This window comes from Camellia sinensis, chromosome 3 (genome assembly GCF_055761805.1).
Source record: "Camellia sinensis isolate YWXY chromosome 3, ASM5576180v1, whole genome shotgun sequence".
NCBI classification, from domain to species: domain Eukaryota; kingdom Viridiplantae; phylum Streptophyta; class Magnoliopsida; order Ericales; family Theaceae; genus Camellia; species Camellia sinensis.
The window spans coordinates 30,861,946-30,934,034 of NC_138963.1; the positions used below are offsets into that span (position 1 = coordinate 30,861,946).

The 72,089-nt window shown below is 36.1% G+C and overlaps 2 protein-coding genes and 1 long non-coding RNA gene across 3 annotated transcripts; 1 reads left to right on the plus strand and 2 right to left on the minus strand.

Annotated features, from left to right (window-relative positions):
- The first annotated feature begins 12,181 nt into the window (after nucleotides 1–12,181).
- LOC114270081 (serine/threonine protein phosphatase 2A 57 kDa regulatory subunit B' beta isoform) lies at nucleotides 12,182–24,977 on the plus strand. Its single transcript, XM_028211479.2, has 2 exons — nucleotides 12,182–13,692; nucleotides 24,587–24,977. The coding sequence occupies exons 1-2, from the start codon at nucleotides 12,535–12,537 to the stop codon at nucleotides 24,887–24,889; spliced, it is 1,461 nt and encodes a 486-aa protein (XP_028067280.2). The 5' UTR covers nucleotides 12,182–12,534; the 3' UTR covers nucleotides 24,890–24,977.
- A 2,192-nt stretch (nucleotides 24,978–27,169) lies between these two features.
- On the minus strand, nucleotides 27,170–32,951 carry LOC114270080 (putative pectate lyase 12). Its single transcript, XM_028211477.2, has 5 exons — nucleotides 32,598–32,951; nucleotides 29,743–30,067; nucleotides 28,903–29,484; nucleotides 28,017–28,219; nucleotides 27,170–27,423 (listed from the first exon to the last, which is right to left on the minus strand). The coding sequence occupies exons 1-5, from the start codon at nucleotides 32,726–32,728 to the stop codon at nucleotides 27,204–27,206; spliced, it is 1,461 nt and encodes a 486-aa protein (XP_028067278.2). The 5' UTR covers nucleotides 32,729–32,951; the 3' UTR covers nucleotides 27,170–27,203.
- A 31,608-nt stretch (nucleotides 32,952–64,559) lies between these two features.
- On the minus strand, nucleotides 64,560–66,174 carry LOC145822435 (uncharacterized). Its single transcript, XR_014363712.1, has 2 exons — nucleotides 65,506–66,174; nucleotides 64,560–64,871 (listed from the first exon to the last, which is right to left on the minus strand). It is a non-coding gene; the product is annotated as an uncharacterized LOC145822435 (long non-coding RNA).
- Between the last annotated feature and the right edge of the window lie 5,915 nt (nucleotides 66,175–72,089).

Below are 72,089 nucleotides of genomic sequence, written 5' to 3' on the forward strand. Positions count from 1 at the left end.
CCGAGTAAATTGACACTCGGGGCCCACCTAAAAAATAGACCAAACTTGAGAAAAAATTCTGGTTTTACCCAGAATTTTTCTACCATTTCCAACATAAATTACACGAAATTTTAGCATAATTATACTAATCTCTCTTTTAATTAGTTAAATAGAACTAAAATTAATTCAAATAACGTAAAAATAAAAAGATAAACACACACACACACACACATATATATATATATATATATATATATTTTAATATAAAATATATGATCATATCAATTTTCATCTACTACGCTCAACAAATTTTATTAATAAAAATAGAATAAGTATTAAGTGAATTAAAATTTTAAAACAATTAATATAATTATACTAAAGCCGTGTTTGGAAATTGACTATTTTAGGCTTATTTTGAAAAATAGGTTAAAAGCTGTTGTTTTTTTTTTTATTATTTTTTATTTTTTTGAAAACACGTATAAAAAAGAAAAGATGTGATTTGACTCAAAAAAGTCAAAAAGTCAAAAACTTAGCTTTTAGCCGAGTTCTCAAAATAGGCCTTAGTTAATTTTTTTGACATTTTATAAAAAGACGCGTAAAAAAAATAAAGAGTGATTTGATAACTTGTAATATTTTTCAATTTTTTATCTAAAAATATACCCCCAAACTAGGTCTAAAACTATGAGATTTGTTGAATTTTTAAAAAATTTTATGGCCTAAATTTTTGAAAAATTTACCCATAAATCTCATATTGGGAAAAATTGATTCATTTAGTCCTAAGAGTTTTTTTGTTGGAGCAATTAGTCCTTTTTTTTTTTGAAAAGTTACATTTGAGTGATTTTGGTGTCATTTGAGTTGACACAAATACCCTTTTATAATCCATTTTGTGATTCATTTTTCCTTTTTTTGAATTGGGATGGAATGGATATGGAATAATGACGTTTTGCAAGATTATTGGGTCAATAGCTTTGGTTGTTTTGAGGGGAAGGAGTGGTGCGTTCTTGTTTTTGGATGGTGTGATCTGTTTGGGTTAATGATGTTAACATCATTAGACCATGTTAAAATTATTAATCCAAACACATCAAACATTCACACTAACACACACATTAACAGCAAAACAGAGCATTATACAAACATAAATGAACTTATAAATGACAATTTCATATTAACATTTACCCACATCCATACTAAAACTAACAAGCATTTCATTACAGCAATAACATTTTCAAGCTACCAAACCAACAACCATAACCAAAAACTCCACCACAGTCAGTCCACAAACATCCAAACTTAGGCTTTTGTAGACACCCTGTTTTTGACCGACCTTAAGACTTAGACGTCATCGATTGAGCGCTCAATGATCGCACATGTTTGTGCTCGTTTCGAGTTTCCGGAGTTTTCAGCTAAGTGCCTTGCCTCCGGGCCTCTGAACTCTTTGTGTTTTGGCTTGGTTCGTGGACCATGCCTTGTTTTCCTTGCCTGGAGGGAGAGAGAGGCCTATAGGCCACTTTTTGTAGTCGTAGACTACTTTTCTCTCTTGTAGGCTAGTTTCCGATTTTCGGATCCATCGGCCAAGCGCCTTGTCTCGGGATCTCTTAACGTTTTCCTCTTGGCTTGGTTTTTGGACCATGCCTTGTTGCCTTGGTCTAGAAGGAAACAAAGGTCTGTAGACCACTTTTTGTGGTCATAGACTACCTTTCCCTCTCGTAGACCACTTTTTGTACCCGTAGACTAGTTTTCGGGGCTCCCGACTATGTGCCTTGTCCCGCAGACTTTTGTCTTGCTTCCTTTTTGGTTTGGTTTTGAACCAAACCTTGTTTTCCTTGCTTAGAGGGTGGAATAAGAGGTGTAGACCAATTTCTCTCCCTGAAGACCACTTCTCTTCCCTGCCAGCCAGTTTTCTGGTCAGCCAGCTGGTCTTGGTGGTCTTTGGACCACCTAAAGTGGTCGGCAACCATGCCACCACCCTCCACTCTTTGTGCAGACCAGCTTTCCCCCCTTGCCGACCACTTGTTGATCTTGCAGACCTCTTTTTCCGGTCGGTCGACTAGTGGGAGTGGTCGGCCGACCACCTCAACTGGTCGGCACCTTTTCTGTATTTTCTGCAGATATTTATCTTGCCAGTTGTGCCAACTGTTGGGCACAGAAAGCATCCTCCATACACGTGTATGGAGGGATTGCTTGGAGCCTCTAGCTTGTCAAACAAGCTTGGAGCTTGGTTTTCTATAAAATGGAGCCTCCTCCCTCTTGTCTCAAGTTCAGAAAATTGCATAGAGCTATACATACTTCTATCTCTATATTTCTTCCTTTCTCTATATATTTATACTTAAAAGTGTAGTTTCTTCACACTTTTGCACACAAACACATAGTGAAACACCACACTCTTGTTACTGAGGTACCTGAGGGTCTTGTTTGAACTCAAGAGTTGGTTTTTTGCTCAAAAAAGCTGCTAGAGTTGCTGCCTTGTTCTTGTTCTTCAAGGGTGAGTCACTAGCCCCTTTTAAGCTTTGTGTTCATTGCTTATTTGACCCTATTTGCATGCTTCTTTTGGCTTAGCTTTCAACTGTAAAAAGTTTCATTTTTTAGTATTGAAAATGTTTGTTTGAGGCTTCTTTGGTGTTAGGGGTGGTCTACCCCTTTTTGTGCCTTGTTTTGCCTTATTTTGAGCTATCCTTTTAAGCTATTGGGACCACCTCTTTTTGGCCTTCTCACCACTGAAACTTAGAAGAATTTCAGTGGTGGAAAGTGTGTTTTGAGGTCCCAAATAGGAGGGGGTCATCCCCTCTCCTTGTGTCTTGGTTGCTTGCCTTGTTGGCCTCATGTTTGAGTATGTCTTTCTAGCATGTTTTGGCTCCATCTTAGCGTGTCTTAGGCATTATTTTAGCATGGCATAGCTCTGTTTTGGGCCGGATTGATCATTGGTTGCTTGCATGTTACACTTGTAGTGTAAATTTTGCATACTAGCCTTACATGCTTGTGTTGATAGCTCATCTTTCTAGCATGTTTTGGTCCTATCTCAGCAAGTTTTTGGTGTTATTTTAACATGCCTTAACTCTGTTTTGGCTTAGTTTAGGCCACCCTTGCATGCTCCTTGCACTTGTAGTTGTAGACGTCCCCGAACATCCCGGGAGGGAATCCCGTTTTGTTCATATGGGCTCACTACAGTTCGGACTCAAAAGTCACGGTCCTGTATCTAATCTTGCAGAGTGTAATGCAAGACGGATGAATCATCAAAGAGTCCAAATTCGGCAAATCGTTTTGAAAACAGATTTTTAGAAAGAAGTGCCAAACATGGACTACTTTGCCAGATATAGAGTCGCCACCTAAATATTTTATTTTTGGGGAAATTTAGGAAACCCTGACTCGTTGCCTAAGGCCATGTGTCCGTCATCACCAAAGTTGCCTCGGCTCGGGAACTTGGGTACGATTGGGGAAGGTCACTTCGTGAGCACCCCCGCTCGCCTGATCAAAGATCGACCTCTACTAACCATGATATCGAGTTTTGAAAACATATGTGCTCTTATTCCGGTTTATTAGCCTAGAATTACTATGTGACAGCATACAAGTATAGACTGGGTCGCCTGAATTGGAACAAAGCATCTCATGTTTGTTTTTGAAAATGATTTGCTACTCGCAAGTAGGCTAAAATGCGGATTTTGCCACCCTCAAGTGGGCTTAGAAAACATGATTTTGCCACTCTCAAGTGGGCTTAAAACACAAATTTTGATGAATTGTTCCAATTCAGATAATCCAACCTTCACCCACAAGCATTCAGGCAGTTATATCACATAAGCAGTTAGCCTCATGGTAAGCATGCTATCATGGCAGTCACACACACGCATGTAAGGATGCTAAAGCATAAATACTTACCGAGTACTCCGAGCCAAAGAAATAAGCTAATTAGAAAACATGCATGAATCCTAACTATGCTGAGATGCCTAACGCAACACATATAAGAATGCAACTAAGATAGGCTCGGCTATTCTAAGATGGCATATGAGATGCTACAAGTAACATGTATTCAACTTGAAATTGAAATACGATGCAGTTAGTATGATGCGCTGAGCTCGGTGCATGCAATATAGATGAATGATGCAAACATGCAAGCATAAGTATGCTAATTGAAACATGCCTTAATCTAACCATCATAAGCTGGTAAATAAAAGGGAGAAAGACGTGGGATTGGAAGACATACATCACACACACGCACACTTATTACAATTGTGCCCTCGCTTGGAGGGTCTGAAAGAATATTACACAACCAAAATAAATAACAAATTATTACACAATACTAATTACTTAACAAATGAATTAGGTAAGCAAAGTAAACTAGCATGCTATGCTACATGCAATGGACTGCCTCAGCTCTGTTCCGAATGATGAAGGATGCATGCATACTTCGGGTCGCCTTGTCAGTAAATTCCATCGCGATGCCTCGCCTCACCCTTGTTTACAATTGATCTCAGAAACTTGCACAAAGCTCCAGAAGGCGGAAACTCCACCTTGGGAAGGCCACCGACCAGTTATTAGCATGGGAGACAACCTGCCAACCACCCTTTGTGGTGGAGACCAAAGAAGGTGGTTGGCATTCCAGAAAATCTGGTCAGCCGACCAGTTTCCACCTCTGGTTTCTGGTTTTTTTCTGCAACAAAGGCAAGAGAGAGAAAAGGCAATATATTTTCAACAAATGTGTGCATGACCACTCTCCCTATCATTGCACAAGCTCTAGGGAGTGTAGTCTTGATCATCGTGCCATCAATCACGCATCTCGATGCATAATGGCTGAGGAGTCGAATTGCACAACTCAATGGGACATGAATGCACATATAAGCAAGTAAAGCCAACAACTCTATCATGGACAGTCAAGAGTGTCGGCGACCGAGAATCGAGGCACGTTTCGTCACTTGGAGTACGAAACGTCCCTCGTTTCCCGTGTTCGAACTAAACCCTACTCCAAACACAAAGCAATGAGATGGCATACACAATGCGACTAACATGCAACATAGCATACGCAATGCTATGGGCTAAAATGGCATACACAATGCACGTGACATAACATGGCATACACAATGCACTTACGAAGACTATCATGCGCACATGAACTAAATGGCATATACAAATGCAAGATAGACTTACACCAATATGAGTGGACCTCAGCCACACTCACATCAGTGGCCGTATGATGAAAATGAGACAACCAAAATACATGCAAACATGCACGAATGCAAAGAACTGATCCTAAGACACAACATGCAACTCTAACAAAGCATGGCAAATGATGAAATATGGCATAGAATGGCACATGATCCAGCTTTGAAATATGATGCACGATGGTCCCGAATCATGCAAACACTTCATACGATGCGTGCTAGATGGCCCGAATACCGAAACTAGTGAAGTGCGTTACACTAGAGGTACACAAAGCAATGCACAAATAGAAAAACCAACCCTAAACAGACCCTAGGCAGGTCCAAGATAGTGGGAAACTAGTCTAAAACGATGGCTCGGAATGCATTCAAATGAAGCCCATGCAATGGTCGGTAAATGAGGCATACAAGCCCGACTCTCTAATGCACTTAAAGAGTGGAAATCATGGGAATATGGTATGCATATAAGCTCTGAAATATGATGTATAATGACCCCAAAGCATGAAAACATCTCAATATATGCATGCAATAGACCTCAAATCTCAAAGGTAGGCATGGATATTGAACTACAAGCATGCAAAACAAGCATCATTCGACCATGAGACCCAAAAAAAAAGTTAAGGCAGTCCAAAACATGCACAAAATCAGTTTAAGGCATGGCCAAAAAGTGTTAACATGAAGGGCCAAAACAACATGCAACATAGGCTAGCAAGCATGGTTTACACTGCATGTATATGAAGCACATGAAAGGCCACTAAACTAGCCAAAAAAAAAAAACATGGCATGCCAAAATATGACCAAAAACCCACTGAAACTCAGTCAACACATGTTAGGATGAAGTGCTCCTTTGAAAGGCCAATGAGAGGGTTGTTCTATACATGTATGATGGACACACAAAATGGCAAAACTACCTCTGGACAGAGGTTATGAGGGCCCTAAAACTCACTAAAAAGGGCCTGAAATGAGTCTAGAAAGTATGCAAATAAAGGCCCATTTGGAAGGCCTTGAAGAGGATTACTCTACGCATGCATAATAGACATTCAACATGGAAAAAAGGGCTCTGGACAGAGCCTATGCAGGTCACAAAACTCACAAAAAGTGATCTGAAACATGGCTTTGAAATATGAAAATAGGGGCTCCTTTGTAAGGCCAACAAAGCTAGTAAACAAAATAAGGGGTGAGAGGATCACCCCTCTCTGATTTTGAGGCTCAAAAACACATGTTAACCACTGAAAATCCGCTGGATTTCAGTGGCTAAAAGGCCAAACCAAGGCCAACACAAATGCTCTAATGCATAGCTCAAAACAAGAGGAAATGAAGCATGCATGGGGGTAGACGACCCCCAACAAAAAAATGGCCTTAAACAAACATGTTTAGAAGCTCAAAACAAGATTTTTTTCAGTTTATGACAAAGCCTAAATATGCTTGCAAGTATGGCTAAAATAAGGATCAAAATGAAGCTCAAAAGGGAGAAAATGGTTACCCTTGTAGCACAGCAAGAACCAGCAACCTCTGGACCCAAAAACCAGTCCCTTAGCCTCTGAAAACAACTTCCAAGAACCTCCAAGCAATGGTAGAAGTGTGTGGCTATGAAATGGTGTGCAAAGGGGCCAAGAACCAAGCAATTTAGAGCTCAAAAGAGAGATATAAAGAGGGATATATTGTTTAGCCTCAGCAACTTCAGAACCCTTACAAAGGAAGGAGAAGCCTTCCTTTATAGAGGAGAGGGTCCAAAGCTTCCCTTGGAAGCTAAAAACCAAGAATGAACATCCTCCATACACGTGTATGGAGGATGGTGCAAATGCCTCCCAGCTAGCACAGCTGGATAACATTCAGGGAGACAAAAAAGCAGAAGGCTGGCCGACCAGGGGTCAAAAGGTTCAAGTTGAAAAGGTGGTCAGCCTACCAGGATTAGTGGTCTCCCAGGTGAATGCAACTCAATGGTGGTATGGGAGACCAGAAAATGTGGCTCAAAAGTGAAGGAGACCACTTACCTGTCAAGAAAATCGGCCGACCGGGGAAAGGTGGTCTCCAAGAAGAAAAGGTGGTCTCCCACCTTACTACCACCTTCCTAACAATGAAACAAAGGTCCATGCCAAAAATGAACCCACACCGATGCGAAACGAAGGTTCGGGGGCCAAAACGCGTAGTCGGGGGCCTCGAAAACTGACTATTAAGCATCGAAAGTGGTGTGCGACCACGAAGGTGGTCTCCCGGGCCACAGTGTCCCTCTAAGGAGAGGAAACAAGGTGTGTGCCAAAAACTAGAGCAAATAGAGGTAGTTAAGCGGTCCCGAACCGAGGCACACGGCCGACAGCTCCGAAAATTAGAAACTGGTTTCCAAATGGGAACAGTGGCCTACGACCACGAAAAGTAGCCTACGGCCACTAAGAGATGGTCTATGAGACCTCTCCCTCCCTTAGGGAAGAGAAAATAGAACCTGGTTCGCAAACCGAGCCAAAGCACAAAAGAGTCCCGATGTCCGGAGACAAAGCTCTCAGCCGAGACTCCGTAACCTCAGAACGAGCACAACATGCGCCATCACCGAGCGCTCAATCGATGACGTCTGAGTCTTAAGGTCGGTTAAAAATGGGGTGTCTACAGTAGTGCAATTCCACTCACTAGCCTAACATGCATCATGCTTTGGACCATCATTCTAGCATGTTTTTGGCTCCACTCCAGCAAGCTTTTACTCATGTTTTACCATGCTTAAGCTCTGTTTTATGTTGTTTAGGTCATGCATGCCTTGCTTTGTATAGCCATAGTTCATTCTAGTTTACTAGCTTTGTGTTTTGAGTCCACTAGCATGCGTTGCTTGGGCTATTCACATGATTTAGCATCATTTGATACATGATTTTAGAGCATGTTACATTGTCATACACTCACATGTGTCACTCTTTTAATGCTTTGGAGGGTTGGTGCTTTATGCCTTAAACATGAGCTAATGTGTATGCCATGTTGCTTAAGCTTTTGGGCTACCATCTTAGTGGATTTTTGGTCTTATTTTGCCATGATACAACTCTGATTTTTATTGGTAAAGTCATCTCATGCTTGGTGTTGGTAGATATAGTGTAATCCTCTTTGTTGGCCCAGCATGCTCTATGTTTCATGCCTTCATGCTAGCTTGTTTTGGCTATACTCCATACGTGTTTTAGCATTGTTTTGACATGCTCTAAGACATTTTGGGTTGTCTTGGCCATATGGTTCATGTATTGCATAGCTATAGTGCAAGTGCCTATGCTAGTTTCAAGCTTTGAGCCTCCTAGCATGCTTCATTTGTGACATGTGCATGATTTGGCATCATTTAACATGTTATTTTAGGGCATATAGCATTGCCATATTCTCATGCATATCCCTCTTTGATCATGTTTGAGAGTTGTGCTTTTATGTCTTGTTGATGGGCCAATGCATGAGCATGCATTATCTTACTTTTCATGCCATCATTTCAGAGTATTTTGGCCACTGTTTTGGCATGATTTAGGTCTGTCTATATTCGGTTTAAGTCCATTGAGCATTGTATTGTATGTCTCTTGTGAGATGTTCTTTCCTAGCTTTGATGCCTTAAGCTTCTAAACTTGCTATGCATGCATTGTTCATATGTTGGAAACTTGTGCATGCCATTCTAGCATTCATAGAAGAGCATGTTGTTTGCATGTTGTTATATTGCATTTTGTTGCATTACATTGTGTTCACATGCCATTAGCATTGATAGGTTGATCATGTTGTATGTGTTGCATTGTGTTTGGATAGAGTGTCAATCCAAGCACGAGAAACGAGGAACGTTTCATACTTGAAGTGATGAAACGTGCCTTATTTCTCTGTCGTCGACCCTCTTGATCAAGCATGATAGAGGTTAAGGCCCTTATGTGTTATTTGTGCATTCATTGACATTGAATTGTGCAAACTTGGCTTCTCGACCATCGTGCATTGCGATGCTCGGTTGGTGGCCCAAAAGTCGAGAACCGCACTCCCTTGAGCTTAAGAAATGATGGGGAGGGTGGTTGTGCACACATACCTTGCAAACATATTGTTGTGCCCCTTTTTGTTCTCTGTTGTAGCAAATTGGAGCTTGGCAAGATTTTCTGGTTGGCAGACCAGTAAAAGTGGCTGGCCGACCACTTTTTCTGGTCTGCAGCATGTGTAAGTGGTCTACAGGTGGTCTACACCACCATTAAGTGGTCGGCAACCTTCCTGGAGGTCTCCATGATGGAGTAGAAGCTACCTGGAAGTTTGTGCAGTGTTCTGAAATCAAATGCAAACAGAGGCAAGTTGGGGCATAGCGATGGAGTTTCGAATGAGGTGACCGAGCATGCATGCACTTTTCGCCCCGAGGCTCCTTTTAACTATTTAGCTTAGCTAGTTAGCTATTTGGTTCTGTACTTAAGTAGTTAATGCACTTAGCTATTCATTTGCATTGTAATAACTAATTAGTTAACTAGGATTAGTTAATTAATTTTGTTTTGTAATAATTAGTTTAATTAGCTTAGATTAGCTAGTTAGCTTATTATTCGGACCCTCCGTCGAGAGGGCGAATATTGTAATAAGTGTGCGTGTGTGTGATGCATGTCTTCCAACCCCATTTCTTTCTCCCTTTTACTTACCTGCTTTCGATGGTTAGTTTTAGGGTATGTTTCAATTAGCATACTTATGCTTACATGTTTGCATCCATTCATCCTGTCTTGCATGCACTGGGCTCGGCGCATCATACAAACTACATTGTATTTCAATACCAATTTGAATACATGTTATCAAGTTGCATTCACATGACATCTTAGAATAGTCGAGCCTATCTTAGTTGCATTTTTGCATGTGTTGCATTAGGCATTGTTGACATAGCTAGGATCATGCATTGATTACTAACTAGCTTCTGTTTTGGCTTGGAGTACACTGTGAGTATTTATACTTTAGCATCTTTGCATGCGTGTAAGTGGCTGCTATGTTTAGCATGCTTGCCATGAGGCTAATTGTTTAAGTATTTAACTGCATGAATGCCTGTGGATGAAGGCTTCATTACTTGAATTAGAACAATTCATCAAAATGTGTGTTTTAAGCCCACTTGAAGTGACAAATCATCATGTTTTAAGCCCACCTTGTTTGGTGGCAAATCCACGCTTTAGCCTACTTGCGAGTAGTAACTTCAAACCATTTTCGAAAAACAAACATGAGATGTTTTGTTCCAACTTGAGTGATTTAGTCTATACTTGTATGTTGTGCGCATCACACAGTAAGGTTAGCTAAAAAAGAACACATGTGTTTTCAAAAACAACATATCATGTTAGTAGAGACCGATCCTTTAATCGAGCGAACGGAGGTGCTCATTGCAGGACCTTCCCCTCTCGTACCTAAGTTCCCGAGCCGAGGCAACTTTGGTGATGACGGACACGTGGCCTTAGGCACGAGTCAGGGTTTCCTAAATTTTTCAAAATAAAATATTTAGGTGGCGACTCTGAAATCTGGCAAAGCAGTCCATGTTTGGCGCTTTTGATTAAAATCGATTTTCCAAAGTGATTTGTTAGATTTGGACTCTTTGGTGATTTATCAGTCTTGCATTGCACTTTGTGAGATTAGATTCAGAATCGTAACAGGAGTCCGAACTGTAGTAGCTAGAACTACAATTTGCGCCCTCGCACGCGGAGCGGAGTTCGGGTGATCTACAGCTTTGTTTGGGATGTGGGTTAACTTTTTAATTTTTTGACTATTTTAGCCTAGGACTAAAAAGTCTCGTTCGAAATGATTTTTTTGACTTTTTTGACTTTGTGGAAAAAAAAATGAAATAATTATGATTTGAATGTAATATTTTATCTTATTAACTTTTTAATCTATTTTTTCTTTTTGTAACTATTTTAGCCCAAAAAATTTATTTCAAACGTAGCCATGGACATATCCAAACTTACCATCATTATCTCTAAACATTACATAAACCTAGAGCTAATATATTATACATTACACATTAACATTTAACCCAGAAACATTGTGAGATACAAACATCATCAACACATACATAATAGACCCACATCAACATTCCCGCCACAAACATCAAACACACCAACAAAAACACATACATATCGACCACAAATTACACACCAAAAGTCACGAACAAACACTAGTCTCGAATTCCATTTTACGGTCGACAGAATCACGAGAATACATACCTTCATTTGTTATTGTCATTTGTCCTCAACACCAACACCACAGTTGTCAGACCTTTTCACAATTGAATTCGATGTTACTGAACTCACTACTTGACGTCGCCAATCATTTTTCGCCCAAATTTTTGCACCTTGTGAACCAATGTTACGTCTAGGAATGTTTCTAGGGTTTGGTCAGTGTAGGGTTTGTGAATCACAAACTTGGGAATGTGGAGTTGCTAAATCACCGGCGAAAAATATGTCATTCCCATTTACATGTCACTCAAAACCACGATATATTGTTGATCAATGTTACACCAATCTCTAGAAACTTTCCATTTATGAATGTTGAAATTCAAATCACAACATATAAGAAAAGTCTAAATCTGTAATTTCACACTGGGTGAAATACCACATTTATCCCTTAACATTGCAGAACCTCCATACTTATGAGTGTCCTTTTGTGTCAAATACCACATTTATCCCTTAACATTGCAGAACCTCCATACTTATGAGTGTCCTTTTGTGTCAAATGCACTATAATGAGACTTCTTGGTCTAATTTAAAAAAAAAAAAAAAACACACAAAACTAGGTAGGTGTTTGGAAATTTATTATTTTAGTAGACTATTTTAGTTTTTGACTATTTTAATAGGTTAAAATTTTTATATTTAGGAAGATAGTTAGATTTTTTTTATAATTAGATGTGATGTTTGTGAGTGAAAAAATAAAATAATTATTAATTTGATATGAGATTTTATCTTATTAACTATTTTAACCTATTTCATCATTTTGTGAATTTTAATTCAAAAAGTTTAAAAAAAATACCATTGTCAAACACACTCTAAATAGTTTATAAATTCTTATATCAAGGTTTATTGGTGCATCACTTTAAATTTTTTAATAAACAAAAATTAAATAGCAATTATATGGTTCCATCAAATGTTTAAAAAGGGCATTTACAATCATTCTCACTCTAAATATATATATATACACTTACATTTCCGTCATCATTGGGGTGATCGCCACAAAAACCCATCGCCCTCCGGCCACCTCTTCTCCCTCGGCGATCCGCCGCCGGTGATCGCCGTTCCGGTCCACCGCCGACGGTCCCCAATCTCCCACCTCCAATTCCCTCCACTGGTTCCTCAATCTCAATCCCCAAAACACCACAAATTCCATGTGATCGATTTGCGAAAACTCGCAATTTTATCCCCAATTTTCCATGATTTGATCGGTGTTTCGTTAAACTAGTTCTAGGGTTAGGGTTTATCAGCCTGAGATGTTCAAAATCATAAAGCGAGGGCACCGAAAGCTCTCGAAATCGGACGGTACCGATTTTGGCTACGTTGCTCCGGCAAATCGGAATTCTGGGTCTGTTTCGACCTCGGATGTTGTGGTAAATCATGCCTCCATTGGTCCGGCATCGACACTCGTCACTTCCACCGGAGCTACTATCGTTGTTGCTCCACCTTCAGGGACAATTGAGATTCTTCCTTTGTTCAAGGATGTTCCAGCCCCTGAAAGACAGAACTTGTTTTTGAGAAAATTGCAGATTTGTTATTACCAATTTGATTTCTCTGATAATCTGAAAATGGTTAGAGAAAAGGAGATTAAGAGGCAAACCCTAGCAGAGCTTGTTGATTTTTTGCAATCTGGGTCTGGGAAAATTACAGAGAGTAATCAGGAAGAGATGGTTCGGATGATTTCGGCGAATATAATCCGGTGTTTGCCTCCTGGTTCTCATGAAAATACGGGGTCCGAAATCATAGACTCAGAAGATGAGGAACCCTATCTTGAGCCTTCTTGGATCCATTTACAGCTTGTTTATGAGCTGCTTCTTAGATACATTGTGTCATCCGAGACTGATACGAAGATCGCCAAGCGGTACATTGATCACTCTTTTGTTTTAAAGCTTCTTGATTTGTTTGATTCGGAGGACCCTAGGGAACGGGACTATTTGAAAACAATTCTTCACCGGATTTATGGAAAGTTTATGGTCCATCGCCCGTTTATTAGGAAAGCCATCAATAATATATTTTACCAGTTTATATACGAGACAGAGAGGCATAGTGGTATTGGTGAGCTTTTGGAGATTCTTGGTAGCATAATTAATGGGTTTGCGCTGCCAATGAAAGAGGAACATAAGTTGTTTCTTGTTCGGGCGCTTATACCTCTTCACAAGCCTAAGCCGGTTTCGATGTATCAGCAGCAGCTTTCGTACTGCATTATTCAGTTTGTAGAAAAAGATTACAAGCTGGCTGATACTGTTATTCGGGGTTTGTTGAAATACTGGCCAGTCACCAATTGCCAGAAGGAAGTTCTGTTTCTTGGGGAGCTAGAAGATGTGCTGGAGGCAACACAAGCTGCAGAATTCCAGCGCTGTATGGTTCCTCTGTTCAGACGGATAGCCCAATGCATCAATAGCTATCATTTTCAGGTTTGGGGGAACTTTGAAACCTTTGTTACTTTTATGTTTCCATGCACTTGAATTTATTTTGTTTAAGCTTCTGCATCATTAGGTATATGTTATAAACATGTTAAAATTTGAAATCTGGATCATGATGTCAATTAACAGATTCTTGTTTTTGATAATCTAAATTCTATTAAGATGAGGCACTACACCAAAAATCTATTTAAAGGTGTATAAGATCCAGAATTTGAGTCAAGGGTGGATTAAACCATCCCAACAGCCAACTATACAAAGTAGATAAAAATTTAATCCCAAAATTGTTTCTTTTTTACCAACTAAAGTGTTTCTATTCCTTTCTCCCCGAAGTATCCACATGATTGTCATGGGGGCCCAGCACCAAAAGCGTTCTTTCTCCTTGGAATTTACTGGATGGACACTTACTGCTAGTATAGACCCTTGTTGGTTGGCAGTTGTGATGAATTCCCATTATTTTTTTTCTAGCTTTTTGTTTGTTTGAGATATTGAGTCAAATGGTTGTTGATGATTTGTCCTTTTCTGCTGTGATAGGCATAACATTTTCTAATTTTGTTCTGCCGAATTATTTTTTATTTGTTTTGGTTTGGTTGAAATGTATTGTCATCGATTTGGTTTGGTTTGGTTTGGATGACTTTGTTGACTACATCTAGGTTTGTGAATTCCTTTTTCTTGTGTGTTTTTGGCTCTCTATCTTCTCAAATAAGAGCTTACAGACTATTCACTACATATCTCTTCCCTTTGAGGGGGAAAAAATTGGCTTCTTCATTGAGTCTTCTTCACCTGTAGTTTCTTTGGACTTTCCTGTCAATGCAATCTGTATTTTTTCTGAGTGGGCTTTAGATTTCACTAGATCTCATTGGTAGCTATTCAATGGAATACTCACCCAATTATACGCTGCTAACGTTCACTTTTTTGGGGGTGTCTGCCATATTTTTTGGTGGATTTGGAATTTCAAACACAATGGGCTTGTTTAGTTGTGTTTTTGTTTTCTTTGTTTTCATGTTTTGTTTCTTGTTTTCATATTTTGTGTTCTCAGAAACAAAACAATAAAAAGCTCAAAAACATCCCTTGCTTTTCATATCATTCTCGTTTTTGTGTTAAAATTCGAAACAACTTTTTGGTGTTTTCTAGATAGCAGTTTGTTTGCAGAAATATTTTTCAGTGGTTATATTTGGCTTACTAACCTTGAGGTTGTGGATTCAAACCTGAGAGTAGCCTCTTTGTGCAAATTATGCTATGGTCAGGCCTGTATCCAATATATCCCTATTAGATCCCCATCACATTTAGTATCTAATTTTAGCTGAAAATAATTAACACAAACACCTAGCAAGTGTTTTCTCATCTTAGTCAAAGTTTCTTACAATGTTAATTTGTTAGAAAGATTGGCTAGTCTCCATCGTGGGCTTAAGGTAGGAAACTTAAACACTTGGCCAGAGAAGGTGATAGCCCTATAGATTTGTTCCCATGGTTTGATCCTTCCTAGTAAAATTCAATGTGTTCGAATTCTAATCGCTTACGCAAGAAAGGGGGACCAATCCTCTAAGCCCAAGTATTCCTCAATGACCGATAGTGCACAAGTACCATAGGGGAAAGTTGAAAAGAATCCTATTTAGGGAGTGCAATAGAGACCTTGAGATCTGATGCAAACAATCAGTTGATGGAGCGAAGCTTAGAGCTTTTACTTTCTATATTATATCAAATTTCACTAACTTTAACGTCATACCTTTTGCATGATGGGTCAGCGAGAAAATAGGAACATCAACTTAAGCGATTAGAGGTGTAGTAGGTGCTTTCCAAAGGTGGAATCTTCTAGTTCTTATTTAACCCAAAATTGATCTATTTAGCCATGAGCAACCCACGTATGTGGAAAAATATGGGGATGACTTGTGCCTAGGGGTGAAAGGCCATTGATATCATACATTTCTACTGAAATAGATTTCGCGGAGAACCATCTATATCCACTAAATTACATTCATAATCAAAATTCCCTGAGAAGAAGTAATTCCTCTTGCAAAGTCTGTTATGCTGGCGCTACAAGGTAGCAAGTCTTTCTCTGTCTTCTTTCCCTATTTGTTTATCATTGCCCGTGGAATCAAGTTTGCAACAAAGCCATTATCAACCAACAACCTATTCACAGGGATCACATCAAGTTGTCTTGTGTATAGCGTTCACATGTAATTGATGGCTCCTGGCGCAGGCTTCTCAAATATTACACTAGCAGTTGCAGAAGGATCCTTGGTGTCAGATTCATCCTTAAGGATGAGATAATTGCAGGGGCTGTCAATGGGCTTGACTGAACTTCTGCAGAATCTCAGGGGTCTCTCCTTCTTTAACATCCCCTTGTATAAATGATGGTTGCCCCTCCTTAGCCATAAATGTCGGAGGATGGACAATACCATACTACAAGAAGAGTTCTGTGTAGATCTGACTTCCACTTCATCTTTACCTTCTCCTAGCTTAGCTTTCCTTTCTGCTTGCCTTCTTCATTGTAGCCGTCACTTCTGGGACATGGAAATGGTTGGCTGTGGTTGTGTAAACTTTGGGTGTTGCACGTGTACCCATCTATTTGGAGTAAAAGCAGGAGGCTTGACTGTTCTGGGCTTCTTTTGGGTTAGTACTGTCATCTGCAACCTCTCCAAACCTTCCTGAACCTCGGCTGTGGCAGGCCGAAGTCGTTGGAAAATTGATGCTCATTTCCTCTTGGTTTTTTTCCTTGTGTCTTGTGCCTTGTGTTTCATGTTCATATTTTATGATCACACTCTTAATGAGGGTTTGCCCTTCTGATTTGCTTGCATACACTAGATAGAGTTGGTAAATGAATTTGTTCTGTTACATCTATATGTTTGTGAGACAATGAAATCCTTCTGACAGTTCTCTTTCCTCTCTTGAAGAAGGCCTCATCAAACAAGTCATCTGAATTATCGTCTATGCAATACTCCTGGAATTGAATACAACTGAGTTCTTGTTTGTCTCCATACTTGCCGTGTCCCTTTCCCCCTTCGAATGTGTAGGAGATTTTAAGTCCGCTTCGTTGAGGCAACCATAGAACCAGTTCGTCTTCACCCCTGGACTGCACACATTCCCCTGAAAAAAAGCTGGGATCATTTCACACTAGACTACACTTAGTCCTGGCACACACTAGTTCACAAGCTCCTGCAGCTCTATTCCTCATTTGTAGAAGCAAAAAAATAGCATTGTTATAGGATTTACGATTTGAAATGGATAATTGGGTTTTGGTGATGTAGTAGCAATTAACCAAACCAAACCAAGCCAAGCCAAGCCTTAAGTCCCATCAAATGGGGTCGGCTACATGAATAAATCATTCTTTTCCACGTGGCCTTAGTTGCACGAAGCGGGAGCGGGAGCGGGAGCGGGGAAGTGTGAGCCGATAGAAGTTTCTTACGTTGGGAGCGTAGCCTTGGGGAGTGGTAATATATATATATATATATATTTTAATAGTTATTTTTAAAATATGTTTATTATATAAATGTGAGTTAAATAGTTATTTTTAAATATATTTATTATTTTTATCTTGATATTATTTTTATTGATAATATTTTTAATTTATTTATATAATTATTTTTATTTTTAATTGATGTATATTGTAATTAAAAAAAATATAACAAATAAAGAATAATAAAATATGTTAAAGTAAATAAAAGTTAAAAATTGGATATTTATTTTATAGATTTGATTTGATATTTTTTATTATATTTGATTTAATTAGATTTATTCTTACATAACAAATTATATTATTTATTATATGTTAAAAATGGGAGGGGGGAGACAGAACAGAACATAAATCGACGAGAGAGAGAGAGAGAGAGAGAGAGAGAAGAAGAAGAAGAAGAAGAAGAAGAAGAAGAAGAAGAAAAAGAAGAAGCAGATCAAAGAAGAAGAAGGTGATGTCGAGAAGATCGAAGGCGAGAGCGATCGCGAGGCGAGAGCAGATCGAAGGTCCAGGCGATGTCGAAGGTCGACATCGATGTCGAAGGAGAAGGCGACAGCGAGTTCAGGTTTCTCTCTCTCTCTCTCTCTCTCTCTCTCTTCCCCTTACAATCCCATCTTAGACTGGATCGCGTTTCTCTCTCCACAAAAACGCGATTCTTACGCGTTTCTTTCTAGGAAGCGCGGAATTGCGATTCTTACTCAGAATCGCCATCTGGTTGCACAATTCCTGCAAATAAGCACGTGGCCCTATTAAAGGCCATTTTGTTAGTCAAGTTAAGTAGATTTATATCTCTATTTACAACGCTAACCAACGTTAATCTAGGCCTATCCCGTCTCCTAACACTTCCATCTACCGTTACAGCGTCACATCTCTTCACTACTGTCTCTGTTGGTCTCCGTTGAATATGACCAAACCATCTTAATCGATTCTCTCTCAACTTATCTTCTATCGGTGCTACTCCTACCCATTTCCAAATACACTCATTCCTAATTCTGTCTTGTCTAGTCTTGCCACATATCCACCTTAGCATTCTCATCTCAGCCACACTCATCTTATCTACATGTTGTTTCTTGGTTGTCCAACACTCCGTCCCATACAACATCGCTGGTCTAATAGCCGTTCTATAGAACTTATCTTTAAGTTTAGTGGGTATTCGTTTATCGCACAGTACCCCAGATGCACTTCTCCATTTACACTATCTCGCCTTAATCCTATGAGCCACATCCGCATCAATCTCCTCCGCTGTTGTGATAATCGACCCTAAATAACGAAAATGTAGTAGCAATTGCTTGGTTAAAAAAAAGATATATCCTCTTTGGAAGAATAAAACTTAGACTATGGGCCTCATGCCATTCAATGAATTTTTCGCTCTAATTCGAAGGATTTATCACAGTTTCTTGAGTCATTGGTTTCTTATTTGATGCAGGATGATTAGGGACAGGGCCGTAAGGACTATTCTGGGGCTATGAAGGTGCTAAAATTTAAGGGGAAAAATAAAAGAAAAGAGAAGAAGATAGATCTAGGAATCACTCTTAGAATTCCTTAGGCGTCACACCAAGGGTTTGATTGCATCACACAACCCATAAAGAAGTTTCAATGGTCTCAACTTTTTATAAAATATCAACTCTCTTAAATTATAAGTATTACATAGCTTTATATAGGATTAAGAGACTTCCTAAACCAAATAAAATTAAAATAGGAAACTACCAAAATATCTTTGACTTTCAAAACTAATTTAAGACTAAATAAGAAACAAAAATAAAGACTAATTAAATAACTTGACTCACAAGACTACCCACGGACGACCTCTACAACCCATGTAGACAAATATAAAATTACCAAAATACCTCTCGCCTAAAAATCCTAGAAACATAAAAATAATCATAAAATAAAGTTATAATAATATTAGAAACATGATTATGTATGGTTCCTATCCATTTCTCTTTGAAACCATTCCAATCTCTAAATATCGCCGCTTTTTTGAATTTGCTCTTCTTTAAACTTCTTATATTCCGCATCATTCTCCCTTGGTTGGAAAAAACTCGACCTCAAGTTTTGAAATGTTGAAGTATAAGAATCCAAAAGTATCGGAATCACACCCAGGTCTTCATATAAAAATGTTTAAGCTGACATCGCCTTTTCTTCTCCGTTAAGAAGGGGGGGGGGGTGTTAGTAAGGAGAACAATGAGCTACTTTCAATTGCAAAGTTGAACTTCTCCGGAATGATAATCAACAGAAGAAAGAGATACATCATTGAATTGGTCTAAACCTTGTGTTGCAAAAATTTTCCCATACATCCTAATATTTTTTGGATTGATGATGCTCTGATTTTGCTTGATTTGAATACTTCCTGTCATATTAGCCATTGTGGCCTCCATGTTCTTACCTTGTCCTTCAAACAAAACGTCATCATGTGATTCAACCTTGCCCTTTTCTTCAATGGAATCATGACTTGTCACCGAGTGGGACATGGTATATTGATTTAAATTTGATTCATATGTTGCAAGGTTAAGCAATTTAGACTCTTCTTGTATATGACTTGAAGTATGCTTGATGTTATGCATGGGTGAGGGCTCATCATAGGACTGTATTGGCACTAAATTAGAGAATTCTAATAGCAACTTTTCAACCTCCGGCTTTGAAGGCCCTTTTGGCTCAGGACTTGTAGTTGGTGGCTTTAGTTCTTGAGTCCTTACAATTGTTGTTGCATCCAATTCATTGCTATGGACTTTAGCCTCTTTGGGAATAATAATCAGAACTTGTTGGGGCGCTTTTGAATCATGAATAAGGGCCTCACCAACCTTGAAAATTTGGTCATCTTCCACCTTGGGAAGATTTTGATCTTGGTCCTCTAATTCTACCTTGGAACACAAAGAGTTGTGAGTAAACACCTTCTTCAACCTTGATGCTGTTTGGGGTGATTTTGATTCATCAATCAAACTCTCTTTATCCTTGATAATTTGAGTGTTTATCACCTCGTCTTGAGTTGGTCGGATCTCCAAAGCATTAAGCCGTTGACTAAAATTATCAAGTTATTCCACAATTTTTGAAAGAACTTAATCCCTTTGGTTCTCAGAAAATATCCCTGCGACAAAAGATCTTCCACAACGAATTGACATGTTTTATTACTTGCTCTAATAATAGGATCTTTTGCTCCAATACCAAACTAATCCAAGACGATTAGGGACAGCACCGTAAGGGTTGTTCTAGGGCTGTGAAGGTACTGAAATTTAAGGAGGAAAAAGAAAAAAAAGAAAAAAAAAGAAGATAGATCTAAGAATCACTCCTAGAATTCCTTAGGCATCACACCAAGAGTTTGATTGCATCACACAATCTATAAAGAAGTTTCAAAGTTCTCACCTTTTTATAAAATGTCAACTCTCTTGAATTATAAGCATTACATGGCTTTATATAGGACTAGGAGACTTCCTAATCTAACTAAAACTAAAATAGGAAACTACCAAAATATCTTTAACTTCCAAAACTAATTTAAGACTAAATAAGAAACAAAAACAAAGACTAATTAAATAACTTGACTCACAAGACAACCCATGGGCAACCCCTACAGCTACAGCCCATGTAGGCAAATATAAAATTATCAAAATACCCCTCGCATAAAAATCCTAGAAACATATAAATAATCATAAAATAAAACTATGATGATAGTAGAAACATGATTCTGTATGGTTCTTAGCTATTTCTCTTTGAAACAATTCCAATTTCCAAATATCGCCACTTCTTTGAATTTACTCTTCCTTGAACTTCTTATATTCCACATCATTATTTTGTTGACTCCTGGCACATTCAGTGTATTTGCTCATTTTGATAGAGTGTTTAGGATCAAATTCATTTTTTTGGCTTATATATTATTGTTGACTTTTATCTTTGAATGGAATTTTCATTATTGTAGTTCTATTTCAAATTTGGAGATCTTCTTTTGGAAATTTCTCATTTAGGAAGTTTTTATTCTTTTGGGCTTGGACCCAAAATTTTCTATTTTCTTAAATTTCTGTCTTAGTTTGAGCCAAATAAGTTGCTTTTTTTGGACTGGCTTGCCATGAGATTTACATCAGCATTTTCTCCTTCCAGAATTTTTTGTTCTATTTAGTATCATATTGGTTACTGTTGTTGTGTAGAAGGTTTTTACTGGTTTACAGTATTATATAGTCCTATACAAGTTTAATGTGCCAGGAAAAAGACATGTGAATTGACATTGGATATGAGTGAGTATTATTGATGGAAACAGGTCATTGTTTGACAATCTCCCTTTGTGCATTCTTCTTCGTCTTCCTCGAATTGTTCGTTTTTTCTCTGCTTCTCCTCGTTACTGTCCTGAAATTTCATTGGGTATGAACGCTCTGTTCGTTTTTACGTAAAATATTTTACACAAAAAATATTTTTCTTTTAAATTGATTTTTCACAAAAAAAAAAATGTTTTTCTTTTTCTTTTTCGGTGGTTGACATTTGAAACAAAAATATTTTATTGCTTAAAAGAGAAATTTTGATTAAATAAAATATCATTTATGACTTTTTAGTGAGGTAAGATACTTATTTAAAAATGTTAAATGTGTTGAAAAGGTAGTGAGTGAGAGTCGTCTTTGAAAAAATTGACTTACAAAATTCTTAAATATAAGTCATTTTAGAGAAAATGATGCAAAAATATTTTCCTTAAAAAATGTTAACTTACTTTTAGTTCAACCAAACAACGGAAAATGACTAAAATATTTTTGAAAAGATCATTTTACGCCAAAACAAATGGAGCCGAAGAGTATTATTAATGGAAATAGGTCATTGTTTGACAATCTCCCTTTGTGCATTCTTCTTCATCTTCCTCGAATTGTTCTTTTTTCTCTGTTTCTCCTCGTTACTGTCCTGAAATTTCATTATGGTAGTTTATCAATTTGGGCATCTTAAAGCCATCGGAGGTCACCTATTTCAACCTAAATCAATCTGAGAACCATTAGAGATCCATTCTCTCTTCACAAACCTTATGACCATTATTATTCCTCAGGACTGGAATAGGTCACATTTTGGGGATAAGTGATTGTAGGCAGCATTTTTTTGAACTCCTGTGTTGGATTATGATTATCTAGTGGCCAAGGAATATCAAATCAATGAGTAGAATAGAGTAATGCTCTGATGCACTTTGAAAGCGGTAAAAGAAGTTTTTTGCAATAAAAACTACTAGCCACTTGTCATTTTTTGGATGGTAATAGGGTGGGTGGGGTAATTGGGTGAACCCATTGCCTGTTTGCGTTGCAACATTACTGTTAGGATGAGTTATGGGTTTGAATCACCATGGGTGGAGTGAATTTTTTTGGGACTACTTTATCTCCATCAATTTATGCTCATTCCTTATTTATGTTTTGTGATAGATACTGTAGACTTTAAAATAAGCTTTAATTGTCATGAACTCATTTGTTTGTAATTATATACTTCCTTTCTGAGGAAATAACTCAGTTAATTGGTGTGCAGAATAATTTGAATACCTGATGTAAACAGTTAGTTGTTAGTTTGGGTGATGGCGTCGGAGCCAAGTCTCTCAAATTAGACATTATGTTCTGTGGACTTGGGTACTGGTGCTTATCTAGCGGTTGGATTCAGAAAATCACTAAATTTACTGAATATAGAATAGAGTAATGCTCTGATACACTCTGAAAGCTGTAATAGAAGTTTTTTTTCATAAAAACTACTAGCCACTTGTCACTTTTTGGATGGTAATAGGGTGGGGTCATTGGGTGAACACATTGCCTGTTTGCGTTGCGACATTACTGTTAGGATAAGTTATGGGTTTGAATCACCATGGGTGGAGAGAATTTTTTTGGGACTACTTTATCTCCAGCAATTTATGCTCATTCCTTATATATATTTTGTGATAGATACTGTGGACTTTAAAATAAGAAATAATTGCCATGAGTTCATTTGTTTGTAATTATATACTTCCTTTCTGAGGAAATAACTCAGTTAATTGGCGAGCAGAATAATTTGAATACCTGATGTAAACAGTTAGTTGTTAGTTTGGGTGATGGCGTAGGAGCCAAGTCTCTCAAATTAGACACTATGTTCCATGGACTTGGGTACGGGTGCTTATCTAGCGGTTGGATTCGGAAAATCACTAAATTTAGTGGATGTACACTTATTTGTAAATAACACACCAAACCATGTCGGGTTCATCAAGCGAGAGGTTTGCAACCTCAAGCATCCCATGGTTTGCGTCTTCCAAATGAATTTTATGGCACCAATTAGGGGAAAGTTTTTGGTTTTTGTTTCTTTTGTTTTTAATTCCTACCGTCTTGCTTCAAATATTATACTTTGATCACCAATTACCTGGGGTTTGTCTCAGCTCTCTGTTCACCATTGGATTAGTGTTTGTTGAGGGAGAGTGAGTTTGTGACTGAATCTCTATCAATCACAGTTGCTAGCATTAGAACATTGTTTGAATACTCTTTCAGAGCTCTATGGTCTTAATATATTACTATGGGCTATATCTGCTCATTTATAATACAATTAAGTTTTGAATATTGTTAGTTTTGGAACTATTTTGAGGAGAAAGAAGTTTGAGGTTTTTTTTTTTTGGAATTAATACTAAACCTTCATTTGGATGGTGGATTTGAAAGGGGTGGATTTGAAAGGGAAGGAATTGAGGTTAAATTTTATACAATTGGAGGTAGAGTAATAATTTTAAAGTGAATGATTTGAGTAGAGATACGAGAGATGTATTTTGTTAAAATCATTGTACAACTAGATTAATTCATGGAAGAATTTCAGATAACTATATTTACCACGTTATTTCACATCCATCAATCTAAATATATCAAATTCATTCTGGAAATATGAATCGAAAATACTACATTAAATTTAGGGAGCCATTATTCTAACTTCACTTTGCTCCAAATGCACTTCCTTAAATTAAGGGAGCCGTTACATTAACACCCTTGGAATTTTGGTTTTTTCAGGCAATGTATTTTGTGTGAAAGGGCATTAATAAAACTATGTATAATAAGGACAAAAAATTGAGTGTATTTGGAGTAAATTGGAATGGGAATAGCGACTCCCTAAATTAATGCTTGGCCTCCTTGAATAAATGATGCTAAATTCATTCATTTGAAATACATAATTCCAAATACAAAGAAGGGTATTAATGTAACTATGTATAATAAGGATCAAGAATGAAGTGTATTTGGAGCAAAATAGAGTGAGAATAGCGGCTCCCCAAATTAATGCCTAGCCTTCTTGAATAAATGATGCTAAATCCATTCATTTGAAATCCATAATTCCAAATACAACCTTAGAAGATGTGTTTTTTTTTTTTTTTTTTTGGCGTTGTTGTTAAATTTTAGTTACATTGGTGTCATTATATCATTTTTATTATACACTTGGGAAGGCAAATGCACCTCTTTTGGAGTTTTTTCTTATCCCTGACTTATGTTACAGATTGCAGAACGAGCTCTCTTTCTATGGAATAATGACCACATTGTCAACTTGATCGCACAAAACCGGAGTGTGATTTTGCCAATAATTTTTGAGGCTTTGGAAAAGAACGTGCAGTCTCACTGGAATCAGGCAGTCAACGGGCTGACAATGAATGTTCGGAAAATGTTCTCGGACATGGATGTTGAATTGTTTGAGGAGTGTCAGAATCAGTACACGGAGAAAATGGCCATGGTGGAAGAATTAGAAGAGCGGCGGGAATTGACGTGGCAGAGATTGGAGGCCGCTGTCAAACAAGGAGATTGAGGGATTTTGAATATTGTGTTTTTAACTGATTTTTGGGGTGCATCACTAGCCATAATCATGATTAATAGATGGAAATGTTGTTCTCTTCTTTGTTGCTTGCATTCCTGTTTGGCTCTCTCATTTTATTTCATTTTATTTTTTCTCTTTCAGTTGATTTTCTTTTATCAAATCGGCAGGAAAATATTATTTAAAATGCATTAATAGTTACTGGTGGTGGCAGCATATGCTGCAAGAGAACAGTTTGTGAAGTATTGTCTGTATTTTTTAGCTTCTACAATTTTTGTCCCAACAAAGATAAAGAAGTATTTTCTTAATTTCTTATGCATTGACTTGTATTCCCAGATGCAGAAGGTACACTCTATTGTGGCACTTTATTTTATTTTATTATTTATCTATTTTTGAAAAATTGTAAATCAGTGGGAATAAATGAAAATAATTGCAAAAAACGCAAAAGTACAAATAGGTATGTGAGTGAAAATTGTAGTTCGATTTGCACCACTAGGTCTTGCCATTTATTTCCATCCCAAATTTGACCCAACGTTTTTAACAAATTGCAAACTTGTTCCATTTTGAGTATGTATATTCCTGAAATGGGACTTGTGTCACATTGCAACTGTAGAGAAACTAGAAGATATTCATGATGATCATACAAAGACAGCTAATTTCACACTCTAGGACCTGTCCAATTTCTTCAATAAACTCTGAGTTGGGAATGAGTTCTCTTAGGCGAGGAACGATCAAAATGGACCATCCCTTATATCCTTGATGATGTTGTCGTATTGAGACTCATATTTTGTTGAGTCATAGTGTGAGGGTAGGCCTTGAAGAATAAGATTAGAGGACAGTGCTCGAGCAGATTTTGATTTGTGAGCATTATGTCGGTTATAGAACTTGAGAAAGCTCATATTGTATCAGCCCTTTTATGTCATCTTTTTCAATTTTTTTTTTTTTTTTTTGGGTACATATTTCAGACACTGCGCAGTCTATTTCTTGATATATTTTCTGGAAATACCTCACTTCATATATGTCTGTTACGATTCTTTTAGCTCCATTCCTGCTGTGTATGCACAGGTATTGGAAAGGTAGGATTCCACTTCTCAGTAGACTTCTCACATTATTTAAATTGTTCCTGACCTAATTGCCAATTGTTTTATATGTTTGCAGTTCATCGATTCAGCTGTCGACCTTATGAACAAATCATTTATGAATAGTTAGCACTTCGGGTTTTTCAAGTTGCCAAACAGCTACAGAATGAGACTTGTAAGTTGTATGTAACCACTTATGGAATGATTAGTAGACTAGCATAGCAGAGTGACTGTAGATAAACCTCTTTTCTTGTATATAAATATATATTTTTTGGGGGTTATGAACCTACTTAAAGTTCAAATTCTTGGTAACTGGAGAATTATATGTTTGAATAAATTGCTTCTGTTCTTCAAATGTTCTTTTGCTTCTATTTGAGTTCTGTTTGGGATCTTTCCAGTGGTGAACACTCCAACTATAAATGCTTATATATATGTTATATATATAATGTTGAGATCATATAGGTGCAAATAATAGTTCAAAAAAATAAAAAAATTGGTGCAAACAAAACACATTTTAAGCAATTCTACTGGCAAATTGTTGGTTAATATGAGAATTACGTGATTTCGCTTTGTAACTTTAAATTTTGGAAAAGATCATATGTTGCTCTGAAAAGATTTTATTGGGTTGCTCAGAAAAGACTGCTACTGTCAAAGCTAGTAGAGCGAACAAGATTCTCTATAATGGATCTATTTAATGATCCTTGTGATAATACAACACCCAAATAGTACACATTAATATGTGTTTGGGAGAAAAAAAAAATTAGATACATACCTAACTTTTAACATAGCGCATAAAAGTTAAAGTAAAATTATGTCGTTTTAGGGTGTGTGATTTTAATGTCATTTTCCTTCAGTTTCAACTCGAGTTATTGGATTATAATATATACTTTGCTCGTGTCTTGTTGTGATAAAAAGCACAACAAAATCATCACAGGAAAGTCATGACAAAATCATTGGGATTCATGTTGGTACGAATTTAATAGGGATTTCCGCGTTCTGATTGTTAGGTCTGTTAAAACACAACCATATCTATCCGAACTTAGGATTGACTGTAAAAGTTTTGAACACTAGTTTGCAGTTTTGTGTATAAGAAAACAGGGTTTAGTGGCATAGAACTCAAGTTAGAAGAAGAAAAAAGAAAAGCAAACTGGGGCATTGCAGTTAATAGAGAGATCAGTTGGTTGAGATTGGCAAATGAAGGATAATAAGCACATCATTTTGATTTCATATTACAATATGACAGATGTGGTCGTGACATACAAAAATAGAGAGGATGACAAGGCCATTAGAACAGAGAAGAGAAAGGAATTAGGGGCAGCCAGTGGCGGCGGCGGTGCATCGCTGTTTATCGTATTGTCAGAGTTGTCTTCATCAGTGCCGGACTCTAAAATCATCCCATCACCACCGCCACCGCTGTTTCCTGCAGTCCATTTGCCCAGCTTGTTGCTCCTGCTCATATTTAACGAGTACTCTTGCGTTACACATACATAGAAGTAATGTAACTATATAGACAACCATTTTAAAAAAATATAAATTTATCCTCGATGAAAATAAATTCAACAAAATTATATAATTATAATTATAATTATCATATTAATTTAACTTTTTTCATGAATAATTTATAAATAGAGATTTACAAAACAAACGATTACTAATCAGGGAAGAGGCTCATAACATGGCCAATGAACCCAACTGACGCAACCAAACTTCTTTCCAATTTGAGAGAAGCTGGTTCTGGTTCCTAGGGTTGTTCGAAAAATTCAGTGGAACCGATAAATGATTCTAAAATGCTGATGTGGTCTGATTTGCGATTTTAAGGCTTTAATTATGATTCCAGGGTAGAAGCAGTTAGTAAGGCTCAAACACTCATGATTGTGAAATTAACAAAGCTTCATTTAACTCAACTACGCTGGTTTTTACTATGGTTTGTCTGGTTACATAAATTGGGCCAATCCAATCCGTGAACAATCTTATCGGTTCTTTTGTAACAAAACAAGCGAAAGTAAATGGAAATGAGAGAGAAAGAGAGAGAGAGAGAGGACCTGCTACCGAGAACACCAGCATTCATGGTGATCTGGTCGATGAAGGAAGCAGACTTGGGCTCGACACTGTAGGCCTTCTCGTACTTGACCTCAACACCAGCACCAGAGGCAACAAAGTAGGCACCATTGACCATAACATCCCCATCACTCCTCCAATTCCATTCTCTCCATTTCTCCTCATCTGTCTCCACCCTCTTCGTGACCTATTCCCCCCACCATTAAAACAATGTCATTAGTTGTTCACATTCATAGCACCTCACCCCACCCACCATTCAACCATAGTACAGCAATTCCACCCTCAAATAAATACAGAAAATGATGTACAATAAAAAAAAAAGAAAAAGAAAAAAAAAGGATAATTGTATGAGTATTGTTATACAAGCAAGGGGGGAAAAATTGCAAAGTAATGTGAAAATCTCTCTGTAATATCATTTGGTGGTAAATTCTTTTTTAACCCCCATAAATTGTTTATACCAAGATATTTGAAAACTGAAAACCTTGGAGGCAGCACACTCCCAGTCTCCAAACTTTGACAACTTGGCCAAATAAAAATAATTTTTATTCTCAATTATATTTTTAAATAATAGTGAGTGTTTTGGTTTCATTATATTGTTTTCCATTCAAATTTACAAATGTAATTAATTTAGGGTAATTAGTCAGTACTCTCCTAAGTGTAAAACATGAAAGCTTGAAGAGTAAAAATTCATTGAATCCAAATCACTTGCTCCTAATATGCTCCATTCTCTGCCCCCTACACCTTATTAGTTCATAAAATTGTTGATGTCAGCAAAAATGATATTTTAAGCTTCTTCTTAACAAAACTCCGTTATAAATCAATCAAATTTAAAGAGACTAGTGCATGGATTGGGGTGGAAATGGAAATTACCTCTTTAGCAAAAGGATTGCCAGGAGCAATGTATCGATTTCCCTGGCTATTAATAGTAGGATTCCCACTCCCTCCAATGGCATACATCTCCCATCGTGTAAAATCATTGTTGACAACATGAATATAACCTCTTCTACACCTCGGCATCCTCTGTATCAACTTCTTCCCAAAATGATTAAACGCTATCGTCACCTGCATTCCTGAGTCCGGCAAGTACTCGTCGCTGTGCCCCAACAACATCACCTCGTTATGGTGTGAGAAAAAATTGTTCGATATCGTGATCGCTGTTGACCCCATTATGGCATCAATCAGGCCGTCCTTGCAGTGTGAGAGCGAGCAGTGATCGATCCATATGTCTCGTGCCCCGAAAATGGAAATTCCATCCCCGTCCGACATGGTTCTCCACCCGAAGTGCGTGGGGCTTGAGCGGACGTTGGCTTCGCCAGATTGGTAGCAATGGTGGATGTGGATGTTGTGGATGATGATGTTGGTGATGTATTGGAGGGTGATGCATCCGCCGCCGATGATGTGGACATTGGCGCCGCGGCCATCTAGGGTTTTGTAGGAGTTGAAGATGAGTTCCTGCGAGTGTTATCATAATGTAAATAACGGTTAATTAAATTTTTAGTTATCAAAACATGTTAGTTTCTATATTTATGAAAAATTATTTAAAAATGACACTTTAATCTCCAAAGCTACACATTTACTCCTAATTCTAATGTCTATTAATGAAAATTAGATTGGTGACCAAATTAAAATACTTTTTATTATAAAAAAAAAAAGATCTTCTCTCTAACGGTTTAATTTTTTTAAATGAGTTAGTGGTCAACAATTCAATACCTGAGAGAGGCGAATAAGCATGTTGGCAGAGAAGACAATCCATAAGGGTTCATCTTGGATGACGGCATACCGGAGGGTACCGGGGCGGGGAGTAACGGCATCGTGGTCAGAGGAGTCGGTGACGACGTAAAATCGGCCGCCTTTGCCGCCGAGGGCGTGCTGGCCAAAACCGATGCCACAGTCGGCAAGTCGTTGGCGGTTGAGCTGCCAATTAGGGTTGCAACGCCAGCAATCGTCGATGGGGTTACCAGTCATGCAATTGCTTGATTGGTCGTCGTCAGTGTAGGACAGCATTTGTCTTCTTGATAGTGATACATTCACTCGTCTGCATCAATGTCACAATGTTAAAAATGCAGGACCATGTTAGTTTCATGAGAGACATTCACTGTTCCAAAAAATTAATTGTTAGTAGTAATTTTAAAGCTATAGTTTACGATTGTGAGTGGTTTGTTTTTAGTGGATTGAATGGTGTAGGGTTGTGAGGCTCACATCTTTTTCAGACTTGATGGTACCATGGAGAACCAAATACAAAATGAAAATGAAGACAATTTCATATAAATGTATTGTATCTATACAGTATTTTATAATTCAAACAATTTTGACATTGTCACTTTTTTTTCCCCTTTTTCTTCAAGAATGTTCATATTATTTCAATAAATACCGTACTAGTTTGCAAATTTGACCCATAAATTGTTAAATTTAGGGTATGTTTGGTTTGTGTTTGAGAGATGTGTTTTAGAGATAAAAAGTACGAAAACATGTTTGGTTTAGTTTTTTTTAAAAGATGTTTTGGAAAATTATTTTGAGATAGAGTTTTGGAAAAAGTGATTGATTTGATATGTGTGAGAGAGAGATTTGTTTGGAAAACTTGTTTGGTTTACAAGTTTTGAGAAATTTTTTTGGAAAAATTTGTTTGGTTTCATTATTTTTGAAAACTTATTTGTAGAGAAAATTTCCCAAAATTTTTTCAGAAAATCAAACCAAACGAGCCCTTAGTATTTACACTCAATACTAATATATATACCGCAATATTTAAAAGAAAGAGGGAATTACTTTACAATGAAATAAAAAAAAATACATATACACAAACATAGAAGAGCGCAAATGAGACTAAATATCTCCAGAGATTTTCACTTATACCTCATTATAGGACAACTTGCATCTTTCATGTTTTGACAATTTTTTTCTTATCCCACTAACAAATAATTCCCCAAAAAAGAAAATGACCACAGAGATGGTACAATTATGTACAAGAGTTGTTATTAAAATTCTTTTTGACAAATGGTGTTATTTGGGTGAATAGCTCCATCCATACTCCTATTATCCATGTTCTTTTATTTTCTTGAGTGTTTTAGAAAGTTAATAAAAAGTTAATTTTTTGATTTTTTTAGTCTATTTTATCTTTTTGTGAGTAAAAAATATAAAAAGTGATGTAACCTACAATGGATAAAAAGCCAAAAGTTGACGTTTTTAGCTCTTCCCAAAAATCATTGGCTCTATCTTGAGTCCATTTCAAACTGTTCATATTATAAACTTAGCAATAAAGATGAGCTGTTTAAAAAATTAGTTGTATCATATATCACTCAACATATAAGCAAATATAAAATGTTATTTGTTTATCTATTTATTGATATCCTATAGAATTGATTTTTTTGCATAAACTATCTTTATTATGAAACTTATGGAATAAATAGTTCAGATTATCATTACAAACTTGGAATGTAACCCATAAAATAAAGTATAAAAAAATATAAAAGGCAAAAATAAAAAGTGATTTGTTAATCTATTTATCGATATTTCTAATAGAATTGATATATTTACTACGAAACATATGAGATGAATAATTTGGATTATCAGTACAAAGTTGAAATGGAACACATAAAATAAAATATAAAAAAATATAAAAGACAGTGGCACGAAAGAAACTAATCCCATTGGTGACATAAAGTCACACACCAGACTGGCACTGGTTTTGATATTCTGTATCATTTATGTATTAAATTTATTATACGAATGTATTTAAGAAGTATATAAATACGTATCTAACTTCTACAAAAGTATTAAAAGAGGCAGCAGTAACAGAATAAAAGGAAAAAGCAGAAAAGACATGCATTGGATGCTGGGACTAGGGACCTCAAATTTCAAGTGTTGACTGTTTGGGCAACCACTAAAGCATAAAAAAATAAAACAAAAGAAAGAATTGAAATTGAGATGAATAATGCTATATATAATGATAATATTTGGATATTATAAAGTTTCTATAATCTCATCGCTATAATTATTAACAAATATGAGTGTTACAATTTTATTTTATTTTTTTTTATCTTTATCACTATAATTGCATCAATTTTGTTTGGGGTTTTCACATTATATTAATTTAGTTCAATTAATAATTTTTTTAAAATTAAATAAAAATTAAAAAGTAAAATAATTTATTTTTTTAAATAAATCATTTTACCTTTAATTGTTTGTCTAAAATCAACATTATCAATTGGAGCAGCATTGAAACAATGTGAAAAATTCAGGGACCACCTAGCATAATTTGTCCTTAAAAAAATTAAACAAAACAGAGGATAAGAAAATTTTAAACCCACAAAAGCCTTGAAAAGAAAAAAAAATAAAAATAAAAAAGAAAAACTCAGAATAAATTAAAAATAAATAAATAAAATTTCAACATAGTGAAAATGGTTGTGTAGAAAAAGAACCTGAAATGCAGCTCAGTTTAAGAAACTCAAGGACAATTTGAGAATCAAGAAACAGAGCAGAACAAAGTGTGGAACAATTTGAGAGACAAGAAACAGAGCAACTGAGAAGTGAGAGAAAACAGAGGTTAAAAGAGGGAAAAGTTTTCATACCTCTGGACATCTTGGACAACAGAATCAGGGTTTGGGTGCTGACCAGGCAGAGTTAGGTTGAGCATTGCAGTGCCAAGTGGAGAAAATGAGCTCAGGAGACAGATCAAGAAAATGCAGCTTGTGTGCAGCATTTTTTGGGGGCCAAGAAGCAGAACACTCACTCTCTCTAGTACAATGTACTAGTTTTGTTGTTGTTTAATGGAGCTAAGGGTTGCTTTGCTCTGGTGCATGATTGAGAAGATGAGAGTGTTAATGAAAGTAAATTAGGCTTTGAATATGGCTTGATGAGTGGGGAAGACAGTGAGGACTGTTTCTCTCACTCCTCCTCACTTCTTGTACTCAGGTAAGGGTCTCTGTTTTCTTTCTTTGTCATAATTTATAATCATTGTAACAGTGGATCATGATAACAATAATGCTACATTTTTTAATTTATTATTTTTAAATTTTTTTTAATGATTTGATAAAATTAAATCTCACATAATAAAATATTTAATAAATTAAAATTTAATATTTATCAGATATATCATTAAAAATAATTTTTACAAATAATAAATTAGATATTCAATTATTTTTATTCATTGATAAAAGGAAAAAGAACATAAGAGAGATAGAGAGAGAGATCTCACTATATACGCTTATTTTGGAGAGTGGATTAAAAGGCCCCTCCTACCTTTTTAATCCATTTTTTTCTCTTACAAAAAAATTAAAAAAAAGTCAAAAAAATTTTTTTTTTAACTATTTTCTCAAAACATGTGGAATGGCAAGGAGCGGATAGTATCAAATCAAATTGATGAGGCTAGGACCCAATATGCAAGGAAGCAATAATAAAAATGGGATGTTAAAACTCTAGTCTCATGCTAACTTTTTTTATATATATATTTTTTTATCATTTCTAATTTGTAATCAATTTATCCATTAAAAGAAAATACCTGTTATCAATTTTTTTATCTAATTTTATTTTAAATTTGAGTAAAAATTTTAATTTTAATTTTATTCTTGTAACTTGTTCTTTGTTTAAAAATAGTGAAGACTGTTCAAACTTAAAAACTATAAAGAATTTTAAAATTTGTTTAAGTTTGATTTGTTAAATTTTCAAGTTGATCTTAAATAAGTTTTTGTCAAGTTGATCTCAAATAATTTAATATTTTTGTATAATTTTAGACTTGTGGAATCAAGTTAAACAAACAATTAATTATTTAAGTTTAGTTTGAAAACTTTAATGAATTTCAAAATGTATTTAAAATTAACTTATTTGTGGGTTTGTTTGGTAATCATTTCGTTTTCAATTTTCAATTTGTATTTACAAAAATTTAAAAACCTGTCACAAAAACCTATTTGATAATTTTTTTGGTTTATAATGGTTGTCTCAATTTATAAATTTAAGGAAAAAACGTAAACTCAAAAAATGAGTTTACGTTGGTTTTAAACAAAAATTTAAAATTTTGACTAACAAAATTTTTTTTTTCAATTAATTTTTTTAAAATTACTATTTTTTCAATTAATTTTGTTTTCAAATAAATTTTTTTAATTTTTTTTCAATTAATTTTTTTTTCCAATTAAATTTTTTTTTTCAATTATAATGTGTATAATCCCATTGTTATAAATAATAAAAAAATAAATATAAATATTTTAGGCTTGAACAAACATATTTTTTAGTTTATGTTTTTAAAAAATTTCAAACATTTTGTTCAAACCAAACGCATTTTTAATTTATGTTTTTTCTAAAAATAAACAAAAACTAATTTATAAAAATTTTGTAAATATAAACCAAAAACGTATGTGCTACCAAACGCTAATAAACAGAGCTTGCGCAAGTTTTTAACAAATCAATTAGTGTGTTTGGTTTGTATTTTTTGGATTAAATTTTTTGAAAATTGAGTTTTTTTGTTTTCATTTTTTTTGTTTTTAGTGAATTTTTTAAAATTTTAAACATTTTTTTTACTTTTTTGATGTACCTTACTTAGATCTATCTAAAAAGTAAAAAAATTGTGAAAAAATATTTTAAAAATTAATAAATACATAAAAATATAAAAAAATGAACTGAATTTTGATATATTTTTTTTTGTATTTTTGGTATATGGTGAATTTTTAAAAGGTTTTTTTCGTAAATTTTTTACTTTTTAGGTATATTTTTGTTAGATATGTCTAAAAAGTAAAAAAAAAAAATTGTTTAAAATATAAAAAAAAATCAGTAAAAATAAAAAAAAATTTAAAAAATAAAAAAAAAAATTTAAAAAGTATTTTTAGAAAAATAGAACCAAGCAAAGTAAATACTATTCAAGTTTGAACTATTTAATTAATTTATCATTCCTACAAGAAACAATGTCTTTTATGTGTTCTAGTGATAAAAAAAAAATCACTAATGCTACTAAAGGGACATTAATCCGGCGGCTAATGGGGGATTAGTGAGGGTTTTTTCATTGGGAGACGCAAACAATTATGCTGTGTTTGGTTGGAGGATTTGAGGAGGGATTTGGAAAGAGAAATGGAAAAAGTAGGTAAAATGTGAATAAAACATACATATATTTCACCTAGTTTCACACACATTTTTCCTTTCCTTTTCTAAATCCCTCTCCAAATCTCCGAACCAAACACAATATTACAGTGCTCATTTTCCCTCTCCTTTTTGCGTAAGTGGTTCACATTTGAGACAGTAAAGGGAGAATAAAGGTATTTACACAATTTCTTTTAGTTACATATACACAGAGCAAAACTTTCATGCTTTTATACCCTAATTAGCTCTCCTGAATGGTAAAAAGTTTCCATTATTTTTGGGTTTCACAGCATTTGAGGGCCTTCATTGTCCCTAATTACTTCACTTCAGTCTGCTAAACAATATTTTTAGTGAAGTTTTCAGTATATTTTAGTTTTTTCTTTTGAGGGATAATTTTGCTGCAATTGTTGCTTTCAAAAGAAAGATATAAATCATCGTAGCCAAATAATACTTTAAAAATGTACTAAATTCGAGGAATTTTGTTTTATTTATAAATATTAATATATAGTTCAGATTTAATTGAGATTGACTCCGCATTGCAATCTCAACCCTCTAATTTTGTTATGGCTGTCAAATTTTGAGTTCTTAAACTAATCCATACTTGAACTTTTCACATTTATTATAACAACAATGCAACAAACTCAACAATTTTACTCTTAATTTTATCCAGAAACATTAATCTATGGCTTAAATTTATTTATATGTAAACCTCACACTTAAATCAATTCAATTTTTACCACATAACACACTGCTTAGAAAATTTTGGGTAGGTATATTAGGACAGTAGATTTTCTCTTATTAGAATGACAGCTTTGTTTGGTTTAAATTTTTTGAAAATTGAATTTTTATTTTTTGTGTTTTTTTTTTTAGTGAATTTTTTTAAGATTTTAAGCAAATTTTTTACTTTTTAGATATACCTAACCTAGATCTACCTAAAAAGTTAAATATTTATAAATAAATAAATAAATAATTAAAAATCAATAAATACATAAGAATATAAAAAAGAAAATTTACCAGTAAATCTCTTTTGAAAGAATTATGAACCATTTAATCATTTTTTTATTTCATACAAACCGATTAATCCTACTAATTTTGGTAAAGTAATTTTAATATATTTATCGTGTGGGATTTTATGTTTATCGCCTTGTTCCACATAGATTACAACAAAATTCCATATCCAACAAAATCACATGCCACAAAATACACACCATGAAAATCACATCCACTGCAGGAAATTAGAGATTTAACGGCATTTAATTAACGACGTTTTATTAAACGTCACGTTTTTTAATTTTTAATGATGTTTTATAATCGCCGTATATTTTTTTAACCGAAACGGCACTGTTTTGTAATTGAAGGCGTTTAGAAACGCCTCTGAATGCATACACGCGCCCCTTTTTGAAACCCTTATTCTTGAATCTGAGCCTTTTCTCTCTCTCTCTTATACCCACACATCTCTCTTATCTTGTACGCACACATCTCTCTCTCTCTCTCTCTCTCTTTCTCAGCGATGAAGAAGACGAAGGAGAGTACTCTCGGAAGAAGCTTCGTCTCTCAAAAGATCAATCGGCTGTTCTTGAAGAGAGCTTCAAAGAACACAAGCTCCATCGGCTGTTCAAAGCGATTTCGAAGATTCAGATCGATATCAATCGGCTCTTCAGAGCGATTTCAAAGCGATTTCGAAGATTCAAAGCGGCATGTGCGTTGCTAAACTTGTCGTCGATCAACGAGAACAAGATTTCGATCGGAGCTTGCGGAGCGATTCCGCCATTGATAACGTTGTTGATGAATGGATCGAATAGGGGGAAGAAGGACGCGATGACGACGATGTACAAGCTGTGTACGGTGAAGGTGAACAAGGAGAGGGGCGGTGAAGGCGGTGGTGGGGCTGGTAGCGGGGGAGTAGATGGCGGAGAAGGCGATGGTGGTAATGAGTAGCTTGGTGGCAGTGGCGGTGGCGATGGCGGAAGGAAATGAGGCGATTGTGGAGAAAAGGGGGATTGCGGCATTGGTGGAGGTGATCGAGGATGGGTCGCCGAAAGGGAAAGAGTTCGCGGTGATGATGCTGTTGCAGTTGTGTGGTGAGAGTGTGAGGAATAGGGGTTTGCTTGTCAGGGAAGGTGGGATTCCTCCATTGGCAGCACTTGCTCAAACTGGTACTGCAAAAGCCAAGCACAAGGTCAGTTTAGTGAAATTTCACACTACTGTATTTTTATTTATTATTTTATTAATTTTTTTGGGAGGTAATAGAATCTCCAACGTCAATCAAAAAATTTATTAATTTTGAGTAAAAATTTAATAATAGGGGTAATTTGATATCGTTTATTTCAACGTTGAATTAGAATTTTTATCAGATTTTTTCATATTCTATTGTCTAATAAGACGGCCAAGCAGACGTCATGGAGGTTGTCCGGAGATGAACAATAAAGACTATGGACATCTATGTTCGTATCCATTGGCTAACTATATGTATAAAAATTACCTATAATTTCCTTGTGATGATGTTTGACGGGCAGCATGAATTTTAATGCCTAATTGTTTGGTTTTGCAGGCTGAAACACTGCTAAGGTATTTGAGAGAAGAAAGACAAGAACCTTCTACTTTGAGTCCTTAGAGTTAGAGGGGTATTCACATGAGATTAGGTTTTATAATTATACTAGAGTGTTTTATAATCATTGATTGTAAATAGGAATTGTTTTGATTGTTTGTACAGAGTAGTTGAGAAATTTGGAAGTTTATGATAAAAAGAGAGAGGATGAACAAAAAAAAAATGATGCCAGTGAGGAGGAGGAGTTAACCTTATAAGTTGTATGTATGTTATTGACTGGGTTTTTTTGGGTTTCTGGTTTCCTCTGTCTTAAATTGTTATTTTTGTTGGAAGGTTAAAACTTGCTGGCCTAGGAGTGGATTTTGGATTGATTAAGGATTTGGGTTATGCTTTGTTTTCCAAATTCTGTTGGAAATATTGCAGATTGTAGATTCTTCCCTTTATAATGCTATTACTTGTTTGTTATGGTACATGTACAATAGTTATGTATATTGCTTCATCTAGGTGTTGAACTAAGTGACAATCGCATATCAATGGACAGTTTAAAAAAAAAAATTGCATTAGGTGCTGGCACTCGCTTTGGTACTTATGAAATTTTGACAACTTTTTATGATGGTATATTCTTCATTCTATGTGCAGTTAGAAGTTATTGTGTTTGTTCTTAATATTATTCTATGTGCAGTTAGCAGAGGTACCTGGGAATGTTAATATGGTTATCTTCCCAAATTATGTGAGTGAATTGGTTTTCTTTTAAATAATTATTTAGTACTTAATACTGTGAATTTATACTACTGTTATCTGGTAAGTAGTTGTGTATGTTGTAATGTCAGTTCTAGCATTCACTTGATTCATTTGAGATTCATTTGATTTTGCTGTGATATCACTCCATTTCATTTGATTTTGCTGTGATGTTGCTGTGGTGGAGGGCCTGGGAGGAGTCAAATGAGATTTTGCTGTGATTTTGCTTTGTTTCAAAAGCCATTTCATTTGATTTTGCTATGATTTTGCTCTGTTTTAAAACTCTACCCTTCTTATTTAATATTTTTTAAAGCTTTTTTAATAATCAACAGAATTATAGAAGAGTTGTAGTGATCTTATTGTTACAGATTATGCTTCTACACATTTAATATTCTTGGCTTTGTTGTTAATATGATGTTTTATATTATTACAATCTGTGGTAAGATTATGTGAATTTAAGTATATTATTAGGACTTTCATGTATATTCATTGCATTGGCATTACTGGGTGTTGCCCAACATGTTTTGAATTTAAGAACTATCCATTTTAAGCTACTTGTTGCTGGAAACCTGTGGTTTTCTGATGGTAAATTTCAGAATGAAGTTTTAAGACTTGATCTCTCAACTGCAAGCTGTAAAAATTGCACTCAAATTTGTTTGGTTGCCAAAATTTCAGCGAGTTAGTAACACTATATGATAGTATCTATGACATGGTTTTTGGCAAAGTCAGTTTTAGGAAATTTCTTCAAGGTAAATTGTATGGAAAACCATTCTTCCCTGCTATTGGTGATTCAATTCCTATATCATTTATAGAAAGAAGAGGTTCAGTCGAGTTTTCATGGATATAGTTGAATCCTCAGATGTATCCATAGTAGAATTTAGAAGTCTTGTGGGTTGGTGGCCTTGAATGATATGTATAGATGGAACTGCACCAAGTGCTATCTTCGACTGGTGATAATAAATGCATAGATTGAACTACTTGGGCCTCATTTGGATGTAGTTACTTTTTCAATTCTGAAACTACATCTAAGTGCCACCGAGAACTGTGATGTTTGAATTTTTGCAGACAAAGGTATAGAACAGGAAGCAAAAAAGGGCACAACATAATAAATTGAACTCTGGTTAGGCCCCAGTTACCCACAAATTAGAGATTTTTTTTTAAAAAAAAATTTACAGTTAGACTAATTAATTTGTTAAAGTTAGACCCTATTAATATTTTTTTATAGATAAAATCATTAATAACGTCAAAACAAATAATTTATATAATGAGTGAAAGGTGAGAATCGAGATATCATTGCACTGCAGCACCAGTCTTTGTCATTTCTAAGCAAAACAGAAATGATAGATTTTGTGTTGTAACTTGTGTGTATGATGTATATAGTGAATATATATTAGTTTAACATCATTCAACGGCAAATAATTTATATGTATATTTAATATTTTTTATATATTTACATATGCAATTAGGTTTGCGGGGTTGCCTAGTGTCTTTGTCCACACCCGGCCCAAATTTATTTGGGCTTCTAAACATTTTGCCCATATCTACTCATAATTCAAATATATATTGCCTATGGCCTAAAATTTTTTTGGTTGGGCTCGAGTTGCTCCAATTGGTCCCGCCCAAGTTGCACCCTATTGTAGAGTGTGGGCCTCATTTAAGAATGAATGCAGTGCTGACAGTGCTAATGCTAGTCCTAAAGTAAGTTAAAGCTGAAGTGATTGTTAATATCCTCATGTTTATATTATGAGGCAGGGAAAGGTGGAGAGTTAACACATGATGAAACTACTATTATCTTTGGAGCTTTGGATTTAACACAGAAGACTACTAAAGATGCTATGACACCTTTATCTAAAATATTTTCCCTTGATTTGAATTCTAAACTAGACGAGTACGCTGCAAAAAACTTACTTCGATCTCTGCATATATTTACACCATTTTCTACTTATAAGTTTATTTATGAGATGGCATATATGTTTGGTTTGCTCCCCCAGGGATACAATGAGCTTGATAATGAGCAAAGGGCACAGTCGCATACCTGTCTATTCAGGAAGCCCATCAAATATTATAGGCCTTATTTTGGTAAGCATATGGTGGAACTTGTAACGACCTGTTTGTTTGTGTTCATATTTTTTATTCATTTTTGTTTTTTTGTGTTTTAAGAGAAAAAACAACGAAAATTAACTATTATGACATTTTCTATGATTGTTAGGTAAAAAATTTAATCAAATGCTATGCTGAAGACGAAACACCAATCAGAATTCTTACCATCAGGAGAATTCCTAGGTACAAAATTTTATAAATGTATTTTGGTCTTGAATTTGCAAGCAATGCCATAAATATTTTTATTTTTTCTTATTTTTTTGTGCGTGATTTTATCTTTGAAATGGTGGAAGACAGTTTACCACTGTATGATATACTGAACCAATTCCAAAAAGGGCACAGCCACATGGCTGTTGTTGTGAAGAGCAAGCACAATGTTAAGGACACTACAGGAAATGCAACAGACAAAAATGACATGATCATGATAAACATCAATTCAAACTCATCAATATTACAAAAACAAGCAGAGGGAAAAGGTAATTTCTTTCAATATTTTAGGTGCTTTACATTACAATCCAAAATTCCATTCACCTGATCATGTGACTGACATTACATTGCGTACAAATTTCCCAAATTTTGGATATATTCAGTCTATTTATTAAAATAAAGTCCAATGGAACACAAGGAAACTTGTTGTTATATGTTGGTCATTGTTATTTCCTTTTATAATATATAGGAATTGAGATCAAGCAACAAAAGAGTATTTCTACACGTACGCCACCATCTGTGACTTCCAGCGACACTAAGAGTCAGAGTCCAGCATTACAGTACATAGCGGAGCGATGCAGTGACAGCTGAACCTCTAACCAAAGAAAGGAGGTGAACAAGGAGATGCAAATAAAACAAAGGAAGTTTTGGAATCACTTCCAGATCAAGAGGAAGAAGTCATTGGTATCATTACTATGGAAGATGTTTTAGAGGAACTCTTACAGGTTAGTAATATATATAACTAATTAACTAGTATTAATAAATACTATGATGTACTTCATGCAAATGTTATTTTATGTTCCATTATAGTTAATTAATATTGCTGCTTTAGATATAACTTATAGAAGTTAATTCTGTCCAAGTACACAAAACTAGCTTCAATATGAACGCTTTTCTTCCATATAGGTGATAGGAAATTTCGTAGATCAGTCCTTTCATATATGCTTTTCTTTCCGCAAGCCTTCTAGGTATCTTGATAAAATACCTAAAATTTTATTCACAAAAAAGAAAAAGAAAAAAAAAACAGTAATGGTTCGTGGTTCAAATTCTTTTTAATTTAAACCTCACCATATCTAGACATGGCACTGTTTTTTCTGAGTTCTTTTTCTGGGTACATAGACTTAATGTGTTTTTTCTGTTGATGAACTAATATTTGTGTTTTGTTTTGAAGGAAGAAATACTGGATGAAACCGATGAATATGTTGATGTTCACAATAAGTGAGTTACAATTCCGTGTCTGTTGATTGATCATTTGGTTATGTTTTTCTGTCTATGGAAACTAAAAAAAAAAAATGAGATGCTTAAAAAATACCTATCATTTTCATCATTTTTATATTTGTGAAAACAGTTTCCAAAAAGGACCTGTTTTCGGAAAAACAAGTTTTGTGTGTTCTGCAAAAAACAAAACAAGAAAACACAACCAAAGAAAAAGTTTCAAGTGTAATATATTTCAATTTTGTTAGTTACTAGCTTATTGACTAATGATATACACCAATTTACTGTGTTTTGTGTCAGAATTAAAATAAACATGCTTCCTACAAGGAAGTCACAATCAAGATCTCCAGAAGGACCTTCTCATAGAGCATGGCGAATGCCAATGGCAACTCCACTATCTTCAGGTCATCAGACACCAGTTTCTTATTATCATCACACTCCGATACTACGGTCCCCAATTTCACCCTTTGTTCAGTCTCCATTTATACGACCAACTCTCTCTGCTTCCCCTGCTAAATCTACACCAAATTCTCCATCCATCTGCACCTCTCCATCCTCACATCAGGTATGTCTAAATTTTCAATACAATTACTGCTTCATTGCTCTCGAGTAATATGCTTCTCATTCAATTTTTTGATATATACTGCTTATGTCTGAGATTAGAGAAAAGGAGTGGCATGGTTGAATTCTTTTTCATCTCTTGTTAGGCAAATACTTGATGTGTTTAGCGTGTTATAATCTATGTATGGTGAAATTATCCTCCTTGAATAGCTCTTCAATAATTTTCAAGATTTTATTGTTGGGTGAAAGAAATGAAGCTTCTGGGGTTTGAATATGACCAAAACTATGCATACCTTCTCTTCTTGCAGGACTTGTGTGGCTAGAAATTTCTCATTCATCTGATAACTCTCTGTTTAGATAACTTGGCATGGAAGTTGTAACTGTTTCTAGCTCTGCTTCGAGGACTACACTGGGATTGAGTGCAGCACTTTCATCTTACCGATCTCCATTTAAAAAACCATTAATTAAAGTGCTTGAACTGGTAGAGAATGTTGGTGGTATTAGTGATCTTTCAGGAAAAGCAAGACTGTTTTTGGTTCTTCCTGTGGCACTCTTGGATGTTTTCTTCATTCTTTGAATATTTACCTCCCTCTCTTCAACTCCAAATAAGCTTCAGGTATATTTAGTTATATTATTATTGTTTTATGGAAAAAACTTTTGATCATGTTCATTGTGTGGTCCTTTGACAATACCATGCTATGCTAGCAAAGATTCAAACATTAATTAGTATTTGGGCTCAATGTGTTGCATATCTAGCTAACAATAGGAGTCAAACATTTTTGTTTATTAGTCTATATATCAAATGGTATTTTAATCAAGTTAAACATACTCTATAGGAAGAAGAAAAAAAAAAGCAAAAACAAAATGTTGGAAAATTTGAATTTAATTTACTTCAATGGTTGTGTCTCTTGAAATGAAAGGGTGTGTCCTTTAAAAGGATCACAACCTTTTTGAAGAGTCACTTAGAAGTCTTTATATTCCATGTCCCTCACTTCATTTTGAATGGTGAATTGCCATTCTTCTTCACTTTGCATTTTTTCTTCATTTTTCCTGAGTCTAATTTTCCTATAAAGAGAGTTCATGCACAGCAAAGTTCGCTAGGCTTGCAATAGTAGTGCTGCTAGTGCAAGACATTGATCGTTGTATCCTGGGAGATAGACGTCCATTGAATCCTAAGCACCGGTGGGAGGACGAATCTGTCTTAAGATTGTTAGAAAAATAGTACCAAACTAAATGGAAAATATAATTTAAAATTATGCAAACGCTTTTTGGGCAAAACCAAAAACTGAAATAAATCAACATAATAACGTGATTAAACTTACAGTACATAGACTTCTAAGTGACTCTTCAAAAAGGTTGTGATCCTTTAAAAGGACACACCCTTTCATTTCAAGAGACACAACCATTGAAGTAAATTAAATTCAAATTTTCCAACAATCCCCCACATGAATGAAATTTACGGAAAGGACATGCAACAACATGCAGACAAAGAGAGAGTACATTATGGAAATATCCTGCATCAGGATAGGTAGCTTTCGGCTTTGAACCTTCCCTAGTGAAAGCCTATCGGACTTACTAGCTAATCAGTGGACGTGATGCCTTGAACTGTTCAGCCGTTTGTGTAAGCCAAGACAATAGAATTCACACAGAATATCTTCAAACACAACTTAGTTCTCACGGTTGTGCCCGTTTTGGCCTTGGGCAAGTCCTGGTGTTTCTTGAGTGCTTTAGAGAATTTAGCCTTATCAATTCTCATAGAAGCGGCCCCTTCACACTCATATAGGTGATCCTTATTTCGAGTCTCTTAAATACTCCTCTTGAAAGATACCCCTCTAGGATTTCCAAGATATAAGTAATCATTAAAAGCATAGCTTACCCTAAGTTCCCTGCATTCAACACATGTTGCAGATATCACTCTCATCATAGGAATGGATAGGAGTTAGACTTCCTTTAGTGAATCCTAGAGGGGTATCTTTCAAGAGGAGTATTTAAGAGACTCGAAATAAGGATCACCTATATGAGTGTGAAAGGGTGTGTCCTTTTAAAGGATCACAACCTTTTTGAAGAGTCACTTAGAAGTCTTTATATTCCATGTCCCTCACTTCATTTTGAATGGTGAATTGCCATTCTTCTTCACTTTGCATTTTTTCTTCATTTTTCCTGAGTCTAATTTTCTTATAAAGAGAGTTCATGCACAGCAAAGTTCGCTAGGCTTGCAATAGTAGTGCTGCTAGTGCAAGACATTGATCGTTGTATCTGGGAGATAGACGTCCATTGAATCCTAAGCACCGGTGGGATGACGAATCTGTCTTAAGGAAAGAGTGTCACACACTCGACTCGATCAGGTTTTATTTTTTTTTATGTACTGTAAGTTTAATCACGTTATTATGTTGATTTATTTCAGTTTTTGGTTTTGCCCAAAAAGCGTTTGCATAATTTTAAATTATATTTTCCATTTAGTTTGGTACTATTTTTCTAACAATCTTAAGACAGAGTCCTGAAACATAATTATTGGTTTTATTTTTGTACACTCTGTGTACGTTTGATAAAATTTTCTTACTTTTCTGAAACAGAATCGGTCTTGTTATTTATTGATCTCATTCTAGATTCAATAAAGGGTTAGATTCAACCTTGTATATCGATAAATATATGCAGTAGATTCTTGTTATCAGAGTTTTATTTATACAAAGAAATATAAGAAATTATGTTTTAGAAGTTTCTACAACTGTTATGCCTGATCTTTTCATAACTGGAATTTGAAAAGAACAATCTGAGAAATGTTTGTTATTATTTGAAAAAACTGAATCTTTTTTATGGTCTTGATTGTTGCTTATGATCGAGAATTTTTTACATACATATGTGTGTGTGTTTGGGACATTGAAGGTTTCCAATATCTTGGGATGATGGCTTTTTAGCCAAAATCTGTAGTGTGGGTGGTCAAAAAAGTGATATAACCCATAATGAAATAAATTGAATAATAAGAAGGGTGGGGTTCTTCCTTGATAAATTTTAATCGGTTACACATACCTCTCTTCTCTCTATTTATTTCTCCACTGAAACACCACACCACACCACACAACACAAAACAAAGCCGAAATCGAATAATTCGAACGTTGCAGAGCCGCCACAGAGAGAGAAAAGTCTTCTACCGTTGCAATCTCGAACTCACGGTTTCAACTTCGTCTTCATCTTCTTCTCCGCCGACGCTGTTAAAGAGGAAGAGGCCAGCGAGGTTAGATAATTCCGAATTCGGGAATGGGTTTTGGTGGTGGTTGTGTGGCAACGCCGGTGGTGGGAGTGGAGAGGAGGGAGGTTGTGGGGGCTGAGAGTGGTAGGTATTCGGTGTTTTGTAAGTGGGGAAGAATGGAAGCCATGGAAGATAGGTTGTCTGCCCTCCTCAATCTTCAAGGAGATCCCAAACAGTGATGTGTTAATGCCTTTGAATCCGTCGTTGGAAACGGAGAAACCAATCGGCATGTTGGTAATTCGTTCAAAGGTGCCATTTCATCTTTATCCCAAACTGTTTGAAATTTTAGTTGGGTCCTTAATCGTTGAATTGAGTTTGGGTATTCCTTTCATCCAAATATCAAATCTAATGGTTTATTTATTTATTAGGAAATTCTTTTGTGTTTATTAATTGAACATAATGATCAACTTTTTTGGATGGAAAGTCAACTGGAAATGTTTTAACATTTTAGTACATGCACTTTGCAAGAAAGGACTTTTGGAGGCTGCTAGGAAGCTTCTCAAAGGAAAATTAGGTGAAAATTGTGACAAGGGAAGATCAAATTTAATCCATAGCACTGTGCTTCTGCCACTTGTTGGTTGGTTTATTTGTTTTTTTTTTTTTTTATAAATAATAATCTCATAAAAATGGCATTAGGGGGATGCCACCAGGATACAGCCACTTGATTGTTTTATATTTGCGTAGGACCCTTATTATGGGATGGACCGCTCAATGTGATATTCTTTAGTATTTGCAACAATTTGGGAATGTGTGGTTTCATGACACTTTAAACATCATCTTTTGTAGTTTTTTAGCTTCCAAGTTTAGTATCTTGTTGCATTTGGTTGTTAAGGATGTCATCTGCTTGGAATTTCTGCAGGAGCTAGTAGTTGTTTTTTTCGTGTAAGTTTTCAAGAATGTGTTTTTAAAAATCAAGATATGATTTAAATAACTAAAATCTGGTATGATTTTTGGTTTGTGAATTCTTGAAAATTGAGAAAATATAGAATATATGTTATATACTTGGGAAATTTTTTGAATGTAATTTGATGTCATTTACATGTGCATTTTAATTTGTACTAATTCTAATTAATTTGCAATGAGCCTTATGGTGTCATATGTTGCCATGAAATCTTTTATGGGAAAAGAAAAATGTGATGTGTTAGTTTTTGACTGATTTATTTCCAGTGCTTTGTCTGGTATTTAAATTAAATTTTATTTGAAAGTTTGTGAAATTTTTAATTAATTTGTGATTGTGATAATGACATACCAATGGATCTCTTGTGGGGTATTATTTCGAAAAGAATATTTCATGTGTAAATAATCCTTTTGTTTGATTGTGATAGCAGTATTAACAATCGTTAAACACCAGAAAAGTTTAAACATGATGATTGAAATAGTGGTGTCATTCCATTTAATTAGAAGTAGATTGAAGAATCTTTTATGTTGATTATTAGTTTGTTAATAATCAAGTTGAAAGTTATTTTTAAAGTAACTTTGAGTTTGTGACATAAATTGTCATCAATCATTATTTTACTTGTATGGTAGAATTTGTTTAATCACGAACCATAATATTAATGAGGGCGTTTATCTTTTGAATGAGAAAAGATAATTCAATTTTATTTGTCCCAAATATTCATAAAAAATGAATTATTAGTTGTGGCAGTGACACTTGTCTGGGAATGAATCATGTTGTTTGTGCTAATTTATGTATTATCACAAACGTGGGGGAAGAGAGATTCCTTGTCTACATATGTTGTAGAATTGACAATCAATTTATGATGTCATTAATATCAATTTGGTATGCGGTGTATTATAAATGGATATCAATTATTTATCAAAGTATTGATAAAAATGTGAACTTATGTGTTTTGACATAAAGAGGAATTCTAATTATTCTTTGGAATAAAGACTAAAATTGGTGTGGTGACTGATAACTCTATAATGAAATATTATAAGTTAAAATATTTCATGGGTGAAAGACACTTTGGTAATTGTCGACGTAGTCACCAATACTGGATAAGACAAATAAGATGTAAATGTATTTATACAGTGATATTTATATTTCATGTTGAGATTGGAATTAAGGGTTGTAGTAAACAAAAAGAAATTAATCATGGCTAAAGAAATGTTATTTGACAAAGTGTTGTGGCCACAACCAGTTTTAGTCATTTCTTTGTTGTACTGCAAAAGCAAGTTATGAAGTCTAATTGGTTTTAGACAAATTAGTATTATGATTATATTCACAAAATAGTTTACATCTTGTTATTTAGTTCAAGCACGCCAATTAATAATATATTCTGATTTATCTCAGAATTGTGGGGGTGTATTAATATTTTGTATAATTATACATCAACAAGAGGAATTAAGTTTCCTTAGAATGCTTAAAATGTGGGGGTGCTTGGAGGATTTTACCAAAGTAACGGTTCCGATAATAGGTCCACAAAGAATCTCAATTCTTTATATAGGACAAAGTTGGAGTAGAAACAACAATGATTTCATTAAAGGAACAACTCTATGTTTATTATTTAAATGTGAGTGACATAGAGTAACGATAAGTCTCGATGTAATCAAAGACTTGACACCGTATGACATTTGCTTTTAGTTGTGAATATTGTCTAATGATAATATAATGGATTCACTAACTACTCAATGATATCAAATTGAGAAGGTCAAACGGAAAAATAGCGGCCGCTAAACAAAAAGTTTGACCAAAGGGCAAATGAGGGAAAGTTTATCGAGGGAATGTGATTAAAGCCTATTATATCAGAGTCATCATAATGGTAACCCTACTTAGATGACTGGAGATCCCAAGAACTAAGTTCAAAGGGACAACTAAGTTATGTGTGGCTCGCCAGAAATCACTAAAGGAAGTCTAACTCCTATCCATTCCTATGATGAGAGTGATATCTGCAACATGTGTTGAATGCAGGGAACTTAGGGTAAGCTATGCTTTTAATGATTACTTATATCTTGGAAATCCTAGAGGGGTATCTTTCAAGAGGAGTATTTAAGAGACTCGAAATAAGGATCACCTATATGAGTGTGAAGGGGCCGCTTCTATGAGAATTGATAAGGCTAAATTCTCTAAAGCACTCAAGAAACACCAGGACTTGCCCAAGGCCAAAACGGGCACAACCGTGAGAACTAAGTTGTGTTTGAAGATATTCTGTGTGAATTCTATTGTCTTGGCTTACACAAACGGCTGAACAGTTCAAGGCATCACGTCCACTGATTAGCTAGTAAGTCCGATAGGCTTTCACTAGGGAAGGTTCAAAGCCGAAAGCTACCTATCCTGATGCAGGATATTTCCATAATGTACTCTCTCTTTGTCTGCATGTTGTTGCATGTCCTTTCCGTAAATTTCATTCATGTGGGGGATTGTTGGAAAATTTGAATTTAATTTACTTCAATGGTTGTGTCTCTTGAAATGAAAGGGTGTGTCCTTTTAAAGGATCACAACCTTTTTGAAGAGTCACTTAGAAGTCTTTATATTCCATGTCCCTCACTTCATTTTGAATGGTGAATTGCCATTCTTCTTCACTTTGCATTTTTTCTTCATTTTTCCTGAGTCTAATTTTCCTATAAAAAGAGTTCATGCACAGCAAAGTTCGCTAGGCTTGCAATAGTAGTGCTGCTAGTGCAAGACATTGATCGTTGTATCCTGGGAGATAGACGTCCATTGAATCCTAAGCACCGGTGGGAGGACGAATCTGTCTTAAGGAAAGAGTGTCACACACTCGACTCGATCAGGTTTTATTTTTTTTATGTACTGTAAGTTTAATCACGTTATTATGTTGATTTATTTCAGTTTTTGGTTTTGCCCAAAAAGCGTTTGCATAATTTTAAATTATATTTTCCATTTAGTTTGGTACTATTTTTCTAACACAAAAAACAAAAATGTGAAGATAAGTTCTATTTAATAATTAATTGTCAATTATTTTCTTGTCTCCACATTGAATATTTTCACATGTGGTAGCTATACTTACTCGGGAGAAGTAAGTGAAGAGTTTGGCAAGGATGATAATACTTCGACACTCATAAAACCATCTCCTATGCCTTCAAAGGATATTCGAAGTCCACTTGAAGTCGGATAAGTACACGATGGAAACAACGGGGTATCGAACGGTGATTTGGAAGAAGACAAGACAGAATAATTTGAAATCCAACTTTGTTTGATTGTGAGAAGCTATTTAACTCCGAATGATCATCATGATGGATATGAAGTTGCTACATGTAGAATTTATGTGAGAGGAGACGGAAAAAGCCATTGGAGGGAATATGATGAAGCTTTTTTTATTTGTTCTTGTTCTTTTACTTTTTTCCCCCCTCTAATTCTTTTTATCTTGTTTAATTGAATTATGGCGTACTGTATGGTTCCAAATGTATCATCTGTTGCATATAGTTTAGGCTCATCTTTGGACATAGTTGGAAGACAAGTGGTATTTTTAATATTATAAGCCATATTAGTGTGCTTTCTATTCCTTTTTTATTTTTTTGGGCAAATTACACTTCTAGACCATTTTGATTTTAATTGATGTATTTAAAGTCTGAATTGTTTCTGTTCTTAGGTATGTAATGCATTGTTTTTTATTTTTAATTTTGTTTTCAAGCTTAGTTTATTTATTATTTTAATAAACATTAATTATTAGTTCTTAATAATTGTTTGACAGGTATTTTTTTTGTTCAACCATATAAAATTAACAAAATCTAAAAATTAAAAAAAAAAAGGCTATGGCGGCGTTTAAAAAATGTCACTATATCCTATCCCAACGGCAAGATTTTTAAAATGTATAAATGTCTATGACGGCGTTTTTAAAAACGTCGCTAAATGTCAGAGTGACGTCACAGTACAGTTAGGTAGGACATTTGGCGAGGTTTTTAAAAACGCCGCCTATACTAATATAACGACGTTTTTTAAACGTCATAAAGTTATAGCGACGGCCGCATCATCGGCGTTTGGTACTAAACGTCACAAAAAAAATTAGCAATGTTTTTAGTACTTTTAGCAGCGTTTTTTAAACGCTGCTAAAAGTAGATTTTCCAGCAGTGATCCCTCAATCTTTAACGTTGTTGCCCCAATTACACATTCAACCACATCCCAAAAATCACATCCCATCACAGTTGTGAGATTTTCAAACATTCCATTAATGACTATAATGCACACACAAAAAATAACTGTTATCCCAGATAGGCAACCCAAAAGGGGGGTGAATTGGGTTATTAAAAATTTCACAATATTAAAAATAACACAATATTCAGAATTTTAATAAATAAAAAAAACAGAATAATAATTATCAATATAAAAGTAGAAGAGATAGAGAGAGAAAATCAAACACTGCGATTTATAGTGGTTCGGCACGCCAGGCCTACGTCCACTCCCCAAGGAATCTCCTTGAGAATTTCTTTACTATCAATTGAATAAATACACCACCAAGCTTGTGGATTTGGCACAGGACTTACTCTTATCTATTGAGCCTCACTCAACAATAAATGCCTTACCCTTACAAAATCTCTCACAAAAATAAGGAATAAGAATAAGTGGTAATTGAACCCACTTTTACAATAATTCTCTCACAAAGAGTAGATATGAAAGTGTAAGAACAAAAGCTAGACTTAGATCTGAAAGTGAAAGAGCAGAATACTCAGAATTTTGGAGCTCACAGAAATATTTTCTCTTCAAGTTCTTGATTTTTTTCCACATCCAACACTTCTATTTATACACAAAAATATACCCGTTGGACGCTCCTTGCTGACGTCATGACTTACATAAGCACGCTCCTGACGTCATGGCTTACATAAGCACGCTCCTGATGTCATGGCTTACATAAGCACACTCTTGATGTCATCGCTTACATAAGCACACTCCTTGATTTTGAATAGTCAGCAAAAGATAAAAAAAATAAGACTAATTTTTTCTTTTTGTTATTTCAAACATGGAGCCACCATTTTTGTAGACAATTTAATACAAAGTTCACAACTTTCAAACAAACAAATAATTTTCTCCATCTAGTTTATAATATATATATATATATATATATACACACATATATATATATATAACTCCATCTTTTTCTTCTTGTTTGATTATAATATGATATAATCAATGTAATATAAAAAATTTGATAGCGCACGTGATGTATTCTATTTATATTATATGCAATATATATATATATATAATGTTCTAATCAAATATTTGTATATAGAAAAATCTCTTTGAATGATATTTATGATGGATCTGAAAATGTATGTCATCTTTAAAATATTGTATATGTTGTAGAGATTTTAAACTAAATATATTCTACCACTCCATATTAATTTTGTCAACACAAGACAACCCATCAATATCAAATTTGCCAAAATAATATAATTAATCAATTTTTAATTTGGTCAAAAAGTGAATAGTAATCAGTCTCAATTTTCAAAAAGTGAATAGTAAAGTTTTCAAAAATATTTTTATTTAACTAATATTTAACAAATATATATATATATATATATATATTTTTTCCTTTTTAAAAAGATAATATTTTGGGTCAAATACATATGTATATTAAAAAATTTAAATTGTTACAAATAATATTTTAGACATCATCAAAATTAAATAATATGATTAACAATCTCCCCCTTTTTGATGATAGCAATATTTGTATGGATTTGACACCAAAAAAAAATTGATAAAATATTTGATAACCCTGCAACATAGAATTTTCAAAATCATATTTTTTCTCCCCCTTTGACATCATCAAAATAAAGATGAAGATAAAAAACAAACACATTTGATACAATAATCTGAATGGCCAAAAATAAAATAATGGGCCGTCTGTCTTGTCGGAATCATTGTGGGGATTTTGGAGCATCTCGAGCGCAGGAAATATTGACAAACAAAAGATTTGAGCAGATATAGCAGATATGCATCGAGTAATGGATCAATGGAGTGTATAAAAAATGATACAGATCAGATACAAAATCATCAAGTGTTTGAGAAAAAAAATTTGTTTTAGCTTTTTTTGTAATCATGTCATTCCTTACCTTGGCTATCAATAAGTCGGACCTGCATGAGGTGCCTATAATGCGGGCAAATGAGAGAGTACCAGTGACGCAGGCATATGCTATACCTGTAAATGAGGGTTCTAGTGTTATTGGTAATCGAAATGATTTCGATGCTATTAATAACACTATGGCTCTTAGTACACAGGCCATGACTGCAGTTTCCAATATGGCGCGACGATTACAAGCAAGAGTACAAGAAAATCAGCAATGGAGAGATGAAGTGTGCTTGTTAAAACAACAAGTAGTGAATATGTGTAAGGAGAAGAAAGAGCTAAAAAGGAAAAATGCACAGTTGGAGAATGCAGTGCATTATTATGCAACGGTGATAATGCCAAGACTCACAGAAATCGAAAATAGAGAGAGACATGTAAAAGAGGCTCATGAAAAATTGTTGAGAGAAGTGAAAAAGAAAAAATTTGTGAAGTCTTCTGAAAATTTACATGTAATCGAGTAATATTTTCTTTTTTTGAAATAAAATTTCGAGCATTTCTTTCTTATTTATTTATTTATTTTTATTATTATTATTATTATTATTTAAATTCTGTCTTTGCACAAAAAAAAAATTTTGTTTGTTGGTGCAGATAAGGAGTATGGCAGATAAGAAGTAAAAAAATATATGTATATATACTCCCCCTAAAATTATGCACAGAATATACACACGTCCCTTTTTTTTTATAAATATATATTTTTATAATGATTGTTAATCTCAAAATATATGAGTCTCCCCCTGAATTAATGCACTAAAAATTACATAAATTTGAAGAAACAAATTACCAATCTATAATACCAAGGGTCATTAAGATCCGACCATAAACAATTACACAAAGTGCACTAGTATAAAAGGAGAAAATAAAAATAAAAACAATTTCTTCAGACAAGGTAGAAGCAACCATTATTAAATCCAAGAGAATTTGGAACACATATAACAAGTAAAAAAATATAACACAGTGCAACAAGAATTTTAACATGTTGATCGGTGATGACCTTGATGATCGGAAGAAATGGAGAAGATTGGGTAGATCAGTGGTGAATTTGTGTAGATCGGCAATGGATCTTGATGGATCAGTCACGGATCTTGATGGATCGGTGATGGAACTTGATGAATCGGTGAAGATGGTGATGCAGATTTCGGGTGGAGAAGTGATGGAGTTTGGAAGATTGGTGAGGGATTTGGGTGGATGGTGATAGTGATGAAAGTGATGAATGATTTTGTGGATGATGGATGGTGGAGTTGGTTGTAGGCTATGGTGAGGGTGGAGATGGAGTCGGTTGAGGGTATGAGGAAGGAGGGGAAAACAAGAGACCAAGAGAAAGAGAAAAATGGAGAGTAAAGGAGAGAGTGGGTGAGAGATAGAGACGGAACGGGAGAGAGAGAGAGAAAAAAATTATATATATAAATATATGTATATTATTATTATGGTTATTATTTTTTATAATAATAATTATTATTACAATATTTATTTTATTTAATTATTAAAAAATCATTTTTTAATATAAACATTATATTGGAGTATTCATCATACCAAGTTCTGTTCTAATATAACAAAATTATTCTTCATTTAGAGGCTTGATAAATATGTCAGCTAATTGACAATTTGTATGCACAAATTCGAGTTCAATGTCACCTTTGAGTACATGATCTCTTAGAAAATGATGCATTATCTCAATGTGTTTAGTGCGTGAGTGCTAAATAGGATTTTTTGAAAGGTTAATGGCACTTGTGTTGTCACATTTTATTGGAATATGATCATAGTGAAGTCCAAAATCTTGAAGTTGTTGTTTCATCCAAAACAATTGTGCACAACACCCAGCGGCGACAATGTATTCTGCTTCAGCAGTTGACGGAGCCACTGAGTTTTGTTTTTTGCAAAACCAAGAAGTGAGTGAGTGTCCAAGAAAATGACAAGTGCCACTAGTGCTTTTTCGATCAAGTCCACATCCCGCAAAGTCGGCATCTAAGTAACCAAAAAGTTCAAAGGTGGTTCCCTTAGGATACCATAATCCCAAATTTTCAGTGCCGACAAGATATCTGAAAATGCGTTTGACTGCGGTGATGTGTGACTCTTTCGGTGCGGATTGAAAACGTGCACACATACAAACACTAAACATTATGTCGGGCCTACTTGCAGTAAGATAAAGTAAAGAACCAATCATACCTCGATATTTCTTTTCATCTGCAGGTTTACCTTGCTCATCTTTGTCGATTTTTATCGATGTGCTCATTGGAGTTGCTGCCGGCTTTGATGATTCCATTTCAAACCTTTTGAGTAGATCTTTGATATATTTTGTTTGATTTAAATGGATTCCATCATTAGTTTGTTTAATTTGTAGGCCAAGGAAGTAATTTAATTCTCCCATCCTACTCATTTCAAACTCACCCTGCATGTCTTTAGCAAACTCTTTGCACAAATTTTCATTAGTAGCACCAAAAATGATATCATCAACATAAATTTGAACGATTAGCATATCTTCCTTTTTGATTTTTATAAAAAGTGTTGTATCAATTTTTCCTCTACAAAAACCTTTGTCAAGTAGAAAATTACTCAATCTTTCATACCATGCTCTAGGAGCTTGTTTCAAGCCATATAAGGCTTTTGAAAGTTTGAAAACATGATTCGGGTATTTATGATTTTCAAAACTGGGAGGTTGTTCAACATAGACTTCCTCCGAAATGTACCAATTTAAAAAAGTACTTTTAACATCCATTTGATATAATTTAAAATCTTTAAAACACGCAAAAGCAAGTAACATTCTAATAGCTTCAAGTCTAGCAACTGGTGCAAAAGTTTCATCAAAATCAATTCCCTCTTCTTGATTATAGCCTTGAGCTACTAATCTAGCTTTATTTCTAGTAACAACTCCAGATTCGTCCATTTTATTTCGAAAAACCCATTTTGTACCAATAACGGGATGATCCTTAGGTCAAGGGGTCAAAAACCAAACTTCATTTCTTTCAAATTGATTTAATTCTTCTTGCATTGCTAAAATCCAGTTTTCATCATTTTCAGCTTCTAAAAATGATTTTGGTTCAATTTGTGAAACAAATGCTAAGTTACCACAAATATTTCTAACAGAGGAATGAGTTTTTATACCTTCCGTCGCATCACCTATGATGAGGTCTTTAGGGTGGCCATGAGCATACTTCCATTCTTTTGGTAGATTTGAGTCATTTTCTGGAAGAGCATATATTTCTTGAAGTTTCTCCATTGTCATTTCTTCGTCATGTTCGTGTAATGGATTTCTTCATTTTCCTTTTTATAAATGCTCTCCATGCTTGGTTGATTTTCTACAATATCATTACTTAAAAGATTCTTGGAAATAATGTTGTTAGATTCATCAAAAACAACATGCACAGATTCTTCAACAAGTAGAGTTCTTTTATTGAATACTCTATAAGCTTTACTAGACATAGAATAACCAAGAAATATAGCTTCATCCGATTTAGCATCGAATTTTCCTAAATTATCTTTATTGTTATTTAATACAAAGCATTTACAACCAAAAGCACGCAAGTGACTAATATTAGGTCTTCTACCTTTCCAAAGTTCGTAAGGAGTTTTCTTAAGAATAGGTCTAATCATGGCACGGTTTATAACATAGCATGCAGTGTTTACAGCTTCCGCCCAAAAATATTTAGGCAAATTATTTTCACAAAGCATAGTACGAGCCATTTCTTCAAGAGTTATATTTTTTCTTTCAACCACACTGTTTTGTTGAGGAGTCCTAGGGGCTGAGAAATTATGATCTATTCCTAAGTCATCACAAAACTTAATAAAATCATCATTTTCAAATTCTCTACCATGGTCACTTCTAATACTACAAATATTAAGATTTTTCTCATTTTGAATTCTTTTACAAAGTTTTGAGAAATTATAAAAAGCTTCATTTTTGTGTGCTAAAAATAATACCCATGTATATCTAATGTAATCATCAACACAAACAAGGGATTAAAATTTTCCTCCTAAACTTAATGTTCTAGATGGTCTGAATAGATCAATATGCAAGAGTTGAAGCGGTCTAGTAGTTGAAACGATATTTTTGGATTTAAAAGAAATTCTAGTTTGTTTTCCAAATTGATATGCATCACAAAGTTTATCTTTTTCAAAAACAATTTTTGGTAAACCTATGACTAACTCATTTTTTGAAAGCTTGGAAATTAAGTCAAAATAAGCATGTCCTAATCTTCTATGCCAAAGCCAACCATTATCATTTATAGCAGATAAATATTTAATGTTAAAATGAGAAAATAAATCATGTAAATCAAACACATATACATTCTCATGTCTATAACCTACAAATAAAGTTTTGTTTTCTAATGTATTTTCAATAGTTCAATGAGTTTTCTCAAAAATAACTCTATAACATTTATCACATAATTGACTAATACTAAGTAAGTTATGTTTTAAACCTTCAACAAATAAAACATTTTCAATAATAGGAGAGGGATTTTTACCAATACTTCCTATACCAATGATTTTACCCTTGCTATTGTCGCCAAAAGTCACATATCCGCCATCCTTTGGTTGGAGTGTGGCGAACATAGCTTTATTTCCAGTCATGTGCCTCGAACATTGTAACGCCCTCAAAATAAGACAAGCATTTACATATAAACTAACCACATTCCTTTATTTCATTGAGTTCCATTACATAAGTATTACATGTTAACATCAAAACAAAATGCCCTACGGGCTTACAGCTTTCCAAGTTAACACTTGGTTTCAACAAAAGAGTACTAACTCGTTTACACATTAAGCCCTTGGCTTGAAATTACATATAATACATCAAAAGTAAAACGACAAAACTATGCCCGCCATTAGCCTCCCAGCTATGTCCTTGGAGGTGGCATGCTTCCTGTACCTGAAAATGATATTCCCATATAGGGTGAGCCACAGCCCAGTAGAAATACACTAAACCAACCATGGACAATGACTAAAACATTAGCAATTGATAGTTGGTCAACACTGATACAATCACATAAATTACATATTTATGTCAACGACTTACAAGTCCCAATTACTTTTCATTTTCCCTTTTTCAACAGATAAGCATGCTAGCTCTATTATCATTTCCACAGATATGTATAAAAACTATATCTCACATTCAGATAAGCATAAAAGCTATACCCACATTCTCAACAGATATGTATATCAACAATATCCACAGATAAGCATACAAGCTGTATCCACACTCTACAACAGATATGTATATCAACAATATCCACAGATAAGCATTCAAGCTGTATCCACACTTCACAAAGATAAGCATGTGAGCTCTATCTTCACTTCTCTAGACAAGCATATGAGCTCTGTCTACGGAGTTCATCCCCTATCTCCTCCCAATACCTATCCGGTTTAGAGGTACATCCCCTATCTTCCCCTAAACCGCGGAGTACATCCCCTGTCTCCTCCTCTACACATAACGTATATAAACACATTGGTTCTATATACAATCACACAATACACACAATTAATGTATTCTATCAACCGTCAAGTTCCATGACACATTCCATTGATTAGTTTCCGTTTACCTAATCATCATGCAATGTCTACAATAATCTCGACTATCCTCCACCGATAGCCCAAAGCAGTTATTTCTAAAACAAAAAATAAATGCACAAATGGATATTCAATCAACATTTCATTTCCTCATTTCTCACCAATTAATTATCCCAATTAATTAAACAATGTAATTAGGCCATTTTCCATAATTACCATTTCAACCCTTAGGTCCCATTTTCATCAATGATTCAACAATCATTCCATTTTTCCATGCCAAACATGCATCTAGGTTTATTATGAATAAAACCCCAACTTTTGTAAAATTACACAAAAGCCCCAAACTTTTACAAAATTACCAAACCAAGCCCAACATCTCAAAATACCAAAATTTAAAGACAAAACCCATAGAGAGGAGTAGGTTATCCCTACCTCAAATTCGGAGTCCCAAAGGAGAAGACGACAAAACCCAACGTGCTCCAAAACCCGAGATTTTCAGATTAAAATGAAGCCCTCGACGATCAACAACTTTTTTGTAAAGGCCAAAGGTGAGTAAATCACTCCTACTAGATCAAAACCTAGAGAGAAGGTAGAGTCTAGAGTGAGAGGCTCAACAATGGTGATTTTGGAAAAGTAAGAGAGAGAAGAGAAAGTGAAAAAGTGATTTGAAAAGTCACAATTTCGGGACTTTAACCCAGGTCTCCGCTCGAGCGTAAAACACCCCGCTCGAGCGGCTACTCACAGACTTCCGCTCGAGCAGCCAACCTCCCGCTCGAGCGCAGAATGCACTCGCCCAGCACTTTTGCAGAACCAGGCCTCCGCTCGAGCTGCCAACCCTACGCTCGAGCTCACAACACTGCACAACAAGATACTGGATGGACGTAATCTACGCTCGAGCGCCAACACCTCCGCTCGAGCGTACAGGCCAAAAATCTGGGCAACTAATTTTGGTTTCTAAACTCAACCAACCTGTAACAAACCCGCTCAACACATCCTATAACTCAAATACAAAGTAAGAAAGGATGTAAACAAGATAATAAACAACTACCAACATCCACGGACACATGTCCGGATCACTATACAACAAGGGTAAACCTGGGATCGCTATAAACATGCACTGTCGAGATACCATCTATCGTTACTGGATTTTGTCTTGAAACATACCTACAAAAATTTGATTTCTCTATTGTTACCTATTTTTTCTTGGGTCCATAAAAGTTAGAATTTGACACCCTTGAGATATCCTAAGGAACCCACATCTTTTTTATTTTAGCAAAAGGATTTCTTTTAATAGGACATGAAGGTGAAATATGACCTTTTGTTCCACAAAAATGACATGCGAGATGAGAGTGATTAGAAGATGCATATACAAAACCATTTTTGGCAGTTTTTACTTTTGAAAAAGGTTTATATCCAATTCCGGCTCTACCAAAAGTACGGTTTTGATTTTTAAGAATTTTATCTAATGTCTCTCTACCTTGAGTGAACTTTGAAAGAGTAGTTTTCAAGTCTTCAATATTTTCTTTCAAAATAATTTGCTCATCTTTTAAAGACTCGTTTTCTTTTTGCAATACAACTAAATGTTTTTCAGAAATTGAAGACTCTTTTTGAGTTAAAATCTCATTTTCCTTTTTCATTTTCATGGCTTCATTTTCTAAAACATTTATCTTGGAAGTCAATGATTCATTTTCTTTTGATAAACTTGAAATTACTTTCTTTTGACAATTATTTTTCAAACTAAGTTTCTTAAATTCAGCATGTAATTCATCAAAAGCTAATTGTAATTCATCAAATGTAAAGGATTCGTCATTTACCTCATTTTCATTTCCAAGTGCCATTAAACATAGGTTAGCAACCTCGTTTTTGCAAACTTCGGTTTCTGTGTCGCTTTCATCACTATCTTCTCCCCATGCTGCAATCATAGCTTTCTTTTTGTCCTTCTTGAATTTTTTCTTAAGTTCTGGGCATTCTGATTTGTAGTGTCCAGGTTTGTTGCATTCATAGCAGGTTACTTCAGATTTTTTGTGATTTTCTCCTCTTTGAAAATCCCTGTTGTTGAAGTCTTTTCTGAAAAAATTTCGTACACCTTGTTTCTTTCTCACAAACCTTTGGAACTTTCTAGTGATGAATGCCATTTCCTCATCCTCATCTGAATCATCTTCCTTATCCTCTTGATGTTTCGAGGTGGATTTGAAGGCTATTCCTTTCTTCTTGTTGTTGTCCTCATCTTCCTTTCCTTCTTGCATTATGAGCTCATGAGTTAAGAGAGATCCCATTAACTCATCTAGACTTAGCTTTGATAAATCCTTGGCTTCGGTAATGGCAATGACTTTTGTCTCCCAACTTTTTGGCAATGACCTAAGCACTTTTCTTACAATTTCAGCATTAGTATATATTTTGCCAAGAGAAGTTAAACCATTAATAATATCAGTAAAATGAGTAAACATTTGAGGAATAGTTTCATCAGGTTTCATTTTAAAAAGTTCATAATTATGAACTAGCAAACTGACTCTAGATTCTTTAACTTGTTCGGTTCCCTCATGAGTCACTATAAGCTTGTCCCAAATTTCTTTAGCGGTTTTACATGTGGAAATTCTATTGAACTCGTTGGCATCTAAGGCGCAGTACAATATGTTTGTAGCTTTGACATTAATTTGGGCCATTCTAGTATCTGATTCATCCACTCATCTTCAGGTTTTGGTACCCTAAGTCCATCTATAGTTTTGGTAGGAATTTTTGGACCATTACAAATAATTTTTCAACATTCATAATCATTAGATTGAATATGTATAGTCATCCTAGTTTTCCAATAGCTAAAATTTGTGCCGCTAAATAGAGGTGGCCTATTAGATGCTTGTCCCTCGGGTAAGGAATAACTAGGGGTTGCCATGATCTACTCTAAGACGGTTAAGTCACAAAAACTAGAGTCTAGGCTCTGATACCAATTGTTATCCCAGATAGGCAACCCAAGAGGGGGGTGAATTGGGTTATTAAAAATTTCACAATATTAAAAATAACACAATATTCAGAATTTTAATAAATAAAAAAAAAACAGAATAATAATTATCAATATAAAAGTAGAAGAGATAGAGAGAGAAAATCAAACACTGCGATTTATAGTGGTTCGGCACGCCAGGCCTACGTCCACTCCCCAAGGAACCTCCTTGAGAATTTCTTTACTATCAATTGAATAAATATACCACCAAGCTTGTGGATTTGGCACAGGACTTACTCTTATCTATTGAGCCTCACTCAACAATAAATGCCTTACCCTTACAAAATCTCTCACAAAAATAAGGAATAAGAATAAGTGGTAATTGAACCCACTTTTACAATAATTCTCTCACAAAGAGTAGATATGAAAGTGTAAGAACAAAAGCTAGACTTAGATCTGAAAGTGAAAGAGCAGAATACTCAGAATTTTGGAGTTCACAGAAATATTTTCTCTTCAAGTTCTTGATTTTTCTCCACATCCAACACTTCTATTTATACACAAAAATATACCCGTTGGACGCTCCTTGCTGACGTCATGGCTTACATAAGCACGCTCCTGACGTCATGGCTTACATAAGCACGCTCCTGATGTCATGGCTTACATAAGCACACTCTTGATGTCATCGCTTACATAAGCACACTCCTTGATTTTGAATAGTCAGCAAAAGATAAAAAAATAAGACTAATTTTTTCTTTTTGTTATTTCAAACATGGAGCCACCATTTTTGTAGACAATTTAATACAAAGTTCACAACTTTCAAACAAACAAATAATTTTCTCCATCTAGTTTATAATATATATATATATACACATATATATATATATAACTCCATCTTTTTCTTCTTGTTTGATTATAATATGATATAATCAATGTAATGTAAAAAATTTGATAGCGCACGTGATGTATTCTATTTATATTATATGCAATATATATATAATGTTCTAATCAAATATTTGTATATAGAAAAATCTCTTTGAATGATATTTATGATGGATCTGAAAATGTATGTCATCTTTAAAATATTGTATATGTTGTAGAGATTTTAAACTAAATATATTCTACCACTCCATATTAATTTTGTCAACACAAGACAACCCATCAATATCAAATTTGTCAAAATAATATAATTAATCAATTTTTAATTTGGTCAAAAAGTGAATAGTGATCAGCCTCAATTTTCAAAAAGTGAATAGTAAAGTTTTCAAAAATATTTTTATTTAACTAATATTTAACAAATATATATATATATTTTTTCTTTTTAAAAAGATAATATTTTGAGTCAAATACATATGCATATTAAAAAATTCAAATTGTTACAAATAATATTTTAGACATCATCAAAATTAAATAATATGATTAACAATAATAAAATTTCATATCCAGTAAAATTATATCTCGGAAAATATACACCATATACCCAATAAGTATACATCCTAAAAACCACATCCTAAAACTCACATCCCATCACAAATGTTAGATTTTCAAACATCACATTAACGACTACAATAACTCTTAAGCTATATTTGGTTTTAGTTTTTTGGTTAAAACAACACAAAAGATAAAATTGTCTACATAGTTAAAAAGACAAAATGTCGCATCTAAACTATAATCATTATACTTTTTTTCTCATAAAAGTCAAAAATAAAAACTAAACGAGACTAAAAAAGTCAGGTTAAAATAGCAAAAAAGTCAAAAAAATCAGGTTATTTTAACTCTTTCCAAACGAAGACTTAGTATGCTTTGGTTAAATGTGTCATTTCACAATATGAGTTTTTAGTAATTTGGATATGCCAACTGTACGGGGAGCTGATATTTGATAAAGCTCATACTCCTTGTGTCCAAGCTCTGCTTTTATTCGATCAATCTGTGAACACAACGGCGGTGAGCTACCCGGCGGTGTGTTGTCGGAAAACCCCTCCGACGGTCAAGTTAACACACACTCAGAGAGAGAGAGAGAGAGAAGCTCAATGAATGTTAAGTCTTTCTCACCAAAATGATGTTCCCCCTCCAGCATGGGGGGCACAGTCATGCTTATATACTTTCTGCGCTCGCCTCTGCATCCATTCGCTTATTGACACGTGGAGCTGCTCTCCTAATTGTCAGCGCAAATTCAGCTAAACACCACCTAATCAAACCGCCAGTTGGCATTGGCGGGAATGGGCAGCCCGGCGGAATTATCTCGGACTCCTTCGACCAAGCTACTTAACGAGCCCAACAGTGCCACTCGCCGAGCTCCATCACAATTGAGCTCCGTAGCATTCCAGTACGGCCGAACTCCAGACAGGTTAGGCCGATCCAAGGGAGACCTTTTCGCCGAGCTACATGCGCGACCAATAAGCCCGAGTTGATAGACGATTATCTCGGTCGAATAGGCCGTGGACCTCAACCGAGCAAACCAACTCTGGATTAGCCCAAGTTAGCTCGGCCAAAACGCGCTTGGACCTCTTTTTTGTCCAGCGTCTACCATGGCCCAGAGCCAGATTATGAAATCTCCATCACAATTGCCCCTTTATTATGTCTGCATTTGCGTGACCAGAATTACATTACAAGGCCGGGCTAGACTTTTTGCTCGGTGGTTCACTTTGCTCGGTCTAGAAACCTCAAAGTTGGCAAACAAAGTCAGCTCATCAACTCGTTTCTTGGCGAGTAAAATCAGCTCAGCAACTCCCTGGGAGAGCAAAATCAACTTGGCAAGGACCTTCAAAGTTAGCAAGGAAAGCCAGCTCAGCAACTTGATTCTTAGCGAGCAAAATCAGCTCGGCAAGGAACTCCATGATCAGCGAGCAAGATCGGCTCGACAACTTTCTTTTTGACGAGCAAGATCAGCTCGGCAAAGAACTCCAACGTTGGCGAGCAAGGTCAGCTCGGCAACTTTCTTCTTGGCGAGCAAGATTAGCTCGGCAAAGAACTCCAAGGTCGGCGAGCAAGGTCCGCTTCGCGACTAGCTTTTAGGCAAGCAAGATCAGCTTGGAAAGGAACTCCAAGGTCGGTGGGCAAGGTCCGCTCCGCGACTTGCTTCTTGGCGAGCAAGATTAGTGCGACAAGGAATTCCATGGTTGACGAGCACGGTCCGCTCAGCGACTTGCTTCTTGGCGAGCAAGATCAGCTCGGCAAGGAACTCAAAGGTCGGCGAGCAAGGTCAGCTCCGCGACTTGCTTCTTGGCGAGCAAGATCAAATTGGCAAGGAACTCCAAGGTCCACGAGCAAGGTCCGCTCGGCGACTTGTGTCACGCCCCCAAACCGCCCCTAGTAGTTTGGTGCCGTGATGGCCAGTAATCCGAGATTACCGAAGGCCGACTTACAAAATCACACACAATCAGAGTATAAAATATGGGGCTTACAAGTGCGGAAGTAATATATATACATATACAGAATCTAAATAGTCCATGAGAGCCGTGCTTAAGTCCAATGAAATGACATACATCTTTACAAAGTCTTACAACTTAAATACAATAAGGAAATGAGATACAAAACACATCTTGACCAAAAGGCTTCTCAAGCCGACATATACAAGTACAAATGAAAAATAAGCCAAGAAGCATGATCTTCAAGATGGTACAAAAATGCTAATCCAAAACATGTCGGCTATGCACCCAAAAACACATCGGCATCACGTCTAGGCCTCAATGCCTTCTTGTTCATCACCTACATATATATAGAGAGGGTGAGCTTGGATACTCAGTGAATGATATTAGAAATAAAGGTTTTGCATGATTGATATCCAAGATTTCTTTCAAAACAATACATAGCATACTTTACAATCAAGAGGGAAATCAAGTTCATTGCCGGCCTTTCAAGTTCTTTGGATGTTATTACATCTACTTAATACAAGGGGGTGATGACAATTCCAAGACAAGAGTGCAGTTGCATTATAGTCCCCTGCAGCTAAGGACTTTCAAGACAAGAGTGCAGTTGCATTATAGTCCCCTGCAACTAAGGACTTTCAAGACAAGAGTGCAGTTGCATTATAGTCCCCTGCAACTAAGGACTTTCAAGACAAGAGTGCAGTTGCATTATAGTCCCCTGCAACTAAGGACTTTCAAGACAAGAGTGCAGTTGCATTATAGTCCCCTGCAGCTAAGGACTTTCAAGACAAGAGTGCAGTTGCATTATAGTCCCCTGCAACTAAGGACTTTCAAGAAATGTCATCAAAACAAGATAGTGTTTAATATACAAGTAGGGATAGTCATTCATGCTAGATCAAGTACTTTTCAAAACAAGGCAAGACGAGATTTTATGAAAGCAAGTGTAACATAGCTTTATTAAAAATACCACTCACATAGTTTCTTCACACGTCGGGGTCGAGACAAGCCCAAGTCCTACAAACACAGGGCAAAGCCTATTGAATGCACCTTCAACAAGTTTCGTATGTACACAAATGGTTTCGGAAAACATGCTGGGCACCAACCAGGTCCAGGCCGAGGTTCCACACCTCCTCACCGAGGTGTGTTCCCGAGGGCCACATGCAAGGAAAAGAGGTCGGGAAACTCTGGGTTTCCCTCTGCTGATGAACATGAAGAACATGAGTGTGAAAACATGAAAAACATGAATGTTCAATCATAATCTGTCATCACAAATCTGGGGTTTTCGTGCTATGAGTTTGAAAACATGGACCTGGGTACCCGTACTTGGAATTCTTGCGGAAATAAACACAAAAACATGATTCGTTATGCAAGCTTTCGGATCAAAACAAGACTTTCTTGAAGAACACATGAATGTCATTTTCTCTTTCTAAAATCGAACTTCAAAACGATGCATGGCTTACAAATCATCTCCGATCATGCAATGCAATAACATGAACATAGAGAATATCATGAGCAGATCAAGAATCTAACCTTAGAACACGGATCTAACGGTCCGATCTCTAGGAATCAAGCTTGAAGATCTACTTCCTCACTCTAAGACTCCTTCTTCCTCCTAGAGTTTCTCTCTCTCTACAAGACAAGGTTATGATACTAAATGATAGCTTTCTATACCCGGTTCTGGGGTTAACCCTCTGCTGAGACACGTGGCGGCGACTGGTTGGGTTCTTCCTGAAAAGGTGGCTAACAGACCAGACAAAGCATGGTGGAAGGGTGTTCAACAAGTAAAGCGGTATGGGCTCTCTAACGGGGCAATGACATCGGCTAACAACAAGGCGTATCTAACAAGCTACACGGAATGGCACTCCGGCAAGGGGTGACATCGGCTAACAAAGGACTTCGGCAACTAAGGTGACAATGACCTCGGCTAGGAAGGACAACACTTGACTAAGCTGTGCCACATCTTGGCCTAGATGCGCCACACCTCGGCCTAGGTCATACCACTCCAGGACGAGATCACTTGGGTGCAAGGTAACATCTCGGCTAAATGTGATCAAGGCAAGGACGGAGGTCGACAAGGGGTTCCAAGATGCTTCTAGACTGAGGATGACCTCGGCTTGGAATAACATCGGCTAGTATAACTCAGGCAGGGCGTGACCTAAGTTTCACATCAAGGAAAGAACGAGACAAGTACACTACACTTAGACAAATCACAAGGCTTCAAAACAAGGCATGGATCACATTAGCTCAAGCGAAACAAATCACAACATACACATGCAAACTTAACAAGTCATAATCATACAGATGCTCATGAATATGATGAGAACATAAAATGTGGGTTCCTACAGTCTACCCTCCTTAAAGAAGTTTGGTCCCCAAACTTAAGTTACCTTGTCCTACGAATAACTCCGGGTAACGGATTTTCATCTCCTCTTCCTTTTCCCATGTGGCCTCCTCGCCATAATGCTTCTCCCATTCGATTTTCACCATTGATATCGACTTGTTTCTTAATTGTCTCACTTGTCTGTCGATAATTCTCATCGGCTTCTCTTCGTAGCCCAAGTCTTCATTAACTACAACCCCGGAGTAATCTATTACATGCAGTGGGTCTCGGATATATTTCCTCAGCATTGAAACATGGAACACGCTGTGGACTTGGCTCAAATCTGGCGGCAAAGCGAGTCTGTAAGCAACGGTGTTAACTTTCTCAAGAATTTCAAACGGCCTAATATATCGGGGTGCAAGTTTACCCTTCTTCCCAAATCTCGAAACTCCTGTCATCGGCGAGACCTTCAAAAACACATGATCCCCAATTTCAAATTCTAACTCCCTCCTTCTTTGGTCGGCATAACACTTCTGTCGACTCTGTGCAGTTTTAATCCTCTGCTGAATGAGTTTGATCTTTTCAGTTGTCACCTGAACCAACTCGGGGCCAATTAGAGCTTTGTCTCCTACTTCAGTCCAACATATCGGCGATCTGCATTCCCTTCCATACAAAGCTTCATACGGCGCCATGCCTATGCTGGCTTGATAACTGTTGTTGTACGCGAACTCTACTAATGGCAAATGCGATTCCCAACTTCCCTGGAAATCCAACACGCACAGTCTGAGCATGTCTTCGAGTGTCTGAATCGTTCTTTCTGTCTGCCCGTCGGTCTGGGGGTGAAAGGCTGTGCTAAATCTCAACTCTGTCCCCAAGGCTCCTTGTAGACTCTGCCAAAATCTAGAAACGAACTTCGGATCTCGGTCTGACACAATGGACATCGGCACACCATGAAGCCTAACGATCTCATTCATATACAATTCGGCAAGTCGGTCGGCATTGAATGTAGTCTTGACAGGCAAAAAGTGAGCTGACTTAGTAAACCTGTCAACTATAACCCAAATGGAATCCATACCTCTCTGCGTCCTCGGCAAGCCCACTACGAAATCCATGGAGATGTGCTCCCATTTCCACTCAGGAATTGACAAGGGTTGAAGAAGTCCTGCCGGTCTCTGGTGTTCTGCCTTCACTTGCTGGCAACACAGACACTGAAATACAAACTCGGCTATCTCTCTTTTCATGTTTGGCCACCAAAAGGTCCGCTTTACGTCCTGATACATCTTGGTGCTCCCTGGATGAATGGCAAACTTGGAACTATGGGCCTCTTGCAAAATCTTCCTTTTTAACTCTGGTACGTCGGCTACACACAATCTCCCTTCAAACTTAAGCACTTGATTCTCCATGGTGTATCCCGGCCTCGGCTTGGTGACGAATTCATTAATTACCTTCTTGAGGAGTTTATCCTCCCTCTGTCTGGTCTTCACTTCCTCAATGATGGTCGGTTCCACCGAAACCGCTGTCAGGCACGCCAAACTTCCAACTAACTTCCTGCTCAATGCGTCGGCTACGGAATTTGCCTTACCTGGGTGATACTGAATCTGTATGTCATAATCCTTCAGTAGCTCGAGCCATCTTCTCTGCCTCATATTTAACTCTTTCTGAGTGAACAGGTACTTCAGACTCTTGTGGTCGGTGAAAACTTGGCAAGATGTTCCATACAAGTAATGGCGCCATATCTTCAAAGCAAAAACCACGGCAGCTAGCTCCAGATCATGGGTAGGATAATTCTTTTCATTGGGCTTCAACTGACGAGACGCGTACGCTATGACTTTACCTTCTTGCATTAACACGCAACCCAAACCCTTATGTGAAGCATCACTGTAAATCTGAAATTCCTCATTAGCCGATGGTAGTACTAGAACTGGTGCTGTAACTAACCTCGCCTTCAGCTCCTGGAAGGCTGATTCTCTTTCATTGGTCCATTCATAAGCTGCTCCCTTCTTAGTTAGTTGTGTCAAAGGCACTGCAATCCTCGAGAAATCCTTCACAAACTTCCTGTAATAACCTGCCAAACCCAGAAAACTACGAACCTCGGACACGTTGGTCGGCGTCGGCCAATTCACAATGGCTTCAATCTTACTGGGGTCAACTGATATACCGTCCTCATTAATCACATGCCCTAGAAACGAAATGCTGGAAAGCCAAAACTCGCATTTACTTAACTTGGCGTACAACTTCTTATCTCTCAAGGTCTGCAGGGCAAGTCTCAGATGATTCTCGTGCTCGCTCGTACTCCCGGAATAGATCAATATGTCGTCGATAAAAATAATGACAAACTCATCTAGGTACGGCTTAAAGACTCTGTTCATCAAGTCCATGAATGCTGCTGGGGCATTGGTTACTCCGAAGGGCATTACCAAAAATTCGTAGTGGCCATATCTTGTCCGAAAAACAGTTTTCTCAATGTCCTCGGCTTTAACCTTCAACTGGTGGTAGCCTGACCTAAGGTCAATCTTGGAAAAGACTCGTGCTCCTCGTAGTTGATCAAGCAAATCGTCGATTCTAGGCAATGGGTACTTGTTCTTAATGGTCACCTTATTAAGTTCTCTGTAGTCAATGCAAAGACGAAGTGTGCCATCCTTTTTCTTAACAAATAGAACGGGTGCTCCCCACGGTGAAGTGCTCGGCCTAACAAATCCTTTGTCCAACAATTCTTGTAATTACGATTTCAGTTCTCTAAGTTCGGCTGGGGCCATTCTGTAGGGTGTTTTGGAGATGGGTTGTGTTCCTGACAGGATGTCCACAGTAAACTCTATTTCCCTATCGACAAGGTGGCCAGGCAACTCAGTTGGAAAGACGTCGGGGAATTCCTTAACAACGGGTAGGTCGGCTAACTCAACAATTCCATTCAAATCACTTAGTATACTGCACAGATAACCCTGACATCCTTTTTGGATCAACTTGTAGGCTTTCATAGATGAGATTAAGTAAGGTGGGGGTACTACTCCTTTACCCTGAAAAATGACCTCGGCTTGGCTTGGGGTCTTCAACGTGACGCTCTTAGTAACACAATTAATGGATGCATGATTCGCCACTAACCAATCCATTCCCAATATAACATCGAAGTGAGTCATGCTTAATGGCATCAAATCAACTAACAATTCTACACTCTTAATCATAACATTACACGCCCTATAAATGGATGTAACAATCATATTTCTCCCAGATGGAGTAGACACAGATAATACATAATCAAGGGGTTCTAATTCTCTACTCAACTTCTCGGCGAATATAGTGGACATAAATGAATGCGTAGAACCCGAATCAATCAATACGTATGCATCTCGAGAACAAATTGAGAGGGTACCTGACACCACCGCCTCGGCATTCTGGGTGTCTCCTGGTACTAATGCGAAAACTCTGCCTTGCCTTGCCTGTATTCTCCCGACGTTGTTGTTCTGTGCAGTGCCCGAGGTGCTTCTGTTCCTCTTTCCATTGTCAGTCCCTGCCTTCGGGCAGTCCTTCACACGATGACCTATCTCGCCGCACTCATAGCAAGCTCCTGTTGCCCAACGACAAACCCCGAAATGTAGCTTTCCACAACTCGCGCACATCGGCTTGGCGTTACCTTCCTGATTTGAGTTGCTGGAACTGTCTGTGCTCATCCTCTTCTTGGAATTGAACGGAACTCGGCGATTATCATAATTCTGTCTCTTCCTCTGACCCTCACCTGAACTCTGGTATCGGTTCAAATTGGCTTCAGCCAAGATGGCCTTGTCCAGTACTCCAGCGTATGTCGGCATATTGAGCATATTGACCCGATCTTGTATCGGTCCACGTAACCCACTTTCGAACTTTCTCGCATTTCGGTATTCGTCGTCAACCATATGAGGCGCATATCTCGCCAGTTCAGTAAAGGCACGATCGTACTCTGCGACTGTCTTGTTCCCTTGCATCAAATTCTGAAACTCCGCGGTCTTTCGGTCTCGGACGCTGAGGGGGAAATGCTTGTTGTAGAACAACTCCAAAAATTTTGCCCAAGTCAAACCCGGATTGCTTTCTCGGACCATCATCCACCACCTACGAGCATCGTCGTCTAATGTGAATGCTGCCAGAGATACCTTCTGGGCGTCTGTACTGGGGAAGATCTCAAACAACTTCTCCATCTCTAAAACCCATGCCTCGGCTTTCATTGGTTCTATACCTCCTTGAAATCTCGGCAGTTTCATTTTCTTGAACTCTCTGATTAGGGTTATCGTGTCGTTCCCATACAAAGCCTGTGGTAGAGGCACTTGTGGCACTGGAGGGGGTGGAGCTGCATAACGGCCATTCGTTTGCTCAGCCTGCGTGGAAGTCGTACCAGTATCCTGTTGCCTAGGTTGTCTCTGCTCACGAACCAAGCCTTCGACTAACCTTTCCAATCTCTCCAATCTATCTTCTGAACGATCTCGGCCAACTGGAGGTCTACCTCTCCTCATGGTGCTAGGAGGATGTAAGATGAGACTTTAAAATAACTAAACAGGTAATACGTATACAAGTAACAAATGTCTATGCCGAAATGATGCACACGTAGTCAAGTAGCAAGCAATATGATGCAATCCTAACATCATTCTAAGGAAAATCCTATGCTCTTTAGGACTCAAGGTGGGTGATTAACGTACTATAAGGATCTTGGGCTCTGATACCATTCTGTCACGCCCCCAAACCGCCCCTAGTAGTTTGGTGCCGTGATGGCCAGTAATCCGAGATTACCGAAGGCCGACTTACAAAATCACACACAATCAGAGTATAAAATATGGGGCTTACAAGTGCGGAAGTAATATATATACATATACAGAATCTAAATAGTCCATGAGAGCCGTGCTTAAGTCCAATGAAATGACATACATCTTTACAAAGTCTTACAACTTAAATACAATAAGAAAATGAGATACAAAACACATCTTGACCAAAAGGCTTCTCAAGCCGACATATACAAGTACAAATGAAAAATAAGCCAAGAAGCATGATCTTCAAGATGGTACAAAAATGCTAATCCAAAACATGTCGGCTATGCACCCAAAAACACATCGGCATCACGTCTAGGCCTCAATGCCTTCTTGTTCATCACCTACATATATATAGAGAGGGTGAGCTTGGATACTCAGTGAATGATATTAGAAATAAAGGTTTTGCATGATTGATATCCAAGATTTCTTTCAAAACAATACATAGCATACTTTACAATCAAGAGGGAAA

Coding starts and splice junctions, on each gene's coding strand:
- LOC114270081 (XM_028211479.2), top strand. CDS start 12,535: ATGTTCAAAATCATAAAGCGAGGGCACCGAAAGCTCTCGAAATCGGAC. Junction 13,693..24,586: donor TCAATAGCTATCATTTTCAG/GTTTGGGGGAAC, acceptor CTTATGTTACAG/ATTGCAGAACGAGCTCTCTT.
- LOC114270080 (XM_028211477.2), bottom strand. CDS start 32,728: ATGCTGCACACAAGCTGCATTTTCTTGATCTGTCTCCTGAGCTCATTT. Junction 30,068..32,597: donor GTTGTCCAAGATGTCCAGAG/GTATGAAAACTT, acceptor ACATTGATGCAG/ACGAGTGAATGTATCACTAT. Junction 27,424..28,016: donor GCTGGTGTTCTCGGTAGCAG/GTCCTCTCTCTC, acceptor AAATATGAGCAG/GAGCAACAAGCTGGGCAAAT.